Source organism: Oncorhynchus gorbuscha, linkage group LG07 (assembly GCF_021184085.1).
Source record: "Oncorhynchus gorbuscha isolate QuinsamMale2020 ecotype Even-year linkage group LG07, OgorEven_v1.0, whole genome shotgun sequence".
In the NCBI taxonomy this organism is placed as follows: domain Eukaryota; kingdom Metazoa; phylum Chordata; class Actinopteri; order Salmoniformes; family Salmonidae; genus Oncorhynchus; species Oncorhynchus gorbuscha.
The window spans coordinates 47,154,061-47,226,149 of NC_060179.1; the positions used below are offsets into that span (position 1 = coordinate 47,154,061).

At 44.8% G+C, this 72,089-nt stretch overlaps 1 protein-coding gene, 1 long non-coding RNA gene and 1 pseudogene across 7 annotated transcripts in view; 1 reads left to right on the forward strand and 2 right to left on the reverse strand.

Annotated features, from left to right (window-relative positions):
- Nucleotides 1-15,003: 15,003 nt before the first annotated feature.
- Nucleotides 15,004-31,677, reverse strand: LOC124039933. The gene is made up of 2 exons (XR_006839650.1): nt 31,553-31,677; nt 15,004-16,383 (listed from the first exon to the last, which is right to left on the reverse strand). It is a non-coding gene; the product is annotated as an uncharacterized LOC124039933 (long non-coding RNA).
- On the reverse strand, nt 24,089-24,207 carry LOC124040487 (annotated as a pseudogene).
- Nucleotides 31,678-67,112: 35,435 nt separating the features above from the next.
- Nucleotides 67,113-72,089, forward strand: part of LOC124039934 (cadherin-related family member 1-like) — a 181,698-nt gene continuing 176,721 nt past the window's right edge. For 5 of the 6 annotated variants that reach the window (XM_046356503.1, XM_046356499.1, XM_046356502.1 and 2 more), the window contains exons 1-3: nt 67,113-67,343; nt 67,553-67,558; nt 67,927-68,022. In XM_046356503.1, the coding sequence (XP_046212459.1) occupies nt 67,283-67,343; nt 67,553-67,558; nt 67,927-68,022 (163 nt within the window). In that variant the 5' untranslated portion in view covers nt 67,113-67,282. The remainder of the gene's footprint in view (nt 67,344-67,552; nt 67,559-67,926; nt 68,023-72,089) is intronic. The other variant, XM_046356501.1, reaches the window with a different exon arrangement.

Sequence of the window (72,089 nt, forward strand, 5' to 3'; positions counted from 1 at the left end):
ACAATGGGGGTACTCCAGTTGAGATCACCATTAGTCTGACAGACGCGTACGTGATAACCTGACTGCATTGTATGGCGTTAGCATTAGCTCATATTCAGTACCATCTTCAAAAGTGTTTTACACACGTGTCCATTACAATCTAGGCAAGAATCAGAAAGCATGAATAAAACTCTAAGTACATTATACTTACGGTACGCTACAGTAGAAACGACAACACGTTACACAGAAAATAAGGCACTTTGATCGGAATGCATGCATGTCCACAGTTATTTGTAAGGAAGGCAATAAATGTGCAAGGACTGTATACTTGATCTGGGGAAGTGCTTGGGCTTTCTTTTGAAGGAAAGTTAGTCTGACTCATTAAATTCTCAAATAGAAATGGTCTGCAACAGTGAAATGGGCTACTTTTGTGAATGAATGAGGCAAAATTAGCAGGTAGTGGCCCTTGGTCTGAGGTCAGCGCGGGTTAAATGTCCACATGTTGGAACGGTGAGTTCATTCTGACATCACGCGCATAAAATCAACTCCCACTGGGGCGACTGTTGAAGATATTTGGAACCCATGTGTGAAAAGTTTAATGTTGGCGTTACCTACACCTTTTTACTCAATGCTATCCTTTTGGTTGGCTTGAGTTCAGTGTTGTGCCAAACTGATGGTCAGTCAAATGGAAATCAAGAGCGGCTGGCAAGCTTGGCTTACCTTTCCGTTTGGTTTCAAACAACTGCTACTGACTGAATACTTGTTGGTTTTGGGTTGAATTCAGGCACAAGTGACCTCTTGTGTTTAAAACAGTTATTGCACTAATGTAACGGTTTTCTAGGTGTGGTGAAGGAGAGTCGGACCAAACTGCAGCGTGTAGATTGCGATCCATGTTTAATGAACAAAAAAATATAACACGAATCTAAAACACAAACACTACAAAACAAAGAACGTAACGAAAACCGAAAACAGCCTATACTAGTGAAGACTAACACAGACAGGAACAAGGACACTAAGGACAATCACCCACAACATAACCAAAGAATATGCCTGCCTAAATATGGTTCCCAATCAGAGACAACGATAAACACCTGACTCTGATTGAGAACCACTCCAGACAGCCATAGACTCTGCTAGATCACCCCACTAGCTACAATCCCACTATATACCAAAACCCACAATACAAAAACCCCATGCCACACCCTGGCCTGACCCAATACATAAAGATAAACACAAAATACTTCGACCAGGGTGTGACAACTAAACATAAAGGATGGTTCACACGCCTGTGCAGCATGGATGTTTGAAACTGAATAGGATCAGTTGACAGGATCCCCAGAAGTTGATGCCACTTTCAATGGAATTTCCTATCCTAGAGGAATGCGCTAATTGGGAGTTGCTAAACATGAACAAATACCACGGTCAAGTGTAGCAGCATCTTGCTAACCTTATTTAGCTAGCTAATGTTCATGTAAAATCCCTTTTTGCCTGATTCCCCCCCCCCCCCAAAAAAATCGCCCTATTCTCCGTTAACATTTCCCCGTCGACCGTTTGTCTCTGCTTCTGCAGTTTTTCACTCTCAAAAGTACACCTTTTTAATAGAAATATAACACTATTGGATGTTCTAGGTCCATGACAATGTTTAAAACCCTAGCAGGGAACCACTTTTGAGGTCTGGGAAAAAACGGAAGACATGTCGATTTTGGGGTGTTGTTACCCTTTATAAAGGCAAGTGTGCGCCAGGAAGAGACCTTGGTTTGGTTAAGCGGTGTTGCTGTAGCGCTCATGTGATTGCGGAGTTTGCAAAAAAAATGGCCACTGGATTGATGCAAATAATCAGGATATAATTCTGCCAGGCTGGCATAGGGTACTTTGCGCTCCGCACGCATGCGCACAGAGACTGCAGTTTCTGAAAGTTGCGTGGAAATACGAATAACTGATGCATTTTGTTCATGTCTTATGATTCACTTGGGCAAATTAATGGATTTTCTAACAAGTTGAAGGGATTGAGTTGATTTCCTCCTTAGTTCAAAGCATGTTTTAATATTGTTGAATTTCGGTTTAATGTCTGTATTTCGTGATTCCGTGTGGGTGCCTTATAAGGGCCTAGTCCATGAAGTTGTCATAAGTATGAACCTAGGATATGCCCTCTTCCACCCCCCCACAAGAGTGAAATATATGGTCTGGAAATGCAAGCAAGGTTTGAGCTTTTCAGTGTGTGTCACACGGTGAACATTTCTCTGTCCCCCTAAGAGTAAGCAACACGTTGACTTTATATAGTGTACCAAGAGATTGCCTTTCGATTACGGCCATAACAGCCTGAGTGAGCACTTCCGTTTTGGAAAGTGAGACAGGTGTTGGTAATTAAGTCGCGAGTGAGTGTTTGTTTGCTTGAGAGTGTTTGCTTGAGAGCTTTTTTGGTTATTTTCATCGTTTTTTGAAGTATAATTTAGATTTTTGCATTTGAACAAGTTTAAGTTTGTTTTTTCCCTTTTGCTGCTTGGGGGAGAGTTTTAATTTTCTTTACTATGACGGACAACATGGCAATGGCTAATGGAATGGACAAGGACAAAGAAAATGCTCAACGGAAGAAAAATGGAGATGAAGGAGAGATGAAATATGGTAAAGAATTTACGGTGGCAGTGGAGTTGATGGGAGAAGATAGGGTCACAACGATGGAGTTACTACGTGCGATTAAAGAGGTGTGTGGAGAGGTGGTGGGATATAGAGTAAAAGGAGAAAGAATGTACGAGGTCACGATGAGAAATGGAAAAGGAAAAGAGCGATTAATGGATGGCTTTATGATTAAAGAAACAATAATTATGGCAAGAGACATGGTTTCCAATGAACTGTCGCGATACGAAACCTTCAGCCCCGCCCCTTGGCCGGCAGCGGGGTGGCTAGAGGTGGTTAGCGTCCCGTTCCCTGGATCGGACAGGGCACTATAGGTACTTCAGGGTATCTCGGTATACCCAGGACCGCTCGCGTAGCCCTGCCTCTCTTTCTATATCGAAGCGTTGTCCGCGTAGAGAGGTCTTTTGCCTTGTCACTCTCAACGGTCTAGCTCTAGCTGGGATGTGTGAACCCCACCTTTATCCTCTAGACTCTTTGTTTCACCACTAATTGGTCCTTGAGTTATTATTAAGCACTAGTCCTACCAGTCTCTATATGATTTCCCTGTGGTTGAGTGTTTCCCCCCTGTGATGTATCTAGTTTAAAGTGTGAAGACCTTTAGTCAACTTAGTCTCACTACTCTGCCCGTCGGCTATGTATCGCTTGGAAAATAAAACTTAGATAGATCGATAAGACAATTAAATGAATCACTACTGGACACACCTTCCTCTTTGTCTTTTAATAGTAACTTACTCTGTCATAGAGTACTGATCTCCGTTTCCAGTGTCCCGGTAGCGGGGAGTGTCAGAGTTGTTATCTCCCGTGCCGTTAACTGTCTTTGAGAGAACCGTTTACTCGAGACAAAATAAGACTACCGTTTATTTTTGAAAACACTCTGTTTTTTGTCTTTTACAATCAAACACACTTCAAAATACACAATTGTTACTCGGTCACACACAGCGTTAATCAAAAACATGCAATTGACTTAATGCTCTTATAAAATGCCTGGTACAATGATAACACTTATCTCTATATTAAATACTTGTAATAGTTATTTAATTACCTTTGAGAGATGACGAGGAGACCCACGAGATCAGGAGCAGAGTTTCAATCGGTCAGAGTTCTGTTTAGAATTTAGTTAGTAGCGACTCCCCTCTACTGGCTGAGAGGTTGACTTGGAGTCGGTGCTTTACTAAATTGAGAGATTCAAGTTTGGCTCAGATGAGAGAACCCGCTGGTGATTCCCTGCCCCAAATGAAATATTCAAAAAAGTCTGTGTCCGCAACGAGGTCGCGATACTGAGCTCAATCGAGAGGCTACAGAGAACTCTCTGGATATATTTGCATCAGCACCCACGTACCTGGCGCAAAACCACAGGGTCAATTCAGACATCCATAAGAGAAAGCAAGGGATAACCTTAAGGACTAGAGTGCTCTCAACCCCGTTGAACTACCGCAGTGTCAGTGGCTCGCAACGAGGTCGCGATACTGAGCTCAATCGAGAGGCTACAAAGAACTCTCTGGATATATTTGCATCAGCACCCACGTACCTGGCGCAAAGCGACAAAACAGCTGATCGATAGTTAAACCCGTTGAACTACCGCAGTGTCCGCGGCTCGCAACGAGGTCGAGATGCTGAGCTCAATCGAGAGGCTACAGAGAACTCTCTGGATATATTTGCATCAGCACCCACGTACCTGGCGCAAAGCGACAAAACAGCTGATCGATAGTTAAACGGTATATCGGAGAGTCACTTCTCAGATCCAACAAGTTAGAATCTTAAGTAATTTGAGTCAGGTGTCAATTTACCCGAAGTCAAATGGTTGTCTAAATGAATTCAGAATTCAAGAAGTCAGCGCCAAAGTAATGGCAAATGTCTCTTTATATACCTTTTGATTCTCTGCACCCGATCTGCTGCTCCTCCCATTCCCTCAGAGCAGAGAGGGTGATGACATATCTTACAACAGGAAATACTTTTCTTACAGTGCATATATGGGCCTCTGGTTATGACAGTGCCCATTACTCTAGCAACAATGAGGAAACACTTTTCTTACAGTGCATATATGGGCCTCTGGTTATGACAGTGCCCATTACTCTAGCAACAATGAGGAAACACTTTTCTTACAGTGCATATATGGGCCTCTGGTCATGACAGTGCCCTTACTCTATCAGCAATGAGTCTATCAGCTGTTCCCATTCAGAGGTGTCACTTGAGGCAGAGGGTGATTCTTCCTGCCTCCAGTCAGGTTCAGTAGTTGGTTGGCTTGAGTCGTCTTCTGGTGGCTTTGCCCAATCCGGTATTTCAGTAGGCGAGGTCATCTCTGTCTCTACCCTTGGTGGGTAAGACAGGGGAAGAGGACCAGGAGGTAGATCCATTTGGCGTTTTACTACACCCTCTCCAGGATCTACCCCTGTCCCTCTTCTCTTAGTGCTCCTAACCGGACTCTGATTATCAACTCTGGTTATTCCTAGCACTAGTCCGTCTGACCTAGCCGTTATTCCCCATACTGTTGCCCAGCTACTATGACCCGGCATGGTTCCTTCAGGGTCAGCTCTGACCCTCATTCTCAAATACACACCATCCGTATGTCTACTTCTAGTAGCTATTCTACCATGTTCAAATATATCAGCATATTCTCTCTCCATAGGCCAAACCTCATGTTCGTCCTCGCTATACCACTCCTGCCTTTTTCTAGCGCAACTCTGACAACATAAGCATCTCTTGCAAAGCGCCATAACACTAACACCATCCTTTTTGCCCCACTGGCAGGTGTACTTTCCTCTGGTTCCTGATTCACAGCCTGTGCATCTTTGAACCCGTCTCTGTTGTCCTTCTTCTCCAACCTGTTGAATAGGTCTCGTAAGCCATCCCATGCAATTCAACAGTGCCAGTTCTCTTATCCCAGTCTACTTCTTGTCCCTTGTAAAGCATTGTTAAATTTAACTCTTCTGGCTCTTCTACATGTCCCCATTTGTTTCCCTTGTTTACTATGGGTTTTAGTTTTGGCCACTTATTTCTGAGGGCTAGACACATCATACATACGCTGTCTAACAGCCGTCCTCTTAACATTAATCTCCCGCTGAGTACCCCTTCAGTACTTCTATCACATGAACCACAGGTTTTAAAAGCGTCTGGTGCTACCGGTGCTATCCACCCTACAGGATAATTCCTAGTGTCTGGGAACTCTGGCATACCCTTACTTTCTAATTCTTGCCATCTGGTCATTACTCTATGCCCTATTGGCCTATTAACTTCTTCTTCTTCCCAATCTTCTTCCCCGGACTGGGTGTCTTCCATGGGGCCCTGGAGAAAGAAAGGTTATTCTCCTATTGTCTGCCTTGCCCCTTCCTGGTTCTCTTTTTGTCCCTGCGACTTTGAGGTCCATCGTTCCCCTGGGGTTCTTTCTGGGTCAGAGCTCCTACAGCTCTTTCTGCGGCCAGGGTCAAGTCGACCAGTCTATGGCCTAAGTCTGCGAGGTTCTCCCTATATCTTAGCTCTAACTTTGTGTCTGGACCATTCCTTTCAGGCCCTCTTTGCTGGGGTCTGGGGGCCACTGAGGTAATACAAGTGTGCCCGTAGGAATGTCTATGACTCCCTGGCTCCCTAAGTCTGAACCCATTTTGCCTCCTAAGGCCTATTTGGGTTCCTCTTCTGTGCTTCCTACTGAAGTCAGTCAGAGTTTCACTTCCCCCTGTCTCAGTACACCCAATCACTTTGGACATTGGCTCTCTCCTAGCCTTTCTGATGGCTATTTTATCGTCTGCACTACATAATTGCGGCCACATAATTGCTTAGGTTCCACTGGCCACAGCTGAGTCTTTCCCATTTTGGTGGGAAGATTTGGCAACTCCGTAGTGGTCTAGCACTCCCGTACATGAACCAAGGGCTCTGTTTTAGCATGGTGAGGTCTTCCTGAGACCAATGGGCTTCCAGGTCTTTTACTACCAGAGCCTCGTCCCACTGCCCGGTCAGCGTACCATTTCCTATGTCCCCAGCCACCCTCCGGTGGTTAAGGGTCAAGGTTCGGTATCCCGGCTTCCTCCATGCCTTTCTGGGCCATGATTCGCTTTTCCAGAGATTCAGGTTGGGTCCGTTGGGACTCAACTTCATGATCCATCTGTCCCCCTCCTCTGTTACTGGCCCCGTGGCTCCCCACGAAGTCACTGGTCCCGCATAAGTACCAATGGGGTCATGGCTACGCCTAATGCGGTATGCTGCACCCCCTTGGTAACAAGGTGCACATATGAAGGTGGTTCCGCCTAACACCACCCCGTTGGTAGAGTCTATCCCTAGTGGCAATGGTTCCAATTGGCCACAACCCCCACAATTTGTATATGCCTTAAGGGCGTCTAGCTGTCTTACCCATATGTCTATGAACCATATCCTACTCTCCTCTACCTCCATTAATACCCCTGTTTCCCCTATGGTTTCTGTCACTGGGGGGGGCACTATGATTTTGGCCATCCTTACCCCATTCCAGGGTTGACGTGTTCCTCCTGGTTCTGCTGGGAGTGGGGAAAAATATGGGTAAACACAATCCCGAACTACTTTCAAAATGTTTGTGGGCCACCCCATTTCTTCTCCGCAACTTAGGATCAATAGGACAGTTACCCAGAGGACCAGGGGGACGGCCTTTAAGACTGTGTTCCGCTGATCTTTTGGTTTTAGTTTTCTCATTAATTTGACTATTTGGACACATAGCATGCCAACTAGGCCTGCTTCAATGATCCGCGCCACATAGTGTATTCCAATTATGGTAGCACACATAGGTTCCATTTTACCGTCTGTTCCGTTCTTCTCTATTGCACCTATTTTACTTACTACAGTCATAGCTGCAGCTAAGGCTTCTAAGCATAGACAGACCAAATACAATTTTCCTAATATTGTGTACATTCTCTGGATTAGTATTATCAGTACAACGGACAGCATTATTTTTTGTCCCATTGTTAACCCTAGTTTATCAATGGTCACTAATGAATTGATAAATAGAGCAACCCAAGTTACTAAGCCATTATTATGCCTATTTTCCCATGCTATTTTCCCAAAAACTACGATAACTAATATTTGACAACAGATGTTTTCCCATACCTGGTCAGTGAAGGGACTGCATGCCTCAGCCGAGGTGTCATGGTCAGTTTCGTTGGAAGTCATGGTAGAGGATATATTTAAGTTTCACTGCCTAAAGATTCTGGTTGTTTATTTAAGTTTTGTTGAGAGCAGGATGATTCTTTATCTCTGATCAGGAAGGTGTCGTGACCTGAGTTGTTCAGGGTTCACTTATGTAGTCACTTTTTGCCCCTTAAACTTGGGTCACATCCGTTCCTCTCGGGGTCATGAGCAGTACATCCTGTTCAACAGGAACTGCTGGTCCCTGTCTTCTAGGAGGATGCACCCTCTCATATACAAAGCTCCAGATGATCAGTCCTTTTAACAACCATCTGATCCCCTTGAAGATTGACCAGGTAATTGTTAGGGCCAGTTTACTTATTTTGACCAGTAGTTTAAACAGCCCTTTCCAAATTCTCTTGAACACTTTGTCTACCGGCATGCCTCATTTTTTTGCATACCCTAACGCTGCCATTATTGTGACATTTTCACCTAGGCTGTTGTTCCACTTAGTGTAATTAGTTCTGCTTTTTAGCTTTACAGTGGGGAAACCTGGACACTCAGTTTCATTGGCTGTGTCACATTGTACCTGGATGCCCCATTTCTTTGTGTATGTTCTAAATGTGATTAAGTCACTTTCATTTTTTGTTGCTCTAGGTATATTACTTTACTTACTCTAGGTATATTACATTTTTATATTACTTTACTTACTCTAGGTATTTACTCTTCCTGTTTCTTTAGGTATATTACTTTTCCCATTTCTACATTTTCTTGATCGTATTTTAGGCCCAAATACAATCCTAATATGGTGGCGCTGGGGACGCCAACTATAGTTAAAACATACTTACCCACCAGCATCATCCTATCTTACATTCCCTATGCTTTGTTCTGTACTCCCCAACTTCATATTTCCAGTGAAATATAAGAGGGAGAGCATCTTTTAGTTTATTTTTTAACTATTGGGTTTCTGGGTTTGGATAGGCCCTCTCCAGGGTCTGATCAAAATGCCAGTTTCACCCTAGCAAGGAATGATTTCTTGGGTGGGCTATATTCTCTTTTGAGTGCTGCCTTTTGTTTACCTTTTCCCTCTCCAGCAGCACTATCTCTACATATGTACTTGTGACAAGAGTAGACTCCTTCAGTTTTATACACGGGGTCCTGGGCTAAGTACAGCTGCCATCCTAGGCCTAACCTGTACCTTCTCCTGCCATCTCCATCATGGGGAGGGACATCATTTCCTCCAGTCATGGGGGTGACGAAAGTGAACATTTGTTCCTTTTCCATTGCTCTGCCCCAGTGTAGCTCTCTAACTGGTCTGCACTGACCTTCCCACCAACACCTTCTCATCCATCCAGGATGTTTGTTGGTTGTTGTCTAGGGGATATTTGTCCACCTGGTCCCAACCCGTGGACTCCAGAAGCACTCCATCCCAGGCTACACTAGGGTCTACTAGGATCCATTCACCTTGTCCTGTTTCCATCCAGGCCTGTCTGTTGACTCTGTCTATCCCATATCCATCACTAGGTCCCTCTCCAAGGTTCCTATCTCTCAGATACTCATAGCTGGAGTTAAATTGGAACCTTTGACCTGTTAGAGCTGGGTCTGGGCCTGCAGTTCCAGTGGGAATGGGCCAGAGTGGTGCTTCTATTCTAACTGGGGTTAAGAGGGCACTTCTGGTTAGTTTGACCTCTGTGACCCTCTGTCTGCGACATTCCAGGCAATCTTTGTCTGATATGTTTCCATATCTATCCCAGGCACACTGGCACCCTCTGAGGGCCCAGGAACCATTAATGGTCCTTATGTCCAGTGCACAGTTGGTCATGGTGTTGCAGTTGCACCTGCCACACGTCTGAACTCTTCCATACCTGCACCTATACTCTCTTGAGGCTCCATCTGAGCACACCTCTAGTTGCCTGATGCTCAGCGGGCCCTTCGTATTGCATATCGCCAGTGGGCTCATTGCATACGTCACAAGGGACACACTTCAGTCTGCTTGAGCCAGGTAGACCTGTCGGAACGCTTCGTTACCAGACTACTCTTCCTGTGCTCCCTCCTTTTGAAGCCCTGTCTAATTCCTCATGTCTAAAGTGCCTGCCTACCCAAATGGTGTTTGGACTCCTCCTGACTTGGAGGCTCTGCACTCTAGGAGGTATTTCCAGTCTGGTACGATTATGGAAGACATACTTTCTTAAGTTGTGCTATGTCAACTGTTCTTCCGCAAGCTGTCCTCACAGTATTAGTGCTTATTACTTCCTCAATAATACGCCTTTTACCGTATTTCTTGGGTACTACCAGGTCACTGTTGTCTGCCGCTGGATTTTTTTCTAATCCTGATTCAGTCTCCTCCCTTTAAAACACAAGGCAGAGGGGTAGACTGGGGATTAGGAACATCCACCGTACTATTTGGTCCTGGTAATCCCATTAACTCTCTTGGACTAGGCCCTGAACTGGTTGGGGTGCTACTTAATTCTATGCATGCTTGCACTAGCTTTGGTCCCCAATCTTTGTCCGCTCTCCACAACCCCAAAGTTGTTTTGAGTCTGCCAATGGTCCTCTCTGCACACCCATTTGCTTGAGGTGTGTAGGGAGGTGAGAAAGTGTGCTTTAGTCCCCTCTGGGTTCACCATTCCTCTACCTTTTTGTTTTTATACTGACGTCCATCGTCAGTCCTGATCGATTGAAACCGTCCTAGGGTCAAAGTCAAAAGGTTAATCATTGTCAACACAGGCAGAGCATTGCATGTTTTCGCTGTGTGTACCATTGTGTAGCCCGTTGCCATGCACACCGCTACTATAGCATATCTATGTCCCAGTACCGTAGCACTTTTCATGGGACCCATAGTGTCTAATGCTATTTGACTCCAGGGCGTGCATGTTTTGATGTGTTGATCAGACACTCTTCCTAGATTACTAGGCTTTTGCTCTTGACAGGTAATACACTGCTGGCACACCAGTTTGGCCTCTACTGGGTCAAATTCTATCTGGTCCTGTCTAAGGCGCTTTATAAATATTTTAGGACCTGGGTGTCCCCAATCTATGTGTAACGCCTTAAGTTTGTCTGCTTCAGTTCTGTAGAGAACTATTCTGCCCATCTGGACTAGTTCATCTACTTCCCTGTTGCCTTGTTGATTGAAGTCAGCTTCCTTTCCACCCCCATCTACTGTGTGGGCTTTTTGGTGACTGACAACAATATCCATTCAATCCATTAACTCATGGATCTTTCTCCACTCTCCTTCGTGCTGAATTGTTTTGTTTTTAGCACTTCTGTAACCATTGTTCTGCCATATCTTTTTGTCAGAAGTCATGGCCTGGGCACTGTAGTAACTGTCTGTAACCAGTTTTATTCTCTTTAGATTTTTCCTTGACTGTTGTAGGTCCTGGTCCTGGTTCGTCAGTGTCCCATCCTTGGTCACTGATGAACATAACTCCTTTGGTGGCATGTACGTTCCTCCACTTATCCCAAGTGGTGGTTGTAATACCTACCATTTTTTTCGGATGGTTAGTGGCCCATGGTTCGTTTAGTTCTGTGCCTTTTATGATTATGGCCTGTCCTTGGGCAAGGGACACTATTTTGTTCCAGAATAGTTCTAGCAGGGCCATTTCAGCCCCTGTACTGGAGTACTTCATGATGGGCCCCTTAAGCTGTTTGCTGTAACATTTGATTGTTTTGGGTGAGAGTTCGTTTGATATCCAGATGTACCCGTCTCTTTCCACCTCTGGCCCTTCTAGTTTAAGGCATAGCCAGAGCGGTAGTGTCGGATCTCTGGGCTCATTCTCCTGAGCCTCCAGGGCCATCATCTTCAAGTTCTCCCATGAGTCTTCCATCTTTTTGTCCCAATTAATGGGTTGTCTGCCATATTCTTTGTGAGACATGGCTTTTTGACACTCTTCTCTTGTTATGCCTCTGTAGCAATGCTTTGCAGCCCTGCTATACCCTTTGATGTGGTTTCTCAGATACCCTATTTTGCCTAGGGCCCTCTGCATTTCCTTTACTGTGTGAGGCTTGCTGAGATCTGCTACTTTTTCTAAGAAGTTCTTACTTGCGGTTATTCCAGTGCCTATAGTGAAACCGAGAAAGTTCACTTCCTCTTTACCAATTTGAGTTTTTGTCAAGTTCAGTTTCATGCCTGCCCTGCTGAGTCTGTCTAGGGCCTCTATTACTGCCTCTGTGTGTTCTGACTCTCTCTATTTGGTCTGGAACAAAAAAAATGGTTCATATTTATGACTCCCCTTGCTTATAATTATTTAGCGTCCAATAAACTGAGGAGATTTTCTTCTCCTTGTAGCATATTTATCCGTAAGTGGTTTATTATTTTCATTTATTTTTTAAAGTCCATCCTGAAATTTTAGGTGTCCACTCTTTGCATTATTTATTAAAGTCCCATTCCCCTACTCCTGTGTCAGTGTCTAACTGACCTAATACATTTGCACATGGGTCACTATCTGTCTCAGCTCTTTCAATGTAGTTATGTCTATGTTTAACTTCCTCTTAACTGCTGCTTTTAATCGCTGTGGTTTAAAACCGGCCTTTTTCGCTTCTGCATCTGCTTCCTGTTGCCGCAGCTAATACTGACAGTACCAGATATGGTCTCTGTCTCCAAATATTGACTGACTGTCTCACTGTCTCCCTGTTTACACAATGCATTTTATAGAACTCAACATTTTTATGTAGATAATTATATAGTTCAACTTAATTAACCCGATATTCTCAATGACCCTGGGTCACAACAGATGCCATATATTCTTGTAATCTTTCTACTATTTGAAGACAAACCTTCAAATGATTAGATAAGGCCAAAACGCTGCTAAACATAGCATATGTTTTCTGTACTAATGAAATCTCTCTTTCGGGAGTCCACTGTATTTTATCTAACAATAACCTGGGTTAATCTTAACTCAGTCTCATCAATAATTTTATATATGTTGCGTAGTATGTGATCCATTACCTACAGTACTTTATTATCCCTAAGAACTGCAACATTTTTATTTTCATAACTAAATTTAATGCTTATAAAATCACTCCTTTTCTAACTTCATCTTTTTGCTGCCCTGTTGGCTTAAAATATACCCTAAATATTTAACATAAATCTTCCTGCATGGCTCTCAACATTACACTACTGTCTCCTAGATTCGTTGGAGTCCCGTCTTGTAGCAGGGCCATTGCCATGGGGTACCAGGGCTGTGCATAGAAGGCCACTTTGCCACAATACACACTTACATCCTCTGGCCCCCCTTCTTTTTCTGGAATGACCTTTAATTAGAACCCAATTTCGTATTACTACGAGGTCTGCCTGCCTTAACAGCGCTGAAAATAATTCACTATTGTTAACATATCTTCACCTTGGGGTTTGTATAAATTTCCTATTTAGTTGTAAACTCTATAATATTTTCTAGTTTCCTCAGGGATTTTTTTTTCTCAAAGAGTAGACTCTAACCCGCCATTGCTCTTTACCTTGAGATTGTATTTAGATTTCCTATTTAGTTACAAACTCTATAGTACTTTCTTATTTCTCAGGGATTTTTCCTCAAAGAGTAGACTCTAACCCGCCATTGCTCTTTACCTTGAGATTGTATTTAGATTTCCTATTTAGTTACAAACTCTATAGTACTTTCTTATTTCTCAGGGATTTTTCCTCAAAGAGTAGACTCTAACCCGCCATTGCTCTTTACCTTGAGATTGTATTTAGATTTCCTATTTAGTTACAAACTCTATAGTACTTTCTTATTTCTCAGGGATTTTTCCTCAAAGAGTAGACTCTAACCCGCCATTGCTCTTTACCTTGAGATTGTATTTAGATTTCCTATTTAGTTATAAACTCTATAGTACTTTCTTATTTCCCAGCGATTTTCCCTCATACAACGCCCATAGTGACACTTACGCACTATGTTAGCTTTACTTTCCCAAGGAAATAATACAATTATTTGTTATACACTTTGAATAGAGACTGGTGTCATTTTATAATTAATTTCCACCTGTTCCAACAATTTCTAGTGAAGTTGATCAGTCTTCACTGGAAATTCTTAGGATTCAGGGCTATTTGCCTAATCCTGTAATTGGAGGGGCCGTCTGTTCCCTCTTGGTCAGCGGCCCCAGGGTATTCCTGGTACGCACATTGCGAGCCTACTGTTGGGTAGACCTGCCTTTTGCCTGCGTATCATTTCCTGTACTGTACCATTATTTTCTACCCTACTTTGCTCCTCATGAGCTGCCGTAGTATCTATGGTAGTTGCCATTTAGGGTTCTTTTCTGGAATTTTTTATCATCCCAGAAAGTTTCCCTTCCTTCTATTCCCAGAAGATGTTTTATGGCTGTCTGGTCTACTGCTCTCAGTTTACCCCATGGTAGATCCGGTAAGACAAAACGTACTGCCGTAGCCATATCTCTAACTCTTTAAAGATACCTACTTTAGTAAGTTGTTTGGAAATAGAGCGCTGGTAGGGGCCGTTAACTCAGGTAGTAGTAGAGTCTTATATAGAGGTGTGGGGCCCCACGTTGGGCGCCAAGTGTCGCGATACGAAACCTTCAGCCCCGCCCCTTGGCCGGCAGCGGGGTGGCTAGAGGTGGTTAGCGTCCCGTTCCCTGGATCGGACAGGGCACTATAGGTACTTCAGGGTATCTCGGTATACCCAGGACCGCTCGCGTAGCCCTGCCTCTCTTTCTATATCGAAGCGTTGTCCGCGTAGAGAGGTCTTTTGCCTTGTCACTCTCAACGGTCTAGCTCTAGCTGGGATGTGTGAACCCCACCTTTATCCTCTAGACTCTTTGTTTCACCACTAATTGGTCCTTGAGTTATTATTAAGCACTAGTCCTACCAGTCTCTATATGATTTCCCTGTGGTTGAGTGTTTCCCCCTGTGATGTATCTAGTTTAAAGTGTGAAGACCTTTAGTCAACTTAGTCTCACTACTCTGCCCGTCGGCTATGTATCGCTTGGAAAATAAAACTTAGATAGATCGATAAGACAATTAAATGAATCACTACTGGACACACCTTCCTCTTTGTCTTTTAATAGTAACTTACTCTGTCATAGAGTACTGATCTCCGTTTCCAGTGTCCCGGTAGCGGGGAGTGTCAGAGTTGTTATCTCCCGTGCCGTTAACTGTCTTTGAGAGAACCGTTTACTCGAGACAAAATAAGACTACCGTTTATTTTTGAAAACACTCTGTTTTTTGTCTTTTACAATCAAACACACTTCAAAATACACAATTGTTACTCGGTCACACACAGCGTTAATCAAAAACATGCAATTGACTTAATGCTCTTATAAAATGCCTGGTACAATGATAACACTTATCTCTATATTAAATACTTGTAATAGTTATTTAATTACCTTTGAGAGATGACGAGGAGACCCACGAGATCAGGAGCAGAGTTTCAATCGGTCAGAGTTCTGTTTAGAATTTAGTTAGTAGCGACTCCCCTCTACTGGCTGAGAGGTTGACTTGGAGTCGGTGCTTTACTAAATTGAGAGATTCAAGTTTGGCTCAGATGAGAGAACCCGCTGGTGATTCCCTGCCCCAAATGGAATATTCAAAAAAGTCTGTGTCCGCAACGAGGTCGCGATACTGAGCTCAATCGAGAGGCTACAGAGAACTCTCTGGATATATTTGCATCAGCACCCACGTACCTGGCGCAAAACCACAGGGTCAATTCAGACATCCATAAGAGAAAGCAAGGGATAACCTTAAGGACTAGAGTGCTCTCAACCCCGTTGAACTACCGCAGTGTCAGTGGCTCGCAACGAGGTCGCGATACTGAGCTCAATCGAGAGGCTACAAAGAACTCTCTGGATATATTTGCATCAGCACCCACGTACCTGGCGCAAAGCGACAAAACAGCTGATCGATAGTTAAACCCGTTGAACTACCGCAGTGTCCGCGGCTCGCAACGAGGTCGAGATGCTGAGCTCAATCGAGAGGCTACAGAGAACTCTCTGGATATATTTGCATCAGCACCCACGTACCTGGCGCAAAGCGACAAAACAGCTGATCGATAGTTAAACGGTATATCGGAGAGTCACTTCTCAGATCCAACAAGTTAGAATCTTAAGTAATTTGAGTCAGGTGTCAATTTACCCGAAGTCAAATGGTTGTCTAAATGAATTCAGAATTCAAGAAGTCAGCGCCAAAGTAATGGCAAATGTCTCTTTATATACCTTTTGATTCTCTGCACCCGATCTGCTGCTCCTCCCATTCCCTCAGAGCAGAGAGGGTGATGACATATCTTACAACAGGAAATACTTTTCTTACAGTGCATATATGGGCCTCTGGTTATGACAGTGCCCATTACTCTAGCAACAATGAGGAAACACTTTTCTTACAGTGCATATATGGGCCTCTGGTTATGACAGTGCCCATTACTCTAGCAACAATGAGGAAACACTTTTCTTACAGTGCATATATGGGCCTCTGGTCATGACAGTGCCCTTACTCTATCAGCAATGAGTCTATCAGCTGTTCCCATTCAGAGGTGTCACTTGAGGCAGAGGGTGATTCTTCCTGCCTCCAGTCAGGTTCAGTAGTTGGTTGGCTTGAGTCGTCTTCTGGTGGCTTTGCCCAATCCGGTATTTCAGTAGGCGAGGTCATCTCTGTCTCTACCCTTGGTGGGTAAGACAGGGGAAGAGGACCAGGAGGTAGATCCATTTGGCGTTTTACTACAGAACTTATAGTCTCTTTCATGAATTTGCCTGTGTATATGGAAGACAACACATTATTGGCCAAGCTATGTAGCTGGGGTGTATCAGCAGATTTCAGGGATGGAGATAGCAGATGGCACGAGATACTGCAAAGTGAAATTTACTGACACTGTGAAATCATTGCCGTACTCTACAAAGTTTGACACACTTGAAGGAGGAGAGTACTTTAGAGTTATTCATGATAAGCAGGTCAGAGTTTGTAGGCTTTGTATTCAGCCTGGTCATATTTTGAAGGACTGCCCTGAATTCAAATCTTATAAGTGTGGGAAGCAAGGGCATTATGCAAGAGAATGTGTAGGTGGAAAGGAAAGGGCATTTTGCAAAGGATGTCACATGAGAACTGACGAGTGCAACTGTGGAGAGGTTGTGAATGAGGAGAGGAGCCAGGATCTTTTTGTGGAGACTGATGTATCACCGAGACCAGAAGAAGATGATGGAGGAGAGGACGTGGTGGAGAGACGGAGAATGCAAGAAGGGAGGAGATGGAACAGAAGATGAATGAAATAGGGAGCAGTATGGACTCAGAAATAAGAAGAGGGAGTTTTCAGGAGGAGTGGGGGAGTGGGCTGGGTGGAGGAACTGGGGACTCACAGATTTTGGGGGAAATCGGGCTATGGGGGTGCCTCGGAAGAAGGTGAAGTGGAGGGGAGTGGGATGCTGACAATATATAAGAAGGCAAAAAGTAGGGTGAAGTGTCATGGAGTTTTAACTGATTCTTTTATTCTTGAGAGATCTGTGAGACAGGGGTGCCCTTTATCAGCTTTATTATTTGTTTTATCGGTAGAACCTTTAGCAGCATTTCTTAAAAAAGATCATCTTATAAATTGTGTACAGACTCCACAAGGAGGTTTTAGTTTGATTCATCAATACGCACATGATACCACTATAACAGTTAGAGATGAGGGAAGTGTAAAAAGGGTGATGGAGTGTTTTAAAGTATATGGACAAGCATCAGGTGCAACGGTTAACATGGAGAAGTTAGTTGTAATGTATATTGGGAAGATTATTGAGGGAAATTTTACTTTTAAGGTGGTAAACGATTATTTTAAGGTGTTAGGAGTGTTTTTAGGGGTGAATGAAATGGAAGCTAGGGATTTGACATGGAGTGGTGTAATAAATAAAGTTAGGAAGGTGGTAAATATGTGGAGGGGGAGGTCTTTTAAAAGGGAAAGTCATTGTGATAAATTCCTTGTTGATGTCAATTTTTATTTATGTAATGAATGAATGTGTGAATGCGACTGCTAGCTAGCCAACGCTAGCCAACGTCTTCTGAATAGAACTCAACAACCCGGTCGCATTCACAGGTAGTATCACATTTTCATTTCATTTCATTACAGTACAACGGTTTGATTTGTTTGATCGTAGCTAGCTACATAGCTAGCTACATAGCCGTCTTTGTATCAAAGATAATTGTGTAGTCTAGAGCGATTTTCTAGGTTAGCTAGCCAGCTATTGTCGTTCTTTTAACGCAACGTAACGTAAACAACACTGCTAGCTAGCCAGCTAGCCCCCGAATAGCAGCACTGTCGAAACTATTACACTCAACGGAACGACTTGATTAGTGTAGTGTCAACAACGCACCCACTGCCAGCTAGCCTACTTCAGCAGTACTGTATCATTTTAATCATTTTAGTCAATAAGATTCTTGCTACGTAAGCTTAACTTTCTGAACATTCGAGACGTGTAGTCCACTTGTCATTCCAATCTCCTTTGCATTAGCGTAGCTTCTTCTGTAGCCTGTCAACTATGTGTCTGTCTATCCCTGTTCTCTCCTCTCTGCACAAACCATACAAACGCTCCACACCGCATGGCCGCGGCCACCCTAATCTGGTGGTCCCAGCGCGCTCGACCCACGTGGAGTTCCAGGTCTCCGGTAGCCTCTGGAACTGCCGATCTGCGGCCAACAAGGCAGAGTTCATCTCAGCCTATGCCTCCCTCCAGTCCCTCGACTTCTTGGCACTGACGGAAACATGGATCACCACAGACAACACTGCTACTCCTACTGCTCTCTCTTCGTCCGCCCACGTGTTCTCGCACACCCCGAGAGCTTCTGGTCAGCGGGGTGGTGGCGCCGGGATCCTCATCTCTCCCAAGTGGTCATTCTCTCTTTCTCCCCTTACCCATCTGTCTATCGCCTCCTTTGAATTCCATGCTGTCACAGTTACCAGCCCTTTCAAGCTTAACATCCTTATCATTTATCGCCCTCCAGGTTCCCTCGGAGAGTTCATCAATGAGCTTGATGCCTTGATAAGCTCCTTTCCTGAGGACGGCTCACCTCTCACAGTTTTAGGCGACTTTAACCTCCCCACGTCTACCTTTTGACTCATTCCTCTCTGCCTCCTTCTTTCCACTCCTCTCCTCTTTTGACCTCACCCTCTCACCTTCTCCCCCTACTCACAAGGCAGGCAATACGCTCGACCTCATCTTTACTAGATGCTGTTCTTCCACTAACCTCATTGCAACTCCCCTCCAAGTCTCCGACCACTACCTTGTATCCTTTTCCCTCTCGCTCTCATCCAACACCTCCCACACTGCCCCTACTCGGATGGTATCGCGCCGTCCCAACCTTCGCTCTCTCTCCCCCGCTACTCTCTCCTCTTCCATCCTATCATCTCTTCCCTCTGCTCAAACCGTCTCCAACCTATCTCCTGAATCTGCCTCCTCAACCCTCCTCTCCTCCCTCTCTGCATCCTTTGACTCTCTATGTCCCCTATCCTCCAGGCCGGCTCGGTCCTCCCCCTCCCGCTCCGTGGCTCGATGACTCATTGCGAGCTCACAGAACAGGGCTCTGGGCAGCCGAACGGAAATGGAGGAAAACTCGCCTCCCTGCGGACCTGGCATCCTTTCACTCCCTCCTCTCTACATTTTCCTCCTCTCTCTCTGCTGCTAAAGCCATTTTCTACCACTCTAAATTCCAAGCATCTGCCTCTAACCCTAGGAAGCTCTTTGCCACCTTCTCCTCCCTCCTGAATCCTTCTCCCCCTCCCCCCCCTCCTCCCTCTCTGCAGATGACTTCGTCAACCATTTTGAGAAGAAGGTCGACGACATCCGATCCTCGTTTGCTAAGTCAAACGACACCGCTGGTTCTGCTCACACTGCCCTACCCTGTGCTCTGACCTCTTTCTCCCTTTCTCTCCAGATGAAATCTCGCGTCTTGTGACGGCCGGCCGCCCAACAACCTGCCCGCTTGACCCTATCCCCTCCTCTCTTCTCCAGACCATTTCCGGAGACCTTCTCCCTTACCTCACCTCGCTCATCAACTCATCCCTGACCGCTGGCTACGTCCCTTCCGTCTTCAAGAGAGCGAGAGTTGCACCCCTTCTGAAAAAACCTACACTCGATCCCTCCGATGTCAACAATTACAGACCAGTATCCCTTCTTTCTTTTCTCTCCAAAACTCTTGAACGTGCCGTCCTTGGCCAGCTCTCCCGCTATCTCTCTCTGAATGACCTTCTTGATCCAAATCAGTCAGGTTTCAAGACTAGTCATTCAACTGAGACTGCTCTCCTCTGTATCACGGAGGCGCTCCACACTGCTAAAGCTAACTCTCTCTCCTCTGCTCTCATCCTTCTAGATCTATCGGCTGCCTTCGGTACTGTGAACCATCAGATCCTCCTCTCCACCCTCTCCGAGTTGGGCATCTCCGGCGCGGCCCATGCTTGGATTGCGTCCTACCTGACAGGTCGCTCCTACCAGGTGGCGTGGCGAGAATCTGTCTCCTCACCACGCGCTCTCACCACTGGTGTCCCCCAGGGCTCTGTTCTAGGCCCTCTCCTATTCTCGCTATACACCAAGTCACTTGGCTCTGTCATAACCTCACATGGTCTCTCCTATCATTGCTATGCAGACGACACACAATTAATCTTCTCCTTTCCCCCTTCTGATGACCAGGTGGCGAATCGCATCTCTGCATGTCTGGCAGACATATCAGTGTAGATGACGGATCACCACCTCAAGCTGAACCTCGGCAAGACGGAGCTGCTCTTCCTCCCGGGGAAGGACTGCCCGTTCCATGATCTCGCCATCACGGTTGACAACTCCATTGTGTCCTCCTCCCAAAGCGCTAAGAACCTTGGCGTGATCCTGGACAACACCCTGTCGTTCTCAACCAACATCAAGGCGGTGGCCCGTTCCTGTAGGTTCATGCTCTACAACATCCGCAGAGTACGACCCTGCCTCACACAGGAAGCGGCGCAGGTCCTAATCCAGGCACTTATCATCTCCCGTCTGGATTACTGCAACTCGCTGTTGGCTGGGCTCCCTGCCTGTGCCATTAAACCCCTACAACTCATCCAGAACGCTGCAGCCCGTCTGGTGTTCAACCTTCCCAAGTTCTCTCACGTCACCCCACTCCTCCGCTCTCTCCACTGGCTTCCAGTTGAAGCTCGCATCCGCTACAAGACCATGGTGCTTGCCTACGGAGCTGTGAGGGGAACGGCACCTCAGTACCTCCAGGCTCTGATCAGGCCCTACACCCAAACAAGAGCACTGCGTTCATCCACCTCTGGCCTGCTCGCCTCCCTACCACTGAGGAAGTACAGCTCCCGCTCAGCCCAGTCAAAACTGTTCGCTGCTCTGGCCCCCCAATGGTGGAACAAACTCCCTCACGACGCCAGGACAGCGGAGTCAATCACCACCTTCCGGAGACACCTGAAACCCCACCTCTTTAAGGAATACCTAGGATAGGATAAGTAATCCCTCTCACCCCCCCCCTTTAAGATTTAGATGCACTATTGTAAAGTGACTGTTCCACTGGATGTCATAAGGTGAATGCACCAATTTGTAAGTCGCTCTGGATAAGAGCGTCTGCTAAATGACTTAAATGTAATGTAAATGTTTTGGATATGCCAGAATGGGTTTTATCTGAAATGAATAAGATTTTTGTTATTTTTTTTATGGGATGGGAAGGGGGTGAAAATAGCTTTTAAAACTTTGATTGCAGGTTATGAGGAGGGGGGTTTGAAGCTGGTAGATTTAAGTGTAAGGAAAACAGCAATTAGAGTAAAAATGGTATTGAAATATTTATTTGGTGAATTGGATTATGGGTGGAAAAGGTTTTTTTAAAGATTATTTGCAAGAGGTAGGGAGGGTGGGGGACAATGATTTATTGATGAGTATGAAGAAGGAAATGTTAGGTAATATACTGTTGTTTTATAGAGAAGTGTTTGAGGCTTGGGGGCAATTTTTACCAAATATTTATTATGAATGTACCATTTTAGAAAATATTTTAAATCAACCAATATTTTTAAATCCAAAGATAAAGTGTAATAATATGACGTTGTTTTGTAAATATTTTATGAGGGCTGGGATGAGGCAGATAGGTGACTTTGCATATGAGGTAATTCCTGGGTTCCTTCCGTTTCAGGCAATATGTGATAATGTGGTTGAAATAGATGAAGAGATTAGTAAAACTACTGTGGAGAATATGTATTTTAAAAGAGATAAAAGTCACTGCTTCGGAAAAAGTGTGGTCTAGGGTGTTTGCAAATATGGATGTGAAATCAATATGGAAGAATGTAAATGTAAATTATAATTCTATAGAGTGTGAAGACAATGATTTTAAATTGAAACATAATAGGATTTTTACAAATGTGGTTTTGAATCAAATAAATAATGATATCAAAAGAGAATGTGATATTTGTGGTACGGGGGTGGAACATTTTATGCACTTTTTTTGTTGAATGTAGCAGGTTAAAAGATTTTCATGAGTTTTTAAAAGGGCTTTTCGTAAAACATTGGGGGGAGGAGATTTTTAATGAGGTGGAATGGAGAAGATTCTTTCTTTTTGGGATTAATGGGAAAAGTAAAGTTTTGAATTTTAATTTGGTTAATTATGTTTTAAGTCATGCTAGATACGCTGTAAGATTAAGAAGGAACATGGGTCATTATGAAGGGAAATGTGTGAGTGTGGAAGGTCTTTTTAGGAGGATTTTAGAAAAGGATACAGAGATCATATATAAATACGGTGGAGGAAATTTTGAAAAACTGTTTGTGTGGAAACTTGTATTTAATTACTAATTGGTATTAGTGAATGATTGTGTTTTAAATGGTTTTTCTATTATTTTTCTGATTTTGTAAAAGGGTGAATTGTTCATCCTTAATTATTATTGACTGAATGTTGTAAATATGTTTTTTCATAATAAAAGAAGAAAAAAATATATGTCCGATCTCGGAAGCTAAGCAGGGTAGGGCCTGGTTAGTACTTGGATGGGAGACCGCCTGGGAATACCAGGTGCTGTAAGCATTTTGCTCCAGCAAAGGGTTCTCTTGTGTCATGCGTGGAGCATGACCCCACCTTGTGACACACACTGAAAAGCTCAAACATTGCTTGCATTTCCAGACCATATATTTCACTCTTGTGTGGGGGAAAAAGAGGGCACATCCTAGGTTCATACTTATGACAACTTTATGGACTTTTTTTTTATTACCCTAATAATGTTGTGTCTTTTTATTGGACTAAATGCAGTTTGTTAGTGCTTCCCTGCCCTGCCCAGATCAAATCAAATCAAATAATGGACAATGGGTTTACCTCAAAATCTAGGCAGTGCTTTCAGCATTTGTTTTTAGGCTAGGAGACTGTCAATGTCTGTAGTCCATTAGGGCCCTGTAAAATACCTTCATTGTTTTGCCTGATTGCCCCCCCCCCACCCCCAAGGTTTTCGCTCTCAAAAGTACACCTTCATGGAACATCTAATCGTTTTATGTCTATTTTCTATGTCCACAACAACATTTCCCAAACATATGTCAAAGAAAAGCTCTCTCACACACACACAGCAAGGATGGGTTGAAAAATGCAGTGCATAAAGACACACAGAGCCTGCAATGGTATTACCATAATCTCTAGGCTGTGCCGAGTTCAACGAGATGCCCCGCTTGACCGTAGCTCGCTGGGTCTAAGCACAGTTACCATGAGAAAATGTAGGCCCAAAATTAATTGTGGCCCTAAATGTCATTTGCTTTTTGGTGACAGTGAGAGCACCGTTAGGGTGAGAAGCACAATTCGACCTCAGGTACATTCCTGAGGTCCTTCCGATCTGTGCAAGCCTTGACCGTGTAGCATTAACCCTTAACAGTTAAAAGAAGGTGTCTACATCAAACAGTTTTCACTGACTTCTCTCCCCATAGGAATGCATTGCCTGCAACCCTAAATTCAACCTAGAGCCTATGTGGGTTAATATTGCCCTGTGAACCTGTCTTCGATGACAATACATCAGGCTACTATGAGGTCTACCTGTGTCGATTCTAAGCTTCCTGAACCAACCGGAAGTGGTTAAAATGACCCTAAAAGTGTTTTTCCAAACCCAAACTGATGTTTGTTAGAAATAGTGAATTCAACCTTGTGTAAATGAGTCAGTTCTTAACGTATAGACTTAAAACTCAGGATTCTGTAAAAGCATACCTCAATGAGGATATGTGTTCACGTTCAGCTTTCTGTGCCAAACGGATGTGCCTTAAAATGGTCATAGGGGCTGTTTCGAAGGGTTAACAGATGTTGCATTTTCACCATTTCGATAAGCATCTTTGTGTCACTTAAAAAGTGGAAGAAATTGCATATACTATAGCCATAATTTGTAGCACAGATCGTTGGATGAAATACAAACTAACCTTGCTTACTTATTTCAAAGCGAGGGCACATATTTCAGCCTTGTGGGAGAAAATGGACAAAGAGTTGAAATTCCACAAGGCAGTGACAAAAAGCTTACAGCACCTGGTATTCCCAGGCCGTCTCCGATCCAAGTACTAACCAGGCCCGACCCTGCTTAGCTTCCGAGATCAGACGAGATCAGAGGTACTCAGGCCGGTATGGTTGAGGGGCAGCTCTCGGGGAACTGTGGGGGGATCTTGGATGGTTGGTGGTAAGGCGATTGGGAGCTTGGGCCGGTGGCCGAGAGGTTGCTGGTTTTGGGCCCCGATTTGACTTGGTGGGAGATCTGTCGATGTGCCCTTGGGCGAGGCGCTTGACATTGCTTGCTCCTGTTGGTCGCTCTGAATGGGAGTGTCTGCTAGATGACTTTGACTTGGCCATTCTAACACCTGGATATGTTTATTTTTGAATCATTCCATTGTAGATTTTGCTTTATGTTTTGGATCATTGTTGTTGATTCTTCACAAAAAAATACAGTTTTATATCTTTATGTTTGAAGCCTGAAATGTGGCAAAAGTTCGCAAAGTTCAAGGGGGCCGAATACTTTCGCAAGGCACTGTACCTAGCAACACTTATAATAAGCGAGATACGGAGACAGAGATCATGCCAGTTACAGGTTCACAATGGTGGATGTAGGGGCATGCGGCCGAGAGAGCTATGGAGGAGTGTTTCATTAAATAAAGTTATTTTGGATCTGGACTGCCACAGAAGACCCTCTATTTACCAACGCTAGCTGTTCTGCCAGGTACCACAACACCAAATTCTCTTGTTTTCCTGGGAGATGTAGCTTTCTTCCTAAATGAAATCTCATGCGCCCAGGTATGTTGATAATAGAATGTTGGAATCAATTTACCTTTCTCTGTTTCTAATTTCCCTTTTTACTGCGTACATGTATGCACCGTTATATGAGAAGTACCATTTTTCAAGGCTTTTGGAATGTGGTTCCTGGGAAATAGTACAGTGTTTTTTTTTTGTGTGTAGGCAAATACATTTAAACTCAGTTTTACACAATTCCTGACATTTAATCCTAGCAAAAAATCCCTGAATGTGAAATGTCAGAATTATGATTTTTTTTCAGTTTTTATTTCTATCATGACATTCCCAATGGGTCAGAAGTTTACATACAATCAATTAGTATTTAGTAGCATTGCCCTTAAATGGTTGAGCTTGGGTCAAATGTTTCGGGTAGCCTTCCACAAGCTTCCCACAATAAGTTGGGTGAATTTTGGCCCATTCCTCCTGACAGAGCTGGTGTAACTGAGTCAGAATTGTAGGCCACCTTGCTCGCACATGCTTTTTCAGTTCTGCATACACATTTTCTATGGGATTGAGGTCAGGGCTTTGATGGCCACTCCAATATCTTGACTTTGTTGTCCTTAAGTAATTTTGCCACAACTTTCCTTGCAAGTATGCTTGGGGTCACCCATTTGAGCCCAAGCTTTAACAAGTCACATAATTAGTCAAATAAAGTAAATTTGTGTGTAAACTAAGTGTTACATGATCTGTCACATGATCTCAGTGTATACACACCTGTTCTGAACGGCCCCAGAGTCTACAACACGACTAAACAAGGGGCACCACCAAGCAAGCGGCACCATGAAGACCAAGTAGCTCTCCAAACAGGTCAGGCACAAAGTTGTGGAGAAGTACAGATCAGGTTTGGGTTATATTATTTTATTTAAAAACGTTGTACATCCCACGGAGCAACATTAAGTCCATTATAATAAAATGGAAAGAATAAGGCACCACAACAAACCTGCCAAGAGAGGGCTGTCCACCAAAACTCACGGACCAGGCAAGGAGGACATTAATCAGAGAGGCAAAAAAGAGACCAAAGATAACCCTGAAGGAGCTGCAAAGCTCCACAGTGGAGATTGGAGTATCTGTCTATAGGAACACTTTAAGCCATTCACTCCACACAGGTGGGCTTTACGGAAGAGTGGCCAGAAAAGAGCCATTGCTTAATGAAAAAAATAAGCAAACACGTTTGGTGTTCGTCAAAAAGCATGTGGGAGACTACACAAACATATTAAATAAGGTACGATGTCTGGCAAAAATCCAACACCTCCCATCGCCCCAAGAACACCATTCCCACAGTGAAGCATGGTGGTCGCAGCATCCTGCTGTTGGGATGTTATTCATCGGCAGGAACTGGGAAACGGGTCCGAATTTAAGAAGTGGGGGAGCACGTGATGCTGAGGAGCTGAGCAGACGTTGACAAACTGAGCTCTTCAAAGTTATTCTATTATTACCTAAATAACAAAGTTGAAACAATATTCTAACATCAGCTGATAAATTGTCAAGTACCTACCTTCCCAAAGAGCCATGGACCTTCGACCGAGAGGCAAGAAGGACGACCAAAACGTTGTTGATTCCCAAGATAACGATAACGCTAAAGCTAGCAAGATTAGCATTAGCCCTCATAACTCAGATGACAGTTCCAGACTGTTGCTCTCAGCAGCCTCTTGCGAGTCTGCCGACCTGCTGGCTATTCTCCTCTGGGAAATTCAGAATGGTAACAAAGGTATTTCTGTGAAAATTGATAAGAAATTGGCTGAACTCCATTCTTCCATTGACGACATGAAATCCTCCATGAGTGAAGGAGGCTTTTTTTGCGGAATAGAAAGCCGATTCTTGATTTGATTTTCGATTGGAGATGTTTGATATGGGTCTGGAAGGAGAGTTTGCAGTCTAGCCAGACACCTAGGTACTTATAGGTGTCCACATATTCAAGGTCGGAAGCCATCCAGTGTGGTGATGCTAGTCGGGCATGCGGGTGAAGGCAGCGATCGGTTGAAAAGCATGCATTTGGTTTTACTAGCGTTTAAGAGCAGTTGGAGGCCACGGAAGGAGTGTTGTATGGCATTGAAGCTCGATTGGAGGTTAGATAGCACAGTGTCCAATGACGGGCCGAAAGTGTATACAATGGTGTTGTCTGCGTAGAGGTGGATCAGGGAATCGCCCACAGCAAGAGCAACATCATTGATATATACAGAGAAAAGAGTCGGCCCGAGAATTGAACATTGTGGCACCCCCATAGAGACTGCCAGAGGACCGGACAACATGCCCTCTGATTTAACACACTGAACTCTGTCTGCAAAGTAATTGGTGAACCAGGCAAGGCAGTCATCCGAAAAACCGAGGCTACTGAGTCTGCCGATAAGAATATGGTGATTGACAGAGTCGAAAGCCTTGGCAAGGTCGATGAAGACGGCTGCACAGTACTGTCTTTTATCGATGGCGGTTATGATGTCGTTTAGTACCATGAGTGTGGCTGAGGTGCACCCGTGACCGGCTCGGAAACCGGATTGCATAGCGGAGAAGGTACGGTGGGATTCGAGATGGTCAGTCACCTGTTTGTTGACTTGGCTTTCGAAGACCTTAGATAGGCAGGGCAGGATGGATATAGGTCTGTAACAGTTTGGGTCCAGGGTGTCACCCCCTTTGAAGAGGGGGATGACTGTGGCAGCTTTCCAGTCCTTGGGGATCTCAGACGATATGAAAGAGAGGTTGAACAGGCTGGTAATAGGGGTTGCGACAATGGCGGCGGATAGTTTCAGAAATAGAGGGTCCAGATTGTCAAGCCCAGCTGATTTATACGGGTCCAGGTTTTGCAGCTCTTTCAGAACATCTGCTATCTGGATTTGGGTAAAGGAGATACCTGGAGAGGCTTGGGCGAGGAGCTGCGGGGGGGCCGGGGCTGTTGGCCGAGGTAGGAGTAGCCAGGCGGAAGGCATGGCCAGCCGTTGAGAAATGCTTGTTGAAGTTTTCGATAATCATGGATTTGTCGGTGGTGACCGTGTTCCCTAGCCTCAGTGCAGTGGGCAGCTGGGAGGAGGTGCTCTTGTTCTCCATGGACTTCACAGTGTCCCAGAACTTTTTGGAGTTGGAGCTACAGGATGCAAACTTCTGCCTGAAGAAGCTGGCCTTAGCTTTCCTGACTGACTGCGTGTATTGGATCCTGACTTCCCTGAACAGTTGCATATCGCGGGGACTGTTCGATGCTATTGCAGTCCGCCACAGGATGTTTTTGTGCTGGTCGAGGGCAGTCAGGTCTGGAGTGAACCAAGGGCTGTATCTGTTCTTAGTTCTGCATTTTTTGAACGGAGCATGCTTATCTAAAATGGTGAGGAAGTTACTCTTAAAGAATGACCAAGCATCCTCACCTGACGGGATGAGGTCAATGTCCTTCCAGGATACCCGGGCCAGGTCGATTAGAAAGGCCTGCTCACAGAAGTGTTTTAGGGAGCGTTTGACAGTGATGAGGGGTGGTCGTTTGACTGCGGCACCGTAGCGTATACAGGCAATGAGGCAGTGGTCGCTGAGATCCTGGTTGAAGACAGCGGAGGCGTATTTGGAGGGCCAGTTGGTCAGGATGACGTCTATGAGGGTGCCCTTGCTTACAGAGTTAGGGTTGTACCTGGTGGGTTCTTTGATGATTTGTGTGAGATTGAGGGCATCTAGCTTAGATTGTAGGACTGCCGGGGTGTTAAGCATATCCCAGTTTAGGTCACCAAGCAGAACAAACTCTGAAGCTAGATGGGGGGCAATCAATTCACAAATGGTGTCCAGGGCACAGCTGGGAGCTGAGCGGAGTCGGTAGCAGGCGGCAACAGTGAGAGACTTATTTCTGGAGAGAGTGATTTTCAGAATTAGTAGTTCGAACTGTTTGGGTATAGACCTGGAAAGTATGACATTACTTTGCAGGCTATCTCTGCAGTAGACTGCAACTCCTCCCCTTTTAGCAGTTCTATCTTGACGGAAGATGTTATAGTTGGGTATGGAAATCTCTGAATTTTTGGTGGCCTTCCTGAGCCAGGATTCAGACACGGCAAGGACATCAGGGTTAGCAGAGTGTGCAAAAGCAGTGAGTAAAACAAACTTAGGGAGGAGGCTTCTGATGTTGACATGCATGAAACCAAGGCTTTTTCGATCACAGAAGTCAACAAATGAGGGTGCCTGGGGACATGCAGGGCCAGGGTTTACCTCCACATCACCCGCGGAACAGAGAAGGAGTAGTATGAGGGTGTGGCTAAGGGCTATCAAAACTGGTCGCCTAGGGCTTTGGGGACAGAGAATTAGAGGAGCAGGTTTCTGGACATGGCAGAATATATTCAGGGCATAATGCGCAGACAGGGGTATGGTGGGGTGCGGGTATGGCGGAGGTAAGCCCAGGCACTGGGTGATGATGAGAGAGGTTTTATCTCTGGACATGCTGGTTGTAATGGGTGAGGTCACCGCATATGTTGGAGGAGGGACAAGGGAGGTATCAGGGGTATGAGGAGTGGGACTAGGGGCTCCATAGTGAACTAAAACAATGATAACTAACCTGAGCAACAGTATACAAGGCATATTGACATTTGAGAGAGACATACAGCGAGGCATACAGTAATCACAGGTGTTGAATTGGGAGAGCTAGCTAAAACAGTGGGTGAGACAACAGCTAATCAGCTAGCATAACAACAGCAGGTAAAATGGCATTGACTAGGCAACGGGGCCGACAGATAAAACAAACAAGCAGAATGGAGTACCGTGATTAATGGACAGTCCAGCGTGCATCAGCTATGTAGCCAAGTGATCAGAGTCCAGGGGCAGCGGTGGATGGGGCAGGGGGGCTGGGCTGGCGAGTGTTATCCAGGTTAAGAAAACGAACAATGACTAAGTAGCTTGTAACTAGCTAGTCCTTCTGTAGCTCAGTTGGTAGAGCATGGCGCTTGCAATGCCAGGGTAGTGGGTTCGATCCCCGGGACCACCCATACGTAGAATGTATGCACACATGACTGTAAGTCGCTTTGGATAAAAGAGTCTGCTAAATGGCATATATTATTATTATTATTATTATAGCTGGTAGCTAAATAGCTTGTAGCTAGCTAGCTGGTAGCTAAATAGCTTGTAGCTAGCTGGTTAGCTTCTGGAGGTTCTTGGGTGTGTTCTGGGCTAAACAAGCTAAACAAGCTAGCAGTTAGCATGCCGAGTTAGCAAGCAAGGAGATAGCGAGGGCTAGTGAGTTAGCCTTTGGAGGACGTTGCGATGGGGTGAGTCTGTTTATTCCTCTTCATGCGGTGACATCGATAGACCGGTCGTGGATCCGGGTATAGAAGCCCAGGAGTATGCTAGGAGCTCTGGCCGGGCTAGCTTCAAGCTACGTGGGTGGAAACGCTAGCCAGGAGTAATCAACCAGGGTTGCTGTTTAGCTCGATAGCTAGTTGTGAAGATCCAGCTGAAGAATGCGCATTACCACAGTTGAAGATACCATCACTCGACATGACCAGGTCTTGATACAACTGCAAAAGGACAATGCCTACCTCAAAAACAAGGTTGATCAGATGGAGAACCAGAGTAGACGTAGTAATATCCGTGTGGTGGGATTGAAAGAGGACAGCGAGGGCCGTGACCCGGTCCGTTTCTTCAATCAATGGATCCCGGAGGTCCTAGGCATAATCAACTTCACCAAGCCTCTGGAAATCGAACGCGCCCACAGAACATCAGCGCCGAAACCCTGGCCAGATAAGCCCCCATGGGCCGTCCTGATCAGGTTCTTCCGTTTCCAAGACTGAGAGAAGATACTGCAACTCGCAAGAGCCAAGGGGGACATCACCATCGATGGAAAGAGGGTCAGCCTTTTCCCGGATATGAGCGTGGATCTCGCCAGACGTCGCAAGCAGTTCAGACCTGCCGCCAAAGCACCGAAGGAGAAGAACATCACCGGCTACCTCATCCACCCTGCGCGGATTAAAGTTCAGTACAAAGGCCGAAGCCATCTCTTCAACACACCGGGAGAAGTGCACACTTTTCTCAAAGAACTGAACAACGTGTGAGCCAGGACGGTCTCTCTGGGGGATAAAATGCAGTTTGTTTGTTTTCTCTTATCCGGACTGATCTGCTGATATCTTCCGGTCACTATAATTGATTTGTACATTTTCAACTAACTGTATCTTTCCGGGGTGAGTTCTATTACATTTACAGCAGAGTATATTTTGGTTCAGTCCATATCCACTAGGCGAAGCAAATAAGTGGGCTTTGGCCCACTGCTTTCCACCTCATTTATGTTAATCTTTCAAAAAGAGACTCAAGCAGCCCTTACAGTGGGCAGTAAATATTCAGCCATAAATATCTATTCACAACGTTTGTTTTCAACTTAGAGAGCTCACAGGTTTTAGTTTACACCAAGGTTTAGCTAGTAATAGCAAGATGGAAAGTGAGCAGCAACGTATCTCTACAAGTGTATTCATGGTTGATTGTTGGGATTGTTGTTTTAGTCTGACAATCGGGGTGGGTGGGATTTTTATAATTTTTTCTTCCTTTTATCTATGTTTATTGTTTCCTTCCTAAAGAGACACATAGGTCACTTCTGTGTTCAAACCGAAGATGAAACATTTCCTAATTATCTACATATGATAGATTTCCTTTCAGTTACATATTTAAACCCAACCTATGCTTAATCCACTACAATATGTCACATTCAACGTAAAAGGTCTTAACAGCCCGATTAAAAGGAAAAGAGTCTATACATACCTTAAGAAATTAAACGCTGACGTTGTGTTTTTACAAGAAACACATCTTACAGCCAGTGAATACAAGAAATTGAAGAGGGAATGGGTAGGACAAGTTTTTGCGTTCTCTTTTAACTCCAAAGCAAGAGGAACTGCAATTTGGATAAGTAGACACATCCCCTTCTGCATCAACAACACCATCTCTGATCCCTCTAGCAGGTTTGTTTTGGTGCAGGGGCATATGTTATCAGAGACTTGGACCCATTTCAATATTTATGCTCCTAACTTCGATGACCATACGTTTATTTCGAATGTCTTCCTTCAGGTCGCTCAAGCACCACCATGATGGCTACTGGTGGGAGGAGATTTACATTTTTGTTTAGATGGAGTTCTTGATAGGTCCTCTGATAAACCCTCACTTCTTACCAAAGCCGGCAAGCTCACCATGTCATTCATGAAAGATCTCAATTTATTAGACATCTGGAGACAGTTGCACCCACAGTATAGGGACTCTTTTTATTCACACCCACACAAGACACACACACGCATAGATAACTATTTACTTTTGACCCAACTGTTTCATAGAGTGTTAGATGTCGAGTATCTCACCAGATTGCTTAGTGACCATTCTCCTCTGGTATTATCAATCTCCATTCCTACCAAGGTAAATGGAGCATATAGATGGAGACTAAATTCTACACTCCTAAAGCAACCTGAATTTTGTGCATTCATCAAAGAGCAGATCAATATTTTTACTTTGACAAACAAACCCTCCGCTCCTGACAGTTTCATTCTTTGGGACACATTGAAGGCCTATCTGAGGGGACAGATCATTTCCTATACTAAAGGGCTGAAGAGAAAACACGGTGCGGAACTGAGTGCCCTTGAATCTGAAATCTCAGAGCTAGAGAAAACCTTCCAAAGATGCCCGACTAAAGTTCTATACAGGCTTTTGGTAAATAAAAAATGAAATATAATAAAAAATGAAATACATATTAATGCTATATAAACTCTTACTAATGAAATATCTTTCGACCCTATTGAAATTCATAATACTTTTAAGAAATACTATGAAGACCTCTACACTTCCCAATGAAGCGATGATCTATCAGAGATAGACTCCTTTCTCTCCTCTCTCAACCTCCCATGCCTGTCAGGGGAAGACAGCGAGCGCCTGAGTGAACACTTCTCAGTTCCTGAATTGTTGGAGGCCATTAAATCCTTACCTTCTAATAAATCTCCTGCGGAGGATGGCTTCCCTCCAGAGTTATATAAAGAATTTAGTACCTTATGGAGGTACTTAAAAAAGCCAAGGAAGACAACTGCTTTCCAGAGTCTTTCTCTCAAGCAGTGATTACTGTAATCCACAAGAAAGGGAAAAATCCGCTAAAGTGCACCTCCTATAGACCAATCTCTCTCCTTAACCCAGATTGTAAACTGGTCACCAAGATGCTATCTAGGAGACTGGAGTCATGTCTCCCCCTGTTGGTCAACCCAGATCAGACTGGCTTCATAATTAATAGATTTGATATAATTCACCTTGCTAACAAAAACAAAATACCTAGTGTCGCAGTCTCCCTCGATGCGTCTTGGAAAATTTCAGTTTAGGTACCATGTTTGTAAATTTGATAAAATCACTACAAATCTCCTAAAGCTAGGATTGCTACCAATGGGATTACTTCCTCCTCTTTCCCTCTTTATAGGGGGAACAGACAAGGTTTCCCAATTAGCCCCCACCTCTTTGCCCTCGCCATCGAACCATTGGCTGAGGCTATTAGAACGTGCCCTGACATACATGGCTTTGAGGTGCGCCCCGATATCCATAAATTACCACTCTTTGCGGATGACCTTATCTTATTTCTAACAAACCCAGAACATTCCCTCTCTCACTTGCAGATCCTACTACAGTGTTCTAGTTCTTTCTCTGGATATAAGGTCAATTTTGATAAAAGCGAAATCCTACCGTTGTATGTCTTTGACCATCATACCATCAAGCACAAGTTTCCTTTTAGATGGTCGCCTATGGGCTTCACATATTTGGGCATAATGGTGGATGGTAATCTGAACAACCTCTATAAAATCAACCTGGCCAGTTTGTTGCAAAAGGTGGAGGGTGACCTTTGTAAATGGATGGACTTACCTCTCACTCTACTGGGTAGAATCAATGTAATTAAAATTAATGTCCTGCCCAGATTTCTATATCTGTTTCAATCTCTCCATATCCCTGTTCCTGCAGTATTCTTTTCCTCGATCGACAAGCTGACCAGACGGTTTATCTGGCACGGCAAAACCCCTAGGGTTGGCCTGGATAAACTGACCCTTGATTACAGTCAAGGGGGCTTAAACCTCCCCAATTTTAGAATGTACTACTGGGCTGCACAGTCTAGGTTTCTGGCTCAGAGGTTTGACAATGGTCCCTCTCCCACATGGTTGAACATTGAAAAGCTTGAGGTAAATGATGACACTGGGGCAGAATTGTTTTACAAATGGGACAGAAAATCTATAGAAACCATCACAGACAACCCTGTAATCATACATTATGTCCTGGCATGGTGCAAACTGCATGAGCTGTTCAGACGAGAGGGATTCCTTTCCCCTAAAACCCCTTTATGGAACAATAGATTGATTCCTATGTTTTTCCAGAATAGTAACTTTAGACCATAGTCTGATGAGGGGGATCACTCTTCTGGAACATTGTTACGAGGAGGGAGTTCTTATGTCCTTTGATCAGCTGAAACAGATATCCCACTTGCCTAACAGGGACTTCTTTAGCTACCTACAACTACGAAACTTTATTAGGGTGACTCTCAAGGGACAATGGAACCTACCTAAGATGTCACCTATTGAACAACTCTGCCACGCAGACCAACCACTGTTCAAGACCATTTCATTTACATTACATTTACATTTAAGTCATTTAGCAGACGCTCTTATCCAGAGCGACTTACAAATTGGTGCATTCACCTTATGACATCCAGTGGAACAGTCACTTTACAATAGTGCATCTAAATCTTAAAAGGGGGGGGGTGAGAGGGATTACTTATCCTATCCTAGGTATTCCTTAAAGAGGTGGGGTTTCAGGTGTCTCCGGAAGGTGGTGATTGACTCCGCTGTCCTGGCGTCGTGAGGGAGTTTGTTCCACCATTGGGGGGCCAGAGCAGCGAACAGTTTTGACTGGGCTGAGCGGGAGCTGTACTTCCTCAGTGGTAGGGAGGCGAGCAGGCCAGAGGTGGATGAACGCAGTGCCCTTGTTTGGGTGTAGGGCCTGATCAGAGCCTGGAGGTACTGAGGTGCCGTTCCCCTCACAGCTCCGTAGGCAAGCACCATGGTCTTGTAGCGGATGCGAGCTTCAACTGGAAGCCAGTGGAGAGAGCGGAGGAGTGGGGTGACGTGAGAGAACTTGGGAAGGTTGAACACCAGACGGGCTGCAGCGTTCTGGATGAGTTGTAGGGGTTTAATGGCACAGGCAGGGAGCCCAGCCAACAGCGAGTTGCAGTAATCCAGACGGGAGATGATAAGTGCCTGGATTAGGACCTGCGCCGCTTCCTGTGTGAGGCAGGGTCGTACTCTGCGGATGTTGTAGAGCATGAACCTACAGGAACGGGCCACCACCTTGATGTTAGTTGATAACGACAGGGTGTTGTCCAGGATCATGCCAAGGTTCTTAGCGCTCTGGGAAGAGGACACAGTGGAGTTGTCAACCGTGATGGCGAGATCATGGAACGGGAAGTCCTTCCCCGGGAGGAAGAGCAGCTCCGTCTTGCCGAGATTCAGCTTGAGGTGGTGATCCGTCATCCACACTGATATGTCTGCCAGACATGCAGAGATGCGATTCGCCACCTGGTCATCAGAAGGGGGAAAGGAGAATATTAATTGTGTGTCGTCTGCATAGCAATGATAGGAGAGACCATGTGAGGTTATGACAGAGCCAAGTGACTTGGTGTATAGCGAGAATAGGAGAGGGCCTAGAACAGAGCCCTGGGGGACACCGGTGGTGAGAGCGTGTGGTGAGGAGACACATTCTCGCCACGCCACCTGGTAGGAGCGACCTGTCAGGTAGGACGCAATCCAAGCATGGGCCGCGCCGGAGATGCCCAACTCTGAGAGGGTGGAGAGGAGGATCTGATGGTTCACAGTATCTGTCATGTTTTGTCATTTATTATCTTGTCTTGTCCCTGTGCTTCCCATTCTATTCGTTTCCCTCTGCTGGTCTTATTAGGTTCTTTCCCTCTTTCTATCCCTCTCTCTCCCCCTCCCTCTCTCACTCTCTCGCTCTCTCTTCTCTCTATCGTTCCGTTCCTGCTCCCAGCTGTTCCTATTCCCCTAATCAATCATTTAGTCTTCCCACACCTGTTCCCGATCCTTTCCCCTGATTAGAGTCCCTATTTCTTCCTTTGTGTTCCGTTCCTGTCCTGTCGGTTCCTTGTCTAGAATTCACCGTGCTGTGTTTGTGTATCGCCCTGTCGTGTCGTGTTTTCCTCAGATGCTGCGTGGTGAGCAGGTGTCTGAGTCTGTCTGGTTCAAGTGCCTTCCCGAGGCAACCTGCTGTTCACCTGCTGTTCAAGATCGAGTCTCCAGTTTGTCCTCGTCATTTCGAGTGAAAGTTGTGTTTTTTGTTTGTATTTACTTTACTGGATTAAAGACTCTGTTTTCGCCAAGTCGCTTTTGGGTCCTCTTTCACCTGCATGACAGAAGGAACCGACCAAGGAATGGACCCAGCGACTTCAGACGCTCGTTACACTGCCGTCGAGATCCAAGGAGCCATGCTCGGCAGACACGAGCAGGAATTGTCTGCTGCTCGCCATGCCGTGGAGAACCTGGCCGCTCAGGTTTCCGACCTCTCTGGACAGTTCCAGAGTCTACGTCTCGTGCCACCTGTTACTTCCTGGCCTGCCGAGCCTCCAGAACCTAGGGTTAATAACCCACCTTGCTACTCCGGGCAGCCCACTGAGTGCCGCTCCTTTCTCACGCAGTGTGAGATTGTGTTCTCTCTCCAACCCAACACATACTCTAGAGAGAGAGCTCGGGTTGCTTACGTCATTTCACTCCTTACTGGCCGGGCTCGAGAATGGGGCACAGCTATCTGGGAGGCAAGGGCTGATTGCTCTAACAAGTTCCAGAACTTTAAAGAGGAGATGATTCGGGTTTTTGACCGTTCAGTTTTTGGTAGGGAGGCTTCTAGGGCCCTGGCTTCCTTATGCCAAGGTGAACGGTCCATAACGGATTATTCTATTGAGTTTCGCACTCTTGCTGCCTCTAGTGAGTGGAACGAGCCGGCGCTGCTCGCTCGTTTTCTGGAGGGACTCCACGCAGTGGTTAAGGATGAGATTCTCTCCCGGGAGGTTCCTTCAGATGTGGACTCTTTGATTGCTCTCGCCATCCGCATAGAACGACGGGTAGATCTTCGTCACCGGGCTCGTGGAAGAGAGCTCGCATCAACGGTGTTTCCCTGCTCCGCATCGCAACCATCTCCCTCCTCTGGCTCAGAGTCTGAGCCCATGCAGCTGGGAGGGATTCGCATCTCGACTAAGGAGAGGGAACGGAGGATCACCAACCGCCTGTGCCTCTATTGCGGAGTTGCTGGACATTTTGTTAATTCATGTCCAGTAAAAGCCAGAGCTCATCTGTAAGCGGAGGGCTACAGGTGAGCGCAACTACTCAAGTCTCTCCATCAAGATCCTGTACTACTTTGTCGGTCCATCTACGCTGGACCGGTTCGGGTGCTACATGTAGTGCCTTGATAGACTCTGGGGCTGAGGGTTGTTTCATGGACGAAGCATGGGTTCGGAAACATGACATTCCTTTCAGAGAGTTAGAGAAGCCTACGCCCATGTTCGCCTTAGATGGTAGTCATCTTCCCAGTATCAGATTTGAGACACTACCTTTAACCCTCACAGTATCTGGTAACCACAGTGAGACTATTTCTTTTTGATTTTTCGTTCACCGTTTACACCTGTTGTTTTGGGTCATCCCTGGCTAGTATGTCATAATCCTTCTATTAATTGGTCTAGTAATTCTATCCTATCCTGGAACGTTTCTTGTCATGTGAAGTGTTTAATGTCTGCCATCCCTCCCGTTTCTTCTGTCCCTACTTCTCAGGAGGAACCTGGCGATTTGACAGGAGTGCCGGAGGAATATCATGATCTGCGCACGGTCTTCAGTCGGTCCCGAGCCAACTCCCTTCCTCCTCACCGGTCGTATGATTGTAGTATTGATCTCCTTCCGGGGACCACTCCTCCTCGGGGTAGACTATACTCTCTGTCGGCTCCCGAACGTAAGGCTCTCGAGGATTATTTGTCTGTGTCTCTTGACGCCGGTACCATAGTGCCTTCTTCCTCTCCGGCCGGGGCGGGGTTCTTTTTTGTTAAGAAGAAGGACGGTACTCTGCGCCCCTGCGTGGATTATCGAGGGCTGAATGACATAACGGTTAAGAATCGTTATCCGCTTCCCCTTATGTCATCAGCCTTCGAGATTCTGCAGGGAGCCAGGTGCTTTACTAAGTTGGACCTTCGTAACGCTTACCATCTCGTGCGCATCAGAGAGGGGGACGAGTGGAAAACGGCGTTTAACACTCCGTTAGGGCATTTTGAGTACCGGGTTCTGCCGTTTGGTCTCGCCAATGCGCCAGCTGTTTTTCAGGCATTAGTTAATGATGTTCTGAGAGACATGCTGAACATCTTTGTTTTTGTCTATCTTGACGATATCCTGATTTTTTCTCCGTCACTCGAGATTCATGTTCAGCACGTTCGACGTGTTCTACAGCGCCTTTTAGAGAATTGTCTCTACGTAAAGTCTGAGAAGTGCTCTTTTCATGTCTCCTCCGTTACTTTTCTCGGTTCCGTTATTTCCGCTGAAGGCATTCAGATGGATTCCGCTAAGGTCCAAGCTGTCAGTGATTGGCCCGTTCCAAGGTCACGTGTCGAGTTGCAGCGCTTTTTAGGTTTCGCTAATTTCTATCGGCGTTTCATTCGTAATTTCGGTCAAGTTGCTGCCCCTCTCACAGCTCTTACTTCTGTCAAGACGTGTTTTAAGTGGTCCGGTTCCGCCCAGGAGCTTTTGATCTTCTAAAAGAACGTTTTACGTCCGCTCCTATCCTCGTTACTCCTGACGTCACTAGACAATTCATTGTCGAGGTTGACGCTTCAGAGGTAGGCGTGGGAGCCATTCTATCCCAGCGCTTCCAGTCTGACGATAAGGTTCATCCTTGCGCTTATTTTTCTCATCGCCTGTCGCCATCTGAGCGCAACTATGATGTGGGTAACCGTGAACTGCTCGCCATCCGCTTAGCCCTAGGCGAATGGCGACAGTGGTTGGAGGGGCGACCGTTCCTTTTGTCGTTTGGACAGACCATAAGAACCTTGAGTACATCCGTTCTGCCAAACGACTTAATGCCCGTCAAGCTCGTTGGGCGTTGTTTTTCGCTCGTTTCGAGTTTGTGATTTCTTACCGTCCGGGTAGCAAGAACACCAAGCCTGATGCCTTATCCCGTCTGTTTAGTTCTTCTGTGGCTTCTACTGATCCCGAGGGGATTCTTCCTTATGGGCGTGTTGTCGGGTTAACAGTCTGGGGAATTGAAAGACAGGTTAAGCAAGCACTCACGCACACTGCGTCGCCGCGCGCTTGTCCTAGTAACCTCCTTTTCGTTCCTGTTTCCACTCGTCTGGCTGTTCTTCAGTGGGCTCACTCTGCCAAGTTAGCTGGTCATCCCGGTGTTCGAGGCACTCTTGCGTCTATTCGCCAGCGCTTTTGGTGGCCGACTCAGGAGCGTGACACGCGCCGTTTCGTGGCTGCTTGTTCGGACTGCGCGCAGACTAAGTCGGGTAACTCTCCTCCTGCCGGTCGTCTCAGACCGCTCCCCATTCCTTCTCGACCATGGTCTCACATCGCCCTAGACTTCATTACCGGTCTGCCTTTGTCTGCGGGGAAGACTGTGATTCTTACGGTTGTCGATAGGTTCTCTAAGGCGGCACATTTCATTCCCCTCGCTAAACTTCCTTCCGCTAAGGAGACGGCACAAATCATTATCGAGAATGTATTCAGAATTCATGGCCTCCCGTTAGACGCCGTTTCAGACAGAGGCCCGCAATTCACGTCACAGTTTTGGAGGGAGTTCTGTCGTTTGATTGGTGCGTCCGTCAGTCTCTCTTCCGGGTTTCATCCCCAGTCTAACGGTCAAGCAGAGAGGGCCAATCAGACGATTGGTCGCATACTACGCAGCCTTTCTTTCAGAAACCCTGCGTCTTGGGCAGAACAGCTCCCCTGGGCAGAATACGCTCACAATTCGCTTCCTTCGTCTGCTACCGGGTTATCTCCGTTTCAGAGTAGTCTGGGTTACCAGCCTCCTCTGTTCTCATCCCAGCTTGCCGAGTCCAGCGTTCCCTCCGCTCAAGCGTTTGTCCAACGTTGTGAGCGCACCTGGAGGAGGGTGAGGTCTGCACTTTGCCGTTACAGGGCACAGACTGTGAGAGCCGCCAATAAACGCAGGATTAAGAGTCCAAGGTATTGTTGCGGCCAGAGAGTGTGGCTTTCCACTCGCAACCTTCCTCTTACGACAGCTTCTCGTAAGTTGACTCCGCGGTTCATTGGTCCGTTCCGTGTCTCCCAGGTCGTCAATCCTGTCGCTGTGCGACTGCTTCTTCCGCGACATCTTCGTCGCGTCCATCCTGTCTTCCATGTCTCCTGTGTTAAGCCCTTTCTTCGCACCCCCGTTCGTCTTCCCTCCCCCCTCCCGTCCTTGTCGAGAGCGCACCTATTTACAAGGTACATAAGATCATGGACATGCGTTCTCGGGGACGGGGTCACCAATACTTAGTGGATTGGGAGGGTTACGGTCCTGAGGAGAGGAGTTGGGTTCCGTCTCGGGACGTGCTGGACCGTTCACTCATTGATGATTTCCTCCGTTGCCGCCAGGATTCCTCCTCGAGTGCGCCAGGAGGCGCTCGGTGAGTGGGGGGTACTGTCATGTTTTGTCATTTATTATCTTGTCTTGTCCCTGTGCTTCCCATTCTATTCGTTTCCCTCTGCTGGTCTTATTAGGTTCTTTCCCTCTTTCTATCCCTCTCTCTCCCCCTCCCTCTCTCACTCTCTCGCTCTCTCTTCTCTCTATCGTTCCGTTCCTGCTCCCAGCTGTTCCTATTCCCCTAATCAATCATTTAGTCTTCCCACACCTGTTCCCGATCCTTTCCCCTGATTAGAGTCCCTATTTCTTCCTTTGTGTTCCGTTCCTGTCCTGTCGGTTCCTTGTCTAGAATTCACCGTGCTGTGTTTGTGTATCGCCCTGTCGTGTCGTGTTTTCCTCAGATGCTGCGTGGTGAGCAGGTGTCTGAGTCTGTCTGGTTCAAGTGCCTTCCCGAGGCAACCTGCTGTTCACCTGCTGTTCAAGATCGAGTCTCCAGTTTGTCCTCGTCATTTCGAGTGAAAGTTGTGTTTTTTGTTTGTATTTACTTTACTGGATTAAAGACTCTGTTTTCGCCAAGTCGCTTTTGGGTCCTCTTTCACCTGCATGACAGTATCGAAGGCAGCCGATAGATCTAGAAGGATGAGAGCAGAGGAGAGAGAGTTAGCTTTAGCAGTGCGGAGCGCCTCCGTGATACAGAGGAGAGCAGTCTCAGTTGAATGACTAGTCTTGAAACCTGAGTGATTTGGATCAAGAAGGTCATTCAGAGAGAGATAGCGGGAGAGCTGGCCAAGGACGGCACGTTCAAGGGTTTTGGAGAGAAAAGAAAGAAGGGATACTGGTCTGTAATTGTTGACATCGGAGGGATCGAGTGTAGGTTTTTTCAGAAGGGGTGCAACTCTCGCTCTCTTGAAGACGGAAGGGACGTAGCCAGCGGTCAGGGATGAGTTGATGAGTGAGGTGAGGTAAGGGAGAAGGTCTCCGGAAATGGTCTGGAGAAGAGAGGAGGGGATAGGGTCAAGCGGGCAGGTTGTTGGGCGGCCGGCCGTCACAAGACGCGAGATTTCATCTGGAGAGAGAGGGGAGAAAGAGGTCAGAGCACAGGGTAGGGCAGTGTGAGCAGAACCAGCGGTGTCGTTTGACTTAGCAAACGAGGAACGGATGTCGTCGACCTTCTTTTCAAAATGGGTGACGAAGTCATCTGCAGAGAGGGAGGAGGGGGGAGGGGGAGGAGGATTCAGGAGGGAGGAGAAGGTGGCAAAGAGCTTCCTAGGGTTAGAGGCAGATGCTTGGAATTTAGAGTGGTAGAAAGTGGCTTTAGCAGCAGAGACAGAGGAGGAAAATGTAGAGAGGAGGGAGTAAAAGGATGCCAGGTCCGCAGGGAGGCGAGTTTTCCTCCATTTCCGCTCGGCTGCCCGGAGCCCTGTTCTGTGAGCTCGCAATGAGTCATCGAGCCACGGAGCGGGAGGGGAGGACCGAGCCGGCCTGGAGGATAGGGGACATAGAGAGTCAAAGGATGCAGAGAGGGAGGAGAGGAGGGTTGAGGAGGCAGAATCAGGAGATAGGTTGGAGAAGGTTTGAGCAGAGGGAAGAGATGATAGGATGGAAGAGGAGAGAGTAGCAGGGGAGAGAGAGCGAAGGTTGGGACGGCGCGATACCATCCGAGTAGGGGCAGTGTGGGAGGTGTTGGATGAGAGCGAGAGGGAAAAGGATACAAGGTAGTGGTCGGAGACTTGGAGGGGAGTTGCAATGAGGTTAGTGGAAGAACAGCATCTAGTAAAGATGAGGTCGAGCGTATTGCCTGCCTTGTGAGTAGGGGGAGAAGGTGAGAGGGTGAGGTCAAAAGAGGAGAGGAGTGGAAAGAAGGAGGCAGAGAGGAATGAGTCAAAGGTAGACGTGGGGAGGTTAAAGTCGCCCAGAACTGTGAAAGGAGCTTATCAAGGCATCAAGCTCATTGATGAACTCTCCGAGGGAACCTGGAGGGCGATAAATGATAAGGATGTTAAGCTTGAAAGGGCTGGTAACTGTGACAGCATGGAATTCAAAGGAGGCGATAGACAGATGGGTAAGGGGAGAAAGAGAGAATGACCACTTGGGAGAGATGAGGATCCCGGTGCCACCACCCCGCTGACCAGAAGCTCTCGGGGTGTGCGAGAACACGTGGGCAGACGAAGAGAGAGCAGTAGGAGTAGCAGTGTTGTCTGTGGTGATCCATGTTTCCGTCAGTGCCAAGAAGTCGAGGGACTGGAGGGAGGCATAGGCTGAGATAAACTCTGCCTTGTTGGCCGCAGATCGGCAGTTCAAGATGCTACCGGAGACCTGGAACTCCACGTGGGTCGTGCGCGCTGGGACCACCAGATTAGGGTGGCCGCGGCCACGCGGTGTGGAGCGTTTGTATGGTCTGTGCAGAGAGGAGAGAACAGGGATAGACAGACACATAGTTGACAGGCTACAGAAGAGGCTACGCTAATGCAAAGGAGATTGGAATGACAAGTGGACTACACGTCTCGAATGTTCAGAAAGTTAAGCTTACGTAGCAAGAATCTTATTGACTAAAATGATTAAAATGATACAGTACTGCTGAAGTAGGCTAGCTGGCAGTGGGTGCGTTGTTGACACTACACTAATCAAGTCGTTCCGTTGAGTGTAATAGTTTCGACAGTGCTGCTATTCCGGGGCTAGCTGGCTAGCTAGCAGTGTTGATTACGTTACGTTGCGTTAAAAGAACGACAATAGCTGGCTCGCTAACTTAGAAAATCGCTCTAGACTACACAATTATCTTTGATACAAAGACGGCTATGTAGCTAGCTATGTAGCTAGCTACGATCAAACAAATCAAACCGTTGTACTGTAATGAAATGAAATGAAAATGTGATACTACCTGTGAATGCGACCGGGTTGTTGAATTCTATTCAGAAGACATTGGCTAGCTGTTGGCTAGCTAGCAGAGTCTCCTACGTTAAGGACGACAAATAGCTGGCTAGCTAACCTCGGTAAATTAAGATAATCTAAACTCTAAACTACACAATTATCTTGGATACGAAGACAGCAAAGACAGCTATGTAGCTAGCTAACACTACACTAATCAAGTCGTTCAGTTGAGTGTAATAGTTTCTACAAAGCATATTTTGAAAATCTGAGATGACAGTGTTGTTAACAAAAGGCTAAGCTTGAGAGCAAATAGATTTATTTCATTTCATTTGCGATTTTCATGAACAGTTAACCTCTTAAGCCTAGCCCTGTTTACTGCCCCTAATGGAGGAATTGGGTACCCATATAAAACAGGATAAATTTTTGTCAAAAGTTGCTAATATATGCATATAAAAAAAATTATTGAATAGAAAACACTCTAAAGCTTCTAAAACCGTTTCAATTTTGTCTCTATGTAAAGCAGAAGTCTCAGGGCATGCATTCTCCCAAAATCTCTCTTGTCATGGAAAAAGTTGGCCCAACTTTGACGTCATCTTAAACGCCTTCCCAAACAACTACCGCTCTGGGAACAGTTCCTACGTGTTCAGCGCGAAGCCTGCTTTCAATGGGGCTTCTCATTGTGTGAATCGCGCGCTCACGAGACGTTGAGCGTGCCGAAAGGTCTCGGTCACGTGAAAAAAAAGTGTACGTTTATGCACGCTCTGCTCCCGCTCTCTCTTTTCTTCAGGATCAATTACAAGACGTGTGTGTGTAATGTAGTTCGTCTGTTGTTTGTAGAGAGTCAGACCGAAATGCAGCGTGTAGGTTACTCATGACTTTTAATAAAGAAAAATGCGGTACATGAAAATAACTGAAAATACAAAAACAACAAACACGTGAAACTAATACAGCCTATCTGGTGACTAACACAGAGACAGGTACAATCGCCCACGAAATACAACGCGCACTCAAGCTACCTAAATACGGTTCCCAATCCGAGACAACTAGAATCAGCTGACTCCAATTAGGAATCGCCTCAGGCAGCCAAGCCAAACTAGACACACCCCTACTAATACACACTCCCAATTAATACAAACCCCAATACGAAATACAACATATAAACCCATGTCACACCCTGGCCTACCCAAACAATAAACAAAACACAAGATACAATGACCGAGGCGTGACAGTGTGTTTCGCTTCGTCCTCACAATTGCTGTACACCTTTATAACATGTTAAAGCTTAATTATGAACATAGTTTGACAAGTTTACTTGACATATAATATATAATTTCGACGTTTTTGTGCGCATCCACTTGAATTCTGCCTACATTTCGACCGAAAAGTGGCTATTTTGAGAACCGAAAGACGCAGACTTGAAAACTAAAAGCTGTTTTGGTAAGTATAATCCCTTCCAGGTCTTTTGATGGAAGAACAGCAAAGGTAAGGGAATATTTATGTGTTAATTTTGGGTTTCTGTCGACTCCAAGATAGAGGAGGCATAATGATACATTTGGAGCGCCGACTCCTAGTATAGCCTAGTAAACACAAACTGTAACGTTAAAAATAAATGTATCACAGCGTTTGCATTTAGAAGAAGTGTATCTTCCTATACATATGTAAAACATGCATATTTAGTCAAAGTTTATGATGTGTATTCCTTGTTAGCTGACGTTATCTGCCGGAGCTATTTAATTTCTCCTGACATTTTAGTAGCATTTTTTGAACGATGCGTCATTGTAAACAGAGATTTATGGATATATATTGCAGATTATTGAAAAAAAAATGAATGTACTGTGTAACATGTTATATTACTGTCATCCGATGAAGATTTCAAAAGGTTAGTGAAATGATTTTTTTTTTTATCCTGCGTTTGTTGATTGCATATTTTTTCCTACTTGGCTATGCTAATGAGCTATGTCTGCGGTGGTGGTTTGACATAAATATGTGCTATGTTTTCGCCGTAAAACATTTTAGAAATCTGACTTGTTGCCTGGATTCACAACGAGTGTAGCTTTAATTCAATACCCTGCATGTGTATTTTAATGAACGTTTGAGTTTTAACTAATACTATTAGCATTTAGCGTAGCGGATTTGCATTTCCAGAGCTCTAGATGGGACGCCTGCGTGCCAGGTAGAAGCAAGAGGTTAACGTTGCGTTATGCTAATGAGCTTGCGGATAGATTTACACAATCCTGGATACAGGTTTTTTTCGTAGCTAAACGTGACGCAGAAGACGGAGCGATTTGTCCTAAACAAATAATCTTTCAGGAAAAACTGACCATTTGCTATCTAACTGAGTCTCCTCATTGAAAACATCTGAAGTTCTTCAAAGGTAAATTATTTTATTTGAATGCTTTTCCTGTTTTTGTGAAAATGTTGCCTGCTGAATGCTAACGCTAAATGCTACGCTAAATGCTACGCTAGGTATCAATACTGTTACACAAATGCTTGTTTTGCTATGGTTGAGAAGCATATTTTGAAAATCTGAGACGACAGTGTTGTTAACAAAAGGCTAAGCTTGAGAGCTAGCATATTGATTTCATTTCAATTTCGATTTTCATTAATAGTTAACGTTGCGTTATGGTAATGAGCTTGTGGCTGTAGTCACGATCCCGGATCCGGGATGGCTCGACGCAAGAAGTTAAAGACATTTTACAGAATTTGGTAACCTTTTATTGACTATATGGACAATCTCCCCCCACATATCATTGATTGAATCTCCATATAATCCTCACATAATGTTTCACACGTAATGTATCATATGTAGCCTACGGCAGGTGATCCAATGTCTCACTATAATTTTTTTCTTATTTTATGTTTGTATATATATAATTATATATTTTTAGTTTTTTTACACTCGTCTGTTACTGTCACTTTGTCCTATCGTTGTCTAATATCTTTTCAATTTGTTTTGAATGTTCTTAATAGGAAAATGAAAATAATAATAAATAATAATAATAATAATAATAATAATTGAAGAAGTGATAATGGTGCTAAATACAGGGTAATTCTTGGGAGAAACCTTTTTCAGTCTCCCAGAGATTTGAGACTGGGACGGAGGTTCACCTTCCAGCAGGACAAAGACCATAAAAATACTGCTAAAGCAACACTCCAGTGGTTGAAGGGGAAACATTTAAATGTCTTGGAATGGCCTAGTCAAAGCCCAGACATCAATCCAATTGAGAATCTGTAGTATGACTTAAAGGTTGCTGTATACCAGCGGAACCCATCCAATTTGAAGGAGCTGGATCAGATTTGCTTTGAAGAATGGGCAAAAATCCCAGTGGCTAGATGTTCCAAGCTTATAGAGACATACCACGAAGAGACTTGCAGTTGTATGTGCTGCAAAAGGTGGGTCTAAAAAGTATTGACTTTGGGAGGGGAGGCGAGTAGTTATGCACCCTCAAGTTCAGTTTTTTCCTTCATATTTTCAGTTTGTTTCACAATAAAAAATATTTTGCATCTTCAAAGTGTTGAGTAAATAAAATTATACAACCCCCCCCAAAAAAACTATTTTAATTCAAGGTTGAAAGTCAACAAAATAGGAAAAATGCCAGGGGGGGTGAATACTTTCGCAAGCCACTGTAGGCCTAAAACAGACAAATTAAAACACCAAAAAAAATCCTGATGAAAATGTAGGTTCTTTGAACCGCAATATTCTCTCTACTCTGCCTATCTGCCTCCCTTTCTATCTGTCTTGACTTGCTGTATCTCTAGTGCAGTGCAACATTGTATCAACTCAGCAGGTTGGCATGCTCAGGTGCATGCACTCCCTCAATGTTATCAGGACAGAGAAACCACACACATGGTCATTGCTCACATTGAGCACTGAAAGCTAAGGCAATGGAAAAATTGACAAAACTACTAAATTATGTTTATGAAATCAGGTTGTGAACTCTGCAAACAACATTTCCACTCTGAGAATGAGAATGTGTAACACATAAAATTAAATACATACAATAACATAAATGATTGTAACCAAATGGCGGGGATTAACAGAACACTTACTAGGCCTACAGGTTACATACAGTATGTAATGGGGAACTGATGAAAAATAAACAATCAAGGGGCAAACAATTCATACAACGAAACAAAGAATTGGCGGGAGACAGCAGAGCACATTCTGGAGAGCTGAGAGCATGAATTCTGGAGAGAGACATCCATATCTTCGCCTAACAATTCTTCTTATCTCAACATTTTAAATGATATTCAAGAAACATTATCATCACACATTTTAGATGTTTTTTACTGACAGCTGCAACTCAATCAGCTAGGTCATGCTTTCCAAATAGGCCCATGCATTTGTGATTTGAAATTATTTTTTAAAGAAGCTAATGATGCTCTGTGGCTAGGTCAAGTTTTAAAAAAGAACAAATTCTCATTTACAATGACAGCCTACCAGAAGGCAAAAAGCCTTCTGCGGGGACGGGGATAAAAATACAAATATAGGACAAAACACATCACGACAAGAGAGACACCACAACACTACATGAAGAGAGGCCTAAGACAACAACATAGCATGGCAGCAACACATGACAACACAGCATGGTAGCAACACCACGTGACTACAACATGACAGCATCACAACATTATTGGGCACAGACAACAGCACAAAGGCAAGAAGGTAGAGACAACAATACAGCCACCGTCTGGTAAGCAGCCACCGTCTGGTAAAGTGTTTTGAATTATTTTATTTAGACAGGAGTAATTATATAGTACATTTGGCAAAACATCAATTTACTTTAGGGGAAGCCAGCATCCAAACAGTGCACTGTGCACACACACCAACTTTCCTTTCTAACTCTCAAGTGGCTGAAACAAGAGATCAACTCGTTGTCCCAAAGGCGGGAATGCAAGCTTAGGTCTGTATTTTATGCCCATAGAAACGCTTTGGCTTATTCAGGACCTGTGGCAAACCCTTCATTTGAGACCCACATTTTAAGCTAAAAAGATTAAGTAAATAATAATAATATGTTTTTTTTGTGGGGGGGGCTTGTTATTTTGGCATTAATACGAGTCACATATCAGTTTGCAAACAATGTAAAAAAAAATGAAATATATAATCGAGTTAATAAAGCATGGTCTTTAAACATGGTCTCTTTTTTGTTTTCGTGAGTAAGGCAGCTCCAAAATGCAGGTGTTTCAGCCTGGCTCAGTGCTTTCTGTGGTAGTGGGGAAAGCCAGCAGAAAATAGCAGCGTTGTGCCGTGATTGGCTCAGTGTTCTGTCACTCTTGGGTTAAACTATGTCACCAGTCCTTAGTAAGGGTAGACATCGAAAATTCTAGCCCTCTGGGTCCTGCCATATAATTACATTGGTAGTGCCCTTTCAAGAAGGCTCAAGGTCATTGGCATCAGGTAAAATGATGTCATCACTTTATATGTACAGTAGCTTTGATTTGACTATTCATGTCAACATTTACTTTCAAAATCGTAGCTATGAATCAAGTCAATAATCCACTGGCAAATCCTTTTTCACCTCTACAGGATCGATGCCCCCCCTTGAGCTAACATAGGCTAATGTGATTAGCATGATGTTGTAAGTAACAAAAAAAAATCCCAGGACATAGACATATCTGATATTGGCAGAATGCTTAAATTCTTGCTAATCTAACAGCATTGTCCAATTTACTGTAGCTATTACAGTGAAAGAATACCATGCTGTTGTTTGAGGAGAGTGCACAATTATGAACTTCAAAATGTATTAATAAACCCATTAGGCACATTTAGGCAGTCTTGATACAACATTTTGAACATAAATTAAATGGTTCATTGGATCAGTCTAAAACCTTGCACATACACTGCTGCCATCTAGTTGCCAAAATCTAAACTGCGCCTGGGCTGGAATAGTACATCATGATGCATGTTTTTTCTTGGAATTATCTTTTACCAGATCTAACGTGTTATATTCGCCTACATTAATGTCACATTTCCACAAACTTCAAAGTGTTTCATTTCAAATGGTTTCAAGAAAATGCATATCTTTGCTTCAGGTCCTGAGTTTCAGGCAGTTAGATAGTTAGACTTGGGTATGTCATTTTAGGTGAAAATTGTCCTTGTGATGTGAAGATCAATTATAGATACAACGTATCGGTGCTCATTGGACATGGGACATAAATATTACACAACAAGTTATAAATCGCAAAATCAACAATGAGTGGTTTGGAAGGAATCGGTGACAGTGGCTAATTGCAAGCATTGCAACTGGGAGGTCGGGAATAAACAAGCTCAAACTGGGAAAATACGTTTTGAACGGTCATCCAACACGGATTTGTAAATCTTTCTCTTTCTTTGATGGCAACATTTGCCCACGAAGGACTGCCACACCACCTTCCTGTTCAAGTGAGCACATAACAACAAGGTGAGTACACAAATGTCTTGTATGCTGCTGCATAAATGATGTAATACGCCAGGGAGATATAAATACTTTAGCTAAGAATGTAATACCAAGTGTATGTTCTGTAGTAAGCTGCTAGTAGCCCATGTACATCACCCTAATATTTTTGTCTATTTTCAGCTCTTAAATCAAATTTTATTGGTCACATACACGTGGATGGCAGACGTTAATGCGAGTGTAGCGAAATACTTGTGCTTCTGGTTCCGACCATGCAGTAATATCTAACAAGTAATCTAACAACTTCACAACAACAAAGGAACAAAAAAGTATATGTACATACAAATATATGGATCTAGCTGGTCTGTCATAATGTAATAGAGACAGAAGATCTAGCAGGTAATAATAATATATTCAACCTTCAACTCTCTATATATATCTGTTTATTATACCTGTTGATACAGGGCTCATATGTGAAACTATTTTAACTGAACATTTTCTTTCACAGTGACACTGACTCCGAATGGGAGTCTTATCCGGTGTCCTGTGTGAATTTAAGTATGCTCTCTCTAATTCTCTCTTTCTCTCTCTCCGAGGACCTGAGCCCTAGGACCATGCGTCAGGACTACCTGGCATGATGACTCCTTGCTGTCCCCAGTCCACCTGGCCTTGCCACTGTTCCAGTTTCAACTGTTCTGCCTGCGGCTATGGAACGCTAAACTGTTCATTTTTACTCTTGAGGTGCTGTCCTGTTGCACCCTCTACAACCACTGTGATCTCCACCCGGCACAGCCAGAAGAGGACTGGCCACCCCTCATAGCCTGGTTCCTCTCTAGGTTTCTGCATAGTTTTTCCTAGCCACCGTGCTTCTACACCTGCATTGCTTGCTGTTTGGGGTTTTAGGCTGGGGCTATATAAATTTGATAGAGGACTGAGGGTCTTCCAAATATTGAAAGTGTGTAAATAGTTACCCATGTTATTCTGTAAATGTATACAGGGGTGCAAGTTCTCCCAATTAAAAAGATGAGAGAGGCCTGTAATTGTCATTATAGGTACACTTCAACTATGACAGACGAAATTAGAAAAAATATATAGAAAATCACATTGTAGGATTTTATCATGAATTTATTTGCAAATTATGGTGGAAAATAAGTATTTGGTCACCTACAAACAAGCAAGATGTCTGGCTCTCACAGACCTGTAACTTCTTCTTTAAGAGGCTCCTCTGTCCTCCACTCATTACCTGTAATAATGGCACCTGTTTGAACTTGTTATCAGTATAAAAGACACCTGTCCACAACATCAAACAGTCACACTCCAAACTCCACTATGGCCAAGACCAAAGAGCTGTCAAAGGACACAAGAAACAAAATTGTAGACCTGCACCAGGCTGGGAAGACTGAATCTGCAATTGGTAAGCAGCTTGGTTTGAAGAAATCAACTGTGGCAGCAATTATTAGGAAATGAAAGACATACAAGACCACTGATAATCTCCCTCGATCTGGGGCTCCACGCAAGATCTCACCCCGTGGGGTCAAAATGATCACAAGAACGGTAAGCAAAACTCCCAGAACCACACGCGGGGACCTAGTGAATGACCTACAGAGAGCTGGGACCAAAGTAACAAAGCCTACCATCAGTAACACACTACGCCGCCAGGGACTCAAATCATGCAGTGCCAGATGTGTCTCCCTGCTGAAGCCAGTACATGTCCAGGCCCGTCTGAAGTTTGCTAGAGAGCATTTAGATGATCCAGAAGATGATTGGGAGAATGTCATATGGTCAGATGAAACCAAAATATAACTTTTTGGTAAAAATTCAACTCGTCATGTTTGGAGGACAAAGAATGCTGAGTTGCATCCAAAGAACACCATACCTACTGTGAAGCATGGGGGTGGAAACATCATGCTTTGGGGCTGTTTTTCTGCAAATGGACCCGGACGACTGATCCGTGTAAAGGAAAGAATGAATGAGGCCATGTATCGTGAGATTTTGAGTGAAAACCTCCTTCCATCAGCAAGGGCATTGAAGATTAAACGTGGCTGGGTCTTTCAGCATGACAATGATCCCAAACACACCACCCAGGCAACAAAGGAGTGGCTTCGTAAGAAGCATTTCAAGGTCCTGGAGTGGCCGAGCCAGTCTCCAGATCTCAAACCCATAGAAAGTCTGTGTTGCCCAGCAACAGCCCCAAAACATCACTGCTCTAGAGGAGATCTGCATGGAGGAATGGGCCAAAATACCAGCAACAGTGTGTGAAAACCTTGTGACGACTTACAGAAAACGTTTGACCTCTGTCATTGACAACAAAGGGTATATAACAAAGTATTGAGATAAACTCTTGTTATTGACCAAATACTTATTTTCCATCATAATTTGCAAATAAATTAATGAAAAATCCTACAATGTGATTTTCTGGATTTATTTTCTAATTTTGTCTGTCACAGTTGAAGTCTAACTATGATGAAAATTACAGGCCTCTCTCATATTTTTAAGTGGGAGAACTTGCACAATTAGTGGCTGACTAAATACTTTTTTGCCCCACTGTATATATATATTTTTTCATATTTTCTAATCAATAACTATTTTTATTTTTTTCATTTTTTTTTCTCGATTTGTTTTGGAGGGGTGTGTTAGAATACCATTTTGGCATTTTGTATATAGTTATTTATTTCTAAATCTATACCTTCACCAATTTGGCCACTTGGGTACATTTGGGCTACTTGTGTGGGACACCTGGGTGACTTCATGATAAATGTCATGTAGCACACTCATTTTGGAAGTTATCATTCTGAAACTTTGCACAAGTACTGTTGCCCTCTTATATTTTTCACTGGAATTGTCTCCATCATCCTATCTGAATGTTTGTTTTATCTTGTTCATTTTAAAGATGATGATATAAAAATATATATATATTTTCATTGTTTTATCTAAACCAGATCTATTCTGTGTTATTCTCCTACATTCAATTCACATTTACACAAACTTCAGTGTTTTCTTTCAAATGGTACCAATAATATGCATATCCTTGGTTCTGTGCCTGGGCTACAGGCTGTTAGATTTGGGTATGTCTTCAGGCGGATATTGCACAAAGTTGGGGGGTGGAGCTGCAAGAGGTTTAAACAGCCACCACTAACATACTGAGTCAACTCCAGCCACTTTAATATTGTAAAAAATTATGTAAAAAATGTATCACTTGCTACTTTAAACAATGCCACTTTTATATGTTTACATACACTACATTACTCATCTCATATGTATATACTGTACTCAATACCATCTACTGCATCTTGCCTATGCCGTTCTGTACCATCACTCATTCATATATATTTATATACATATTCTTCATCCCTTTACACTTGTGTGTATAAGGTACTTGTTGTGAAATTGTTAGGTTATATTCCTTGTTGGTTATTACTGCATTGTCGGAACTAGAAGCACAAGCAATTCACTACACTCGCATTAACCAAGTGTACGTGACAAATACAATTTGATTTTGGTGGTGGATGCTTCATTGGTGGATGTGGCAGTTCGGCCTCAAAGATATGGGTAATCAACAGAATCTATGTGCATTGTATCCATGTGCATATTACTCTAAGATACTGTCTCTGCAAAGAATAATTATGACGTCGGTGATCGAGAGCTCCTGGCAGTGACGTTGGCATTAGAGGAGTGGAGACACTGGCTGGAGGGCACCAAGGAACCATTCGTCATCCTCACCGACCATCGGAACCTGGAGTAAATACGGACAGTGGGGAATTTGAATCTGCGCCAAGCAAGGTAGGCACTTTTCTTCACAAGGTTCGACTTCAGGTTAAAGAAATACACCAAGGCCGATGCCCTGTCCCGTCTCTACGATTCGGGAGAGGTTCCTTTCCAGAATGCACCTATAATCCCATCCTCCCGATTCGTGGCTCCTGTAGTCTGGGACTTAGATGTGGACATTCGCCAGGCTCTGGAGAGGGAGCCCGCACCCACTAACTGTCCTCCCAAGCGCATCTACATTCCCGCAGGTATCGGCTGCTGACCTGGGCACACACAGCTATCGTCGCTGGACATCCTGGTATTTCTCGCACTACCCAATCCATATCTGAGAAGTACTGGTGGCCCACCTTGGCGCAGGACGTCACTTGTTACCTCAAATCCTGTTCCGCATGTGCACAAACCAAATCCCCCAGAATGCTCCGGCAGGGAAACCCCTTCCTGTTCAAAATCCTATTGTTTAATCTCTCTTTCTGGTCTCCCTACTGCTCTCCAGCTTGCTGAGGCACTATTCCAGCCTCACTTCCGGGTATAGGCCTATCTCCAACGGGTAGGTGTAGAGGATGAACCAGGAGCTGGGGAGGTTCCTGAGGTGCCACTGCCAGGACCGGCAGGGAAAGTGGGCTCGATTCCTTCCATGGGCGGAGTATGCCCAGAACTCACTACGTTACTCCTCCATTGGGTTGAACCTCTTCCAGTGTGTTCTGGGTTTTCTGCAAGTCCTGGCTCCGTGGAGCCAGACCGAAGCTCCTCCGGTTGTTGATTGGTTCAGGCGCGCAGAAGAATTGTGGAGCGATGCTCACGTGAGACTCAAGCGCACTGTCCACCGTCAAAAGGAGCAGGCAGACTGCAACCGCAGTGAGATCCCATGTACCGCCCTAGGGATTGTGTCTGGCTTTCTACCAGGAACCTCCCACTCTGCCTGCCCTGCAAGAAGCTGAGCCCCCGGTTTTGGGGCCATTCAAGGTTCTGCAGAGGGTCAACGAGTTGACATATAGTTTACAGCTTCCCAGTGACTACCTTATCTCACCTTTGTTTCATGTCTCCCTTCTCAGGCCGGTGGTTCCTGGTCCCCTAGCTGATGCTGTCCCCCACACGACACCCCTCCACCCCCCTGGACATCGAGAGAGGCCGTGCATATGCCGTCAATCCTCTACTGGACTCCCAACGTAATGGGGGTTGGCTGCAGTATCTGGTGGACTGGGAGGGGTATGGCCCAGTGGAGTGGTGTTGGGTTCTGGTGGAGGACATTCTGAATCCCAACATCATCCGGGATTTCCACGTTCACCACCTGGACCGGCCCGCTCCTCGTCCTGGGGGCCAATCCTTCTGGCAGGCATCGTCTTGCTACTGGAGCCGCACAGTGTGGGGGGGAGGGGCTACTGTCACATGTCTAAAATACGTACTCTAAGGGCCCAAGTGAACTCCAGATGAAATCTCGCGTCTTGTGACGGCCGGCCGCCCAACAACCTGCCCGCTTGACCCTATCCCCTCCTCTCTTCTCCAGACCATTTCCGGAGACCTTCTCCCTTACCTCACCTCGCTCATCAACTTATCCTTGACCGCTGGCTACGTCCCTTCCGTCTTCAAGAGAGCGAGAGTTGCACCCCTTCTGAAAAAACCTACACTCGATCCCTCCGATGTCAACAACTACAGACCAGTATCCCTTCTTTCTTTTCTCTCCAAAACTCTTGAACGTGCCGTCCTTGGTCAGCTCTCCCGCTATCTCTCTCAGAATGACCTTCTTGATCCAAATCAGTCAGGTTTCAAGACTAGTCATTCAACTGAGACTGCTCTTCTCTGTATCACGGAGGCGCTCCGCACCGCTAAAGCTAACTCTCTCTCCTCTGCTCTCATCCTTCTAGACCTATCGGCTGCCTTCGATACTGTGAACCATCAGATCCTCCTCTCCACCCTCTCCGAGTTGGGCATCTCCGGCGTGGCCCACGCTTGGATTGCGTCCTACCTGACAGGTCGCTCCTACCAGGTGGCGTGGCGAGAATCTGTCTCCTCACCATGCGCTCTCACCACTGGTGTCCCCCAGGGCTCTGTTCTAGGCCCTCTCCTATTCTCGCTATACACCAAGTCACTTGGCTCTGTCATAACCTCACATGGTCTCTCCTATCATTGCTATGCAGACGACACACAATTAATCTTCTCCTTTCCCCCTTCTGATGACCAGGTGGCGAATCGCATCTCTGCATGTCTGGCAGACATATCAGTGTGGATGACGGATCACCATCTCAAGCTGAACTTCGGCAAGACGGAGCTGCTCTTCCTCCCGGGGAAGGACTGCCCGTTCCATGATCTCGCCATCACGGTTGACAACTCCATTGTGTCCTCCTCCCAGAGCGCTAAGAACCTTGGCGTGATCCTGGACAACACCCTGTCGTTCTCAACTAACATCAAGGCGGTGGCCCGTTCCTGTAGGTTCATGCTCTACAACATCCGCAGAGTACGACCCTGCCTCACACAGGAAGCGGCGCAGGTCCTAATCCAGGCACTTGTCATCTCCCGTCTGGATTACTGCAACTCGCTGTTGGCTGGGCTCCCTGCCTGTGCCATTAAACCCCTTCAACTCATCCAGAACGCCGCAGCCCGTCTAGTGTTCAACCTTCCCAAGTTCTCTCACGTCACCCCGCTCCTCCGCTCTCTCCACTGGCTTCCAGTTGAAGCTCGCATCCGCTACAAGACCATGGTGCTTGCCTACGGAGCTGTGAGGGGAACGGCACCTCAGTACCTCCAGGCTCTGATCAGGCCCTACACCCAAATAAGGGCACTGCGTTCATCCACCTCTGGCCTGCTCGCCTCCCTACCACTGAGGAAGTACAGTTCCCGCTCAGCCCAGTCAAAACTGTTCGCTGCTCTGGCTCCCCAATGGTGGAACAAACTCCCTCACGACGCCAGGACAGCGGAGTCAATCACCACCTTCCGGAGACACCTGAAACCCCACCTCTTTAAGGAATACCTAGGATAGGATAAAGTAATCCTTCTCACCCCCCTCCCCCCTTAAAATATGTAGATGCACTATTGTAAAGTGGCTGTTCCACTGGATGTCATAAGGTGAATGCACCAATTTGTAAGTCGCTCTGGATAAGAGCGTCTGCTAAATGACTTAAATGTAATGTAAATGTAAACTCTTCTATGCAGCAGAATGCACATGTTAAGTTACCACTTGGAAGGACTCTATAGTCACGTGCAACAGCGTCACTACCCAACAAAGCAACCAAGCTTGCAACCAGAGCTCAGTACACAAAGGAGTGAAGACTACAGAAGGTTTCAGTCTTTACCTCTCTTAGGAGTCACTCAGTCTTTTCCTCTTGGCCATTCGAAACAGAGTAATATGGCACCTCCTCACCAACAAAGCCAAAGCTTGGCTTTTCCTTTCAGGCCATACTTTCCCAGAGGATGAAGTGAATCCTCCACCCGCACTTGGCACGGAAAGCTTTGTCAAAATCAACAAAAACTTCTGTACCTTTGACCCGTTCCAGGGAAGCCAAAAGACAGACGTTCTTAGCAGACATAGAGGATGCTTTGGATGGCTACCCGAACGCTACGGGTTCTGACAGGATTTACCTGTTTAAGTGAACGTCGTATAAACACTAGGCAAGGTTCATCCGTTTACAACAGCAACACGTGTAAAACGAGTAAGTGAAACTTCCCACGGCACTGGAAATAGATTTCAGTAGTTCTGAGACTCGCAAACATGACAGCTCGTTGGCTAACTGTCAAACAAGCTCAGAATGAACACCCACAAGCATACTATTATAGGCTTTGTTCAGCCTACTTTGGCCTACTCATTGAAACAGGAATGGAAGAGCTATTACAATTCAATCAAAATTTTCTGTCAAACATCCCAACTTCATTAACTACTTGGACCCAATAGCCCACGTTGATTTTCCAATCTCTTGTGAAGTACAGCATTTGAGGCATCAAAAGTGAGCTGCGCTAAGAGCCCTGACATTTCAGTATTCAATATTAACCTGTCTAGGACAGGAACTCCTCGTGGAACCCCCTGCCAACAGCCAATGAAATTGCAGGGCGCCAAATACAAATCAACAGAAATCTCACATTTCTCAAACATACAAGTATGAGGCACCACTTTAAATATACAATTCTCATTAATCCAGCTACTGTGTCTGATTTTAAAAATGCTTTACAGCAAAAGCTCCACAAACTATTATGTTAGTTCACCACCAACTCACAGAAAAACCCAGCCATTTTTCCAGCCAAAGAGAGGAATCACAAATACAGTTAAAATGAATCACTAACCTTTGATGATCTTCATCAGATGACACTAATAGGACTTCATGTCACACAATACATGTATGTTTTGTTCGGTAAAGTTCATATTTATATCCTATTTATATCCTATTTATATCTTATTTTACATTGGCGTGTTAAGTTCAGTAGTTCCAACACATGCAGTTTGGAACAGATATTGCAGAGAGCCACATGAATTCAGAGAAATACTCATTATAAATGTTGATGAAAATTAAAGTGTTGGACATGGAAATATAGATACCCTTCTTCTTAATGCAACCGCTGTGTCAGATTTCAAAAAAACTTTACGGAAAAGCATAATCTGAGAAAGGCGCTCAGAGCCCAAACCAACCAGAGAAATATCCGTCATGTTGGGTAGTCAACATTATTCATAAATAACATTATAAATATTAACTTACCTTTGATGATCTTCATCAGAATGCACTCCCAGGAATCGCAGTTCCACAATAAATGCTTGTTTTGTTTGATAATGTCCATAATTTATGTTCAATAGCTTTTTTTGTTAGGGTGTTTGGTAAACAAATCCAAAAGCGTGATCTCGTCCAGTCGGACAAAAAGTTATATTACAGGTTGAAGAAACTTGTCAAACTAAGTATAGAATCAATCTTTAGGATGTTTTTATCATAACAGTTAAATAACGTTCCAACCGGATAATTCCATTGTCTGTAGAAAAGCAATGGAACGAGAGCTACCTCATGTGAAAGCGCGTGACTGAGAACGAGGCTGCAGGCAGACCCCTTAGTCAAACAGCTCCCATCCGGCCCCCCTTCACATGATAAGCCTGAAACAAAGTTCTAAATACTTTTAAAGAGGTTGGCATCTAATGGAAACCTTAGGAAGTGCAAAATAATCCATATACCACTCTGTATTCGACAGGGGTGAGTTCAGAAACTACAAACCACAGATTTCCCACTTCCTGTTTGGATTTTTTACCAGGTTTTTACCTGCCATATGAGTTCTGTTATACTCACAGACATCATTCAAACAGTTTTAGAAACTTCAGAGTGTTTTCTATCCAATGCTAATAATGAAATGCATATATTAGCATCTGGGACTGAGTAGGAGGCAGTTCACTCTGGGCATGCTATTCATCCAAAAGTGAAAATGCTGCCCACCAACCCGAAGACGTTTTAACCTGTCCTTCCCTTATATACACTGAAATAATATAATTTCAGTCATCCTCTACTATGAATATTTTTTTTCTATCACAGATAGCTCATTAGTACTCTTGTGGTTGAACATACACTACCATTCAAAAGTTTGTGGTCACTTAGAAATGTCCTTGTTTTTGAAAGAAAAGCACATTTTTTCGTCCATTAAAATATCAAATTGATCATAAATACAGTATAGAAATTGTTAATGTTGTAAATAACTATTGTAGCTAGAAACTGGTGATTTCTAATTGAATATTTACATAGATGTACATTATCAGCAACCATCACTCCTGTGTTCCGATGGCTTGTTGTGTTAGCTAATCCAGGTTTATAATTTAGAGGGTGTGGCATCAGGGATAGGAGCAGTGAGTGATGACGCACAAAAACAGTATCTACCACAACACCAATAACCACGCTGTCATGTTTTGTCTTAGATTGTCTTGTCATTATGCTTTCCCTTCTGTTCGTTTCCCCCTGCTGGTCTTCTTAGGTTCGTTCCCTTTTTCTATCCCTCTCTCTCCCCCTCCCTCTCTCTCCTCTCTCTATCGTTCCGTTCCTGCTCCCAGCTGTTCCTATTCCCCTAATCATCATTTAGTCTTCCCACACCTGTTCCTTATCTTTTCCCCTGATTAGAGTCCCTATTTCTTCCCTTGTTTTCCATTCCTGTCCTGTCGGATCCTTGTCTATTGTTCACCGTGCTGTGTCTATGTATTGCCCTGTCGTGTCGTGTTTCAGATGCTGCGTGGTGAGCAGGTGTCTGAGTCTGCTACGTTCAAGTGCCTTCCCGAGGCAACCTGCAGTTCTTGATCAAGTCTCCAGTCTGTTCTCGTCATTACGAGTAGTATTATGCCTTTTGTTTGTAAAGTAACTTTACTGGATTAAAAACTCTGTTTTCGCCAAGTCGCTTTTGGGTCCTCATTCACCTGCATAACAGAAGGATCCGACCAAGGAATGGACCCAGCGACTACAGATGCTCGTAACACTGCCGTCGAGATCCAAGGAGCCATGCTCGGCAGACACGAGCAGGAATTGTCTGCTGCTCGCCATGCCGTGGAGAACCTGGCCGCTCAGGTTTCCGACCTCTCTGGACAGTTCCAGAGTCTTCGTCTCGTGCCACCTGTTACTTCCTGGCCTGCCGAGCCTCCGGAACCTAGGGTTAATAACCCACCTTGCTACTCCGGGCAGCCCACGGAGTGCCGCTCCTTTCTCACCCAGTGTGATATTGTGTTCTCTCTCCAACCCAACACATACTCTAGCGAGAGAGCTCGGGTTGCTTACGTCATTTCACTCCTTACTGGCCGGGCTCGAGAGTGGGGCACAGCTATCTGGGAGGCAAGGGCTGATTGTTCTAACAATTACCAGAACTTTAAAGAGGAGATGATTCGGGTTTTTGACCGTTCAGTTTTTGGTAGGGAGGCTTCTAGGGCCCTGGCTTCCCTATGCCAAGGTGATCGATCCATAACGGATTACTCTATAGAGTTTCGCACTCTTGCTGCCTCTAGTGACTGGAACGAGCCGGCGCTGCTCGCTCGTTTTCTGGAGGGACTCCACGCAGTGGTCAAAGATGAGATTCTCTCTCGGGAGGTTCCTTCCAGTGTGGACTCTTTGATTGCTCTCGCCATCCGCATAGAACGACGGGTAGATCTTCGTCACCAAGCTCGTGGAAGAGAGCTCGCGTCAACGGTGTTTCCCTGCTCCGCATCGCAACCATCTCCCTCCTCTGGCTCAGAGACTGAGCCCATGCAGCTGGGAGGTATTCGCATCTCGACCAAGGAGAGGGAACGGAGGATCACCAACCGCCTGTGCCTCTATTGCGGATTTGATGGACATTTTGTCAATTCATGTCCAGTAAAGGCCAGAGCTCATCAGTAAGCGGAGGGCTACTGGTGAGCGCTACTACTCAGGTCTCTTCATCTAGATCCTGTACTACTATGTCGGTCCATCTACGCTGGACCGGTTCGGGTGCTACATGCAGTGCCTTGATTGACTCTGGGGCTGAGGGTTGTTTCATGGACGAAGCATGGGCTCGGAAACATGACATTCCTTTCAGACAGTTAGACAAGCCTACGCCCATGTTTGCCTTAGATGGTAGTCATCTTCCCAGTATCAGATTTGAGACACTACCTTTAACTCTCACAGTATCTGGTAACCACAGTGAGACTATTTCTTTTTTGATTTTTCGTTCACCTTTTACACCTGTTGTTTTGGGTCATCCCTGGCTAGTATGTCATAATCCTTCTATTAATTGGTCTAGTAATTCTATCCTATCCTGGAACGTTTCTTGTCATGTGAAGTGTTTAATGTCTGCCATCCCTCCCATTTCTTCTGTCCCCACTTCTCAGGAGGAACCTGGCGATTTGACAGGAGTGCCGGAGGAATATCATGATCTGCGCACGGTCTTCAGTCGGTCCCGAGCCAACTCCCTTCCTCCTCACCGGTCGTATGATTGTAGTATTGATCTCCTTCCGGGGACCACTCCTCCTCGGGGTAGACTATACTCTCTGTCGGATCCCGAACGTAAGGCTCTCGAGGATTATTTATCTGTGTCTCTTGACGCCGGTACCATAGTGCCTTCTTCCTCTCCGGCCGGGGCGGGGTTCTTTTTTGTTAAGAAGAAGGACGGTACTCTGCGCCCCTGCGTGGATTATCGAGGGCTGAATGACATAACGGTTAAGAATCGTTATCCGCTTCCCCTTATGTCATCAGCCTTCGAGATTCTGCAGGGAGCCAGGTGCTTTACTAAGTTGGACCTTCGTAACGCTTACCATCTCGTGCGCATCAGAGAGGGGGACGAGTGGAAAACGGCGTTTAACACTCCGTTAGGGCATTTTGAGTACCGGGTTCTGCCGTTCGGTCTCGCCAATGCGCCAGCTGTTTTTCAGGCATTAGTTAATGATGTTCTGAGAGACATGCTGAACATTTTTGTTTTTGTCTATCTTGACGATATCCTGATTTTTTCTCCGTCACTCGAGATTCATGTTCAGCACGTTCGACGTGTTCTACAGCGCCTTTTAGAGAATTGTCTCTACGTAAAGGCTGAGAAGTGCTCTTTTCATGTCTCCTCCGTTACTTTTCTCGGTTCCGTTATTTCCGCTGAAGGCATTCAGATGGATTCCGCTAAGGTCCAAGCTGTCAGTGATTGGCCCGTTCCAAGGTCACGTGTCGAGTTGCAGCGCTTTTTAGGTTTCGCTAATTTCTATCGGCGTTTCATTCGTAATTTCGGTCAAGTTGCTGCCCCTCTCACAGCTCTTACTTCTGTCAAGACGTGTTTTAAGTGGTCCGGTTCCGCCCAGGGAGCTTTTGATCTTCTAAAAGAACGTTTTACGTCCGCTCCTATCCTCGTTACTCCTGACGTCACTAGACAATTCATTGTCGAGGTTGACGCTTCAGAGGTAGGCGTGGGAGCCATTCTATCCCAGCGCTTCCAGTCTGACGATAAGGTTCATCCTTGCGCTTATTTTTCTCATCGCCTGTCGCCATCTGAGCGCAACTATGATGTGGGTAACCGTGAACTGCTCGCCATCCGCTTAGCCCTAGGCGAATGGCGACAGTGGTTGGAGGGGGCGACCGTTCCTTTTGTCGTTTGGACAGACCATAAGAACCTTGAGTACATCCGTTCTGCCAAACGACTTAATGCCCGTCAAGCTCGTTGGGCGTTGTTTTTCGCTCGTTTCGAGTTTGTGATTTCTTACCGTCCGGGTAGCAAAAACACCAAGCCTGATGCCTTATCCCGTCTGTTTAGTTCTTCTGTGGCTTCTACTGATCCCGAGGGGATTCTTCCTTATGGGCGTGTTGTCGGGTTGACAGTCTGGGGAATTGAAAGACAGGTTAAGCAAGCACTCACGCACACTGCGTCGCCGCGCGCTTGTCCTAGTAACCTCCTTTTCGTTCCTGTTTCCACTCGTCTGGCTGTTCTTCAGTGGGCTCACTCTGCCAAGTTAGCTGGTCATCCCGGTGTTCGAGGCACTCTTGCGTCTATTCGCCAGCGCTTTTGGTGGCCGACTCAGGAGCGTGACACGCGCCGTTTCGTGGCTGCTTGTTCGGACTGCGCGCAGACTAAGTCGGGTAACTCTCCTCCTGCCGGTCGTCTCAGACCGCTCCCCATTCCTTCTCGACCATGGTCTCACATCGCCCTAGACTTCATTACCGGTCTGCCTTTGTCTGCGGGGAAGACTGTGATTCTTACGGTTGTCGATAGGTTCTCTAAGGCGGCACATTTCATTCCCCTCGCTAAACTTCCTTCCGCTAAGGAGACGGCACAAATCATCATCGAGAATGTGTTCAGAATTCATGGCCTCCCGTTAGACGCCGTTTCAGACATAGGCCCGCAATTCACGTCACAGTTTTGGAGGGAGTTCTGTCGTTTGATTGGTGCGTCCGTCAGTCTCTCTTCCGGGTTTCATCCCCAGTCTAACGGTCAAGCAGAGAGGGCCAATCAGACGATTGGTCGCATACTACGCAGCCTTTCTTTCAGAAACCCTGCGTCTTGGGCAGAACAGCTCCCCTGGGCAGAATACGCTCACAACTCGCTTCCTTCGTCTGCTACCGGGTTATCTCCGTTTCAGAGTAGTCTGGGTTACCAGCCTCCTCTGTTCTCATCCCAGCTTGCCGAGTCCAGCGTTCCCTCCGCTCAAGCGTTTGTCCAACGTTGTGAGCGCACCTGGAGGAGGGTGAGGTCTGCACTTTGCCGTTACAGGGCACAGACTGTGAGAGCCGCCAATAAACGCAGGATTAAGAGTCCAAGGTATTGTTGCGGCCAGAGAGTGTGGCTTTCCACTCGCAACCTTCCTCTTACGACAGCTTCTCGTAAGTTGACTCCGCGGTTCATTGGTCCGTTCCGTGTCTCCCAGGTCGTCAATCCTGTCGCTGTGCGACTGCTTCTTCCGCGACATCTTCGTCGCGTCCATCCTGTCTTCCATGTCTCCTGTGTCAAGCCCTTTCTTCGCACCCCGTTCGTCTTCCCTCCCCCTCCCGTCCTTGTCGAGAGCGCACCTATTTACAAGGTACGTAAGATCATGGACATGCGTTCTCGGGGACGGGGTCACCAATACTTAGTGGATTGGGAGGGTTACGGTCCTGAGGAGAGGAGTTGGGTTCCGTCTCGGGACGTGCTGGACCGTTCACTTATTGATGATTTCCTCCGTTGCCGCCAGGATTCCTCCTCGAGTGCGCCAGGAGGCGCTCGGTGAGTGGGGGTACTGTCATGTTTTGTCTTAGATTGTCTTGTCATTATGCTTTCCCTTCTGTTCGTTTCCCCCTGCTGGTCTTATTAGGTTCGTTCCCTTTTTCTATCCCTCTCTCTCCCCTCCCTCTCTCTCCTCTCTCTATCGTTCCGTTCCTGCTCCCAGCTGTTCCTATTCCCCTAATCATCATTTAGTCTTCCCACACCTGTTCCTTATCTTTTCCCCTGATTAGAGTCCCTATTTCTTCCCTTGTTTTCCGTTCCTGTCCTGTCGGATCCTTGTCTATTGATCACCGTGCTGTGTCTATGTATTGCCCTGTCGTGTCGTGTTTCCCTCAGATGCTGCGTGGTGAGCAGGTGTCTGAGTCTGCTACGTTCAAGTGCCTTCCCGAGGCAACCTGCAGTTCTTGATCAAGTCTCCAGTCTGTTCTCGTCATTACGAGTAGTATTATGCCTTTTGTTTGTAAAGTAACTTTACTGGATTAAAAACTCTGTTTTCGCCAAGTCGCTTTTGGGTCCTCATTCACCTGCATAACACACGCTGTCAAAATAACTACAGTGGCTTGCAAAAGTATTCACCCCCTTGGCATTTTTCCTATTTGGTTGCGTTACAACCTGAAATTAAAATGTTTTTTTTGTTTTTTGTTTTCATTTGACTTACACTACCACTTTGGATATAATACATATTTTTTTTATGGTGAAAAAACAGGAAACTTGAGTGTGTATAACAATTGGGGTATGTCTCCATAAGCATGGCACATCTAGCCACTGATATTTTTTGCCAGTTCTTCAAGGCAAAACTGCTCCGACTGATTCAAGTTGGATGGGTTCCACTGGTGAAGAGGTTCTTATTTGGACTGAGGTCTGGGCTTTGACTAGGCCATTCAAAGACATTTAAATATTTCCCCTTAAACCACTCAAGTGTTGCTTTAGCAGTATGCTAGGGTTATTGTCCTACTGGAAGGTGAACCTCCGTCCCAGTCTAAAATCTCTGGAAGACTGAAATAGGTTTCCCTCAAGAATTTCCCTGTATTTAGCGCCATCCATCATTCCTTCAATTCTGACCTGTTTCCCAGTCCCTGCCGATGAAAAACATCCCCACAACACGATGCGGCCACCACCATGCTTCACTATGGGGATGGTATTCTCGGGGTGATGAGAGGTGTTGGGTTTACGCCAGACATAGTGTTTTTCTTGATGGCCAAATACCTCAATTTTAGTCTCATCTGACCAGGGTACCTTTTTCCATATGTTTGGGGAGTCTCTCACATGCCTGTGGCGAACACCAAACGTGTTTGCATATTTTTTTCTTTAAGCACTGGCTTTTTTTTCTGGCCACTCTTCCGTAAAGCCCAGCTCTGTGTAGTGTACGGTTTAAAGTCGCCCTATGGTCAGATATTCCAATCTCCGCTGTGGAGCTTTGCAGCTCCTTCAGGGTTATCTTTGGTCTCTTTGTTGTCTCTCTGATTAATGCCCTCCTTGCCTGGTCTGTGAGTTTTGGTGGGCAGCCCTCTCTTGGCAGAGTTGTTGTGGTGCCATATTCTATCCATGTTCTTAATAATGGATTTAATGGTGCTCTGTGGGATGTTCAAGGTTTGAGATCTTTTTTTATAACCCAACCCTGATCTGTACTTCTCCACAACTTTGTGCCTGACCTGTTTGGAGAGCTCCTTGGTCTTCATGGTTCCGCTTGCTTAGTGGTGCCCCTTGCTTAGTGGTGTTGCAGACTCTGGGATCTTTCAGAACAGGTGTATATATACCGAGATCATGTGACACTTAGATTGCACACTAGTGGACTTTATTTCACTATTTTTCTTACTTCTGAGGTTATTTGGTTGCACCAGATCTTATTTAGGGGATTCATCGCAAAAGGGGTGAATACATATGCAATCACCACTTTTCCATAATTGTTTTCATTTCACTTCACAAATTTGGACTATTTTGTCTATGTCCAGTTTTGTTCAGTAATCCACAGGCTCAAACACAGTCACAACAGTCAGACAAAAAAAAACAAAATAGAATCCATAAAGTTTGTAGAAGCATTTCAAATTATGTTTATAATCAATCTTCAGGTTGTTTCTAGTCTAAATAATCGATAATATTTCAACCGGACAATAACGTTGTCAATATAAAAGGTAAACAAGAAAGGCGTGCCCTCGGTCACGCACATGAAAAAGTTCTGGGACCCTGCAGTGTCCACTCATTCAGAGTGGTCTTACTCCCTCATTTTTCAGAATACAAGCCTGAAACAATTTCTAAAGACTGGTGACATCTAGTGGAAGCCACATGAAGTGCAATGTGAGTCCTAAGTCAATGGATACTGTAATGGCATTCAATAGAAAACTACAAACATAAAACATCCCACTTCCTGGATGGATATTTCTCAGGTTTTCGCCTGCCAATTCAGTTCTGTTATACGCACAGACATTTCTGTATACGTTTTGGAAATGTTAGAGTGTTTTCTATCCTAATCTACCAATTATATGCACATCCTAGCTTCTGGGCCTGAGTAGCAGGCAGTTTACTTTGGGCACGCTTTTCATCCGGAAGTGAAAATTGTGCCCCCTACCTTAGTGAAGTTATATTACAGGTTGTAACTCAAGAAAATATGAAAAACGCCAAGGGGGATGAATACTTTTGTAAGGCACTGTATCCCCACAGTATTTTACTTTATTCAAGCAATTTAAATATTAATTGTAATACATTTCCACCTGCACAACTGTAGACAAATGAATTTAACATGAATTTTAATTCAGATTTTTTTACACATTAATTACACATCAATCATGCATGAATCAAGATGATGAATTACATATCAATTAAGAAATATGTATTCTTGATGTAATAGATATCTATATATTAAATACACATGAGTTAATTTTCTCATCACATTAATCAATATATTTTTAGCCTTTTAGTGTTTTCCAGTTCAGCTCCTTCTGGGCAAGGCTCTCACAGAGTGAACACTCCCAGACCCCAAGCCCCTCTCTTGCTGACCCGCCCCCTGCCCGACATTCGGCGGTAAAGTGCCTGATTGGAGAGAAGGGGGGTCTATATGCGTCTCCGGGGTTAAGACGTGTTATTGGATTAGTATGTGGGCATCTGCCTAAGCCTTCCTTCTCTAGTTCCCCATAAAACACCTTGAAGGACACCTCGTGTATAAAACTAACTGTAGTATATACCCCCACAAGCTCTTTTCTTGGTGTGCTTTCATGCTTTGCTCTCTAGGATGAAGAATGTCAAGAAGTTACATTTTTCACTGCTTCTTGTATTCGTGCATGTTTGCTTTGGTAAGTCTACATTTTTCTTTTTGCTTCATGTATACCTGAATGGCAACTTAATTAAGCTTTGTTCTGATTGTTAATGGTTTTCAATTTCACTAGAGGGCTTTGAAAGATGGCTAGCATTTTCATAATCATACACTGTAGAGCTAAGAACCTGTTTTTCCTGTTCTGTATTTAATGCTTGCCTTTCCTCCCGTCACCTACTTGCCTGCTAGTTGAAAGTGAGTGCAATATGTTATGATTTAATAGAAGTAGTTGGATATTGTTTGAAACGCCCAAGTGATTTTGAAGAATGTAAAATTACACCACAGTACCATCAATTGTGAATACTGTATGTTTTTGAAAAAAATCTATTTGAATTACCTTTGATGGCGTGGGGAAAAGTCAAGAAAAGTGTGTATATTTTTGGGCTGGTTGACGTAACTGCGCCTGTAATCCCAGTCAAGGGATAGAGAAAGCAGAGGGGGTTAGTACAATATACCCTGCTCTGTTTATCTGACACCCACAGCCAGTGCTAAGATGTCATTAGGGGGAATTAGAAGTACAGTATAACAACAAATGGATTAGAGTCTTGGTCTATCTCTTCTAGCACAAGCAGACTACGCCCCATTTTTCTACGATAATGGGCCCTACAGTAGCAACGGAAACCTGGCACTCTTCAGTCTGACAGAGGACACTCCTGTCGGTAAGACCTGACCCTAACCCCCACAAAAATTTCCAAATAACCTGAAATCAACTCTATATATGGTTTGATGTTACTAACATGGTAATTTAGCAAAAGATAAGTAATACATGCTCACATGCCCCTATCAATTCCATTGATCGTTAGCCCGTCGTGGCTAAAGTTAGATGACGTTTGCAATGGCTGTTTAAATAAAATCAAGCCATGGATTTCAGTTTCTCCTTGCCCATAGGCAACTTTCAAGGTGAGGAACATGGCAATAAATTAACATTTTGGTCAACCAGTCACTGGCAGGTAGATAAAAAAAAATGCAGAGAAAATTATACCAACAAAACACAAAAAAACAGATGAGCATGCTTTGTTATGTTTCTAAAACAATACGTGTATTACTAGTAAGAAGAAACTAATGTGGTATATTGAATAATATGTATTTTTTATGACATGAGTCATTTATGAGTAATTTATCACATTTATCAAAATATCACAGATGGGACAAACATTTTCACCTGCTCCTTAAAGGGCAGGAGGTGACCATGATAGTGTGACTTAAGTCATGTTTGTGCTTGTGCGATTGAGTCGGATTAGTAGAAGCATTGTCTTCTCTTCCCTAGCAGTTGAAACTCAAACATGGATAAACAACCTAGCTTGTGAAGAAAAGTAGACTCTCATTTCAAGTTATTTAGACCAAAATTTTAGGCCTGTGCGCAGAGTGTCTAAAAAATGAATCTTTGACGTGGCTCTTCCTGTGCTCACAGCCCCCAGCTAGACAGTGTTGCAGTACGAGGTGGGATAGACTATATAGGATTCGTAATTCTTTGATTTTGTGCTATTTATTTACCAGCTATGAAACAAAATGGCAGAATTACTTTGAAAACAGGTACTGGAGCATTTACACTACTATACATGTGATCACACTTGACTATTTTTATTCAACAATTGAAACTGGTCGGTTTCTCGTGACTTTCTCTTACAAAATAACTATGAATTAACACTTATTTTCAATTAACTGGCAACATTACAATAAGGTATAGGACTCATTGGATTACGAAGAACAATAGCAGGTCTATTTCACTCCAGCTGCTGGCATATTCTGTCCTTTCACAATTCACCTGTGGGAACATGGCAGCTCTCAACATTTGGCAACAAAAAGATTTTGCCACTACTATCTGAGAGATTGTTTGTGAGAAAATGACCTCTGACCTTGACATGCAATTAAAACTCTTGCACTGTTAATTTCTAAAGTGGATACCTAATCAACTAAAGTGTAACATTTGGAGACAGTGGGAAATCAATCTTCTAAAAAATAATCACTCTAAACTTATTCCTGTAAATTCAATGTGAGGGTCACAGGACTTGAAACTTCCTTCATGAGCTATCTTTTCAATGAACTGTTTGGGCAGAAGAAGCTGAGTCCCATGCCACTGATAAACATTGTGCACTGCACGGGTCCTCTCCGGAATGGATGTCGTGCCTGATTGTACAAATCCACAGTTTTGATGTCAAACACCAAATTGTTCACCTCGCAAAGGAATCATATGCAGAGAAGAGGATCAGAATCTAGCACGATCTGAATGCCGAACTGCTAAACAGAGGGAAACCTACAACGAGGTGAGATCCCAGCTACTCAATCTAAACCTGAGATCCCGGTAAAACTCATCTTGACCTTACGAAATACAACACACACATTTTCCACTGCAAAGGATGCAGTGGAATTCTTCGAGAAGCACATCAAGCCCAACACAAAAGGGGATGAGCCGACAGATCTAGGCTAACCCCAATTTGACTGTCTCAGTATTCAGGTATGCTATCCACCCACAATCATGCAGCCTAGCCTATGGCTGTGATGTGACACTTAGCATAAGACCATGATGAGGACAATCCCTCAGTTGGGTAAAAGGAACACATTATTATCATTTCTGAACATTGGACTTTGTTATTATTATATTGCCCGTGGTGCAGGATATTTAGACAATGATGACTCCACACCAACTAATGAACAATGGACAATGTACACTGAGTGTTAAAAATATTAGGAACACCTGCTCTTTCCATGATATAGACTGACCAGGTGAATCCAGATGAAGGCCTTATTTATATCACCTGTTATATCCACTTCAATCAGTAAAGATGGGAAGGAGACAGGTTAAAGAATAACATCCAGCCAACTTAACACAACTGTTTGAAGCATTGGAGTCAAAATAGGTCAGCATCCCTGTTGAACACTTTCGACACCTTGTAGCGTCCATATCCCAATGAATTGAGGCTGTTCTGAAGGCAAAAGGGGTTGAAAATCAAAATTACGAGAGGTTCCTAATGTTTTACACACTCAATGTATTGACACGCTATACAGCCTGGAGTTGCTTCCTTGAGGGGCTACTGTCATACCCTGATCTGTTTCACCTGTCTTTGTGCTTGTCTCCACCCCCATCCAGGTGTTGCCCATCTTCCCCATTATCCCCAGTGCATTTACACCTGTGTTCTCTGTTTGTCTGTTGCCAGTTCGTCTTGTCAAGCGTACCAACATGTTTTTTTCTGTGCTCCTGTGTTGCTAGTCTCTGTTTTTTAGCCCTCCCAGTTCCAACCTTTTCTGCCTGCCTTTTCTGCCTTTTCCTCCTGCCTGACCATTCAGCCTGTCCTGACCTCGAGCCTGCCGCCTGGTACCTTTCGGATTCTGACCTGGTTTTTGAACTTCTGCGTGTCCTCAACCTTCCTATTGCCTGCCCCTTGTCTTTTAATAAATATCAGAGACTCAAACCATTTGTCTCCTTTGTCTGCATCTGGGTCTCGCCCTGTGTCGTTATAGCTACAGCGCATTGCTTCCCTATGGGATAAACAGTTCAGGATAGATTGCCAGTCCCATATAGGCTACCACACAATTATTTTTCTTTCTTCCTGTTGACATTTTGTGTGCCACTCAGGTTACGCTCCTGAATTTATCTCCCAGGGTTGACTTGGCCTACAGACAATGATTTAATTATTGTGAAGATCTAGATTATAGACTGCATTTGTGCTTAATAAAAATTGAGGCTACATTATGTTTAAGGTCATTTAGATCATATTGCTAATAATAATGAGGGTTATGGAACAAGAGCTATGGCTCCCACAGCCATTCCATTGACAGTTTAGGCTTGCATTGATGTTATAGTTGTCCTATTTTTTTCTTTATCACCCACCTTAATTCCTCAAGTCTGCAAACTTAACTTTAAAGGTGGATGACGGGTGCATGTGGGTTCTGCTTTTTGTTTCACATCCATGGGCTTATTAACAGTAAAGATTACAATTTAAATCATTAATAATATTTGTTTTACCATGGCAATACTAGCTATTCTCTCTTGGAAGTTGAAAGGCCTAAACTTCTTTATTAAATGTTCCAACTGTCCTGATAATCTAGCAAGAAGCCATGTTCATATAGCAAAGCTCCAAGAAACACACCTGCTCCAAAAGGACTCACATAGAATAGAGAACCATTTGTACAAACTCGCTGCTTTTTCCATCAGCCTCAAACAAAACTAAAGGTGTAATCATAATGATACATAAGAAACTCAGAATTACCATATTGGGAAAAGGCGAAGAACAAGAAGGCAGAAACACTTTCCTCAAATTGCCTTTATTTACCCCTTGACACTTACCAGTAAACGGGTGTGATCATTCTACAGTGGTCCCTGCAGCGTATGCTCAAACCGGTGCGATTAGAACGCTTCAGCATTTGAGTTGTCCACACTGTTTTTTCAAGGAAACATTTTGCACAAACAGAGTTCTTACAACGTATTGTCCTGAACGTGACCAGTTTGTTTTTAGATGAAATTTTCAGACATTCAACAGAAACGGCAACACAATCATCCAAACTGGACAATGTAGGGTGCATTAGTCCTAGCGCTAACTGAGGAAAGATTGACGCAACACAAGGTTATATTATCTAACTCTCGGCTGACAGAAGCCACAATTTGAAATAGCTAATAGCAATTACTATTTACAATTCACCACATCACGGGTGAGCTCACCATTGATCAAAATAATTGAGTAAAACACTTCCTAAAAATGAAAAGTAATCATACGATGGATAGTTTCTG